This window comes from Nicotiana sylvestris, chromosome 11 (genome assembly GCF_000393655.2).
Source record: "Nicotiana sylvestris chromosome 11, ASM39365v2, whole genome shotgun sequence".
In the NCBI taxonomy this organism is placed as follows: domain Eukaryota; kingdom Viridiplantae; phylum Streptophyta; class Magnoliopsida; order Solanales; family Solanaceae; genus Nicotiana; species Nicotiana sylvestris.
In genome coordinates this window covers 107,018,589-107,090,677 of record NC_091067.1, presented here as the reverse complement: position 1 = coordinate 107,090,677, position 72,089 = coordinate 107,018,589, and the positions used below count along the sequence as shown (strand labels likewise).

The 72,089-nt window shown below is 38.1% G+C and overlaps 1 protein-coding gene, 1 non-coding gene and 1 pseudogene across 2 annotated transcripts; 2 read left to right on the top strand and 1 right to left on the bottom strand.

Annotated features, from left to right (window-relative positions):
• The first annotated feature begins 30,554 nt into the window (after positions 1-30,554).
• On the top strand, positions 30,555-37,422 carry LOC104229113 (uncharacterized). Its single transcript, XM_009781691.2, has 15 exons — positions 30,555-30,737; positions 30,828-30,927; positions 31,011-31,121; positions 31,454-31,551; positions 31,986-32,069; positions 32,475-32,608; positions 32,713-32,785; positions 32,874-32,919; positions 33,036-33,145; positions 33,256-33,363; positions 33,434-33,493; positions 33,740-33,801; positions 34,793-35,108; positions 36,269-36,754; positions 36,885-37,422. The coding sequence occupies exons 1-14, from the start codon at positions 30,657-30,659 to the stop codon at positions 36,467-36,469; spliced, it is 1,584 nt and encodes a 527-aa protein (XP_009779993.1). The 5' UTR covers positions 30,555-30,656; the 3' UTR covers positions 36,470-36,754; positions 36,885-37,422.
• Positions 37,423-37,743: 321 nt separating this feature from the next.
• LOC104229114 (cytochrome P450 714C2-like) lies at positions 37,744-46,490 on the bottom strand (annotated as a pseudogene).
• A 12,142-nt stretch (positions 46,491-58,632) lies between these two features.
• Positions 58,633-58,706, top strand: TRNAC-GCA (transfer RNA cysteine (anticodon GCA)). The gene has a single exon. It is a non-coding gene; the product is annotated as a tRNA-Cys (tRNA).
• Positions 58,707-72,089: the final 13,383 nt, after the last annotated feature.

Here is a 72,089-nt window from a genome sequence, read left to right as displayed (position 1 = left end):
TTAAAACTTAAAGGGTTGAGGCAGACTGATTTGTTACATAGTTCAGATAAGAAGCTCGAATCTGGCCTGCCTGCTAGTTGTAGCATATAAAATCTGATTCAGTTTATAAACTTTCACCCTATGGCTTGCCTAGGTGTTAGACGAAGACCCTATAGGCATGATATCTACTGATTCCAGAAACAATGAAGTAAACATGAATACATACTGGTTTAAAAAAATCGTTTGTTATTAAAGAAAGGCTAGTTTTAGCAAAAGAGCACAAGTCATTTGTGACTGGTTTTAATCTTATTAGCAAATGAAGCGGTTTATATTCGATTGAAGCTCCTATAGTCATGCTTTCTATGTGTTGTCGATTTTGAACATGTTTACAGACATAGTGAGAGTGCAGAAATCTTATAGGCATGGCATCTAAATAATGTACTTCGTTTAAGCCTATGAATATGATATCTAGGTGCATTTAGTTATTTAAGCCCTATAAACAGGTTTGCCTAGTGACAGATGCGTATGCAGGATTCAGATTTCTAGTTAACTACGAGCATGGTATCTATATGAGAGATGCAGAAATTTAACTATAGGCAGGACATCCATATGAATGCAGAATTTCAGAAAACTATAGGCAGGATATCTATATGGGTGCAGAATTCCTTATAGGCATAGTATCTACATATGAAAGTGCAGAATTCCTATAGGCAGGATATCTATGTGACATGCAGAGATCAGAAATTCCCTATGAGTAGGATATCTACCTCTTTTACATACATAGTTATTCCCCCCTTTTTTCACTAGCCATCCCCAATAGTTTATTACAAAGTTATTACAGTTTAGAAAAAATAAAGTAAAGAAAATACATCAGAAGTTGAAAATTATAACCAAGGAGAGCCTGATTCAAACTTCCTGTCTGAAGTATGAAGTAAACCAACTCCAAAGATCATGTTTCAAAGCATTTCTACCACTTGGGTGTGTCAGAGTTCCCTAAGAGTTTCATAAGAACTTCGGGCAGTGCTTACATCCAAATATATCGCCATATTAAGCCAAGGTGCAATGTGGAAGGGCCAGCCCTCAGGTGTCCAAGTTCAGAGGGAACTCAAGGTCCCAAGGCAAGGCTTACAAAAAGGGGCAGAACTTAGGAACTAAGAGAGAGTGCAAGTGCAGAATCCTAAAAGGGGGAAAGGGGAAGGGAAACAGTACACATAGGGATATAGGTAATGGGGAGTTGCAAGAGGTAAAAAGCAGGTTAGTGGCATAACCCAACAATGGGAGATGCTGGCATACCCATAAGCCTACTGGAACACATTGTTTAGAGGTTAGGATCCCCTAAGGGATCAAGTTCAAACCATAGACAATAACTTGCATATTGCCATGTTTTAAACTGTAACTCAAAGCACATAAAGGGAAATAGGGAATAGGGATTCATAGCAGAAACAAGCAAAAGGAAATCAACATGCTAGTTTAAGTATTTAACTCTGCAGAAGTAGTAAAGTAGACATAGATGCAGAAAGATGTAAGTAAACACATTGTGATGATGTTGAAGTTAAATTAGTACATACCAGTTTCAAAGAAACAAACAGGGAAAAGCAGTAGTCTTGTGAAAGTCATAATGCAGACAAGAAGGAAGAATTCTATTATGTGAGAGTGAGAATTCAGAAGAGATGGTGAATTGTGAAGTCTAAAGTGTGTGTTTGTGAAAAGGGTTGTGCCTTTTATAGTGTAGAAAGAAGGCAGAAATAAGGTAAAAAAATAGTTTGAAAACTGATTGTCAATCAATTACACAAGGCTTCCCTTAATTAAGGGATTCAGATTCAAACGGGTGAAAACCATTTAAGGAAAGAAATTGAGTAAGCACTTTGTGCACAGCATGCAATCAGGGGCAAATACATAAAAAGTTATTTAAGGACAAGGTTTTGAAATACACGGTTTGTGCAAATAAGGTAAGCAAATCAATTAACTAACAATAAATAAAAAGAGTTTGAAATTTTGCATGAATGAACCAAGTCAGAAAAGATGATGAATGGTTTTAACTTAGGCCGAGTAACAGGGAGAATCAGCAAACAATGGAAAGAAATCAATCGGGCCATATTCAGAAAGAAGTTTGAACTAATTGCAAATTTGAAAACCATTTAGAGGGAAATTCATCATATATAAAGAGCATGTTAAGTATGAAAGAAAATTTTCATGTCACTATAAAATCAATAGGAAAAACCAGTGTAGAAGAGTTTTAGTAAAAAGGTCAGAATCATATGAAAACAAAGAAGTCCAAACTCAATTCAAAGACTCGAGTTAGGGATTCTAAAATAAAACCCTAGTTCAATCAAATATATGATCAAACCTGGCAGAACCCCCAAATTTTAGGGTTTCCGCCTTGAATCAAGTACATAGATGAGAAGACAAGTAGTCGAATCGAAACATGTTTAGAGGTTTCAGAAAAGAACTAAAACTTCTAACATGCTTCTTCCAGCAACAGAACTCATGAATAGCATGTAAATACAGTAGAGGGGTTCAAGGTAAACAGAGTAAAGAAACTAATTTGAAACATGATGAGAAAAGACTGATTAGAACAGTAGAAGAAAGCATGCTTAAAAAGATCCTCTTGAAAGAAACTTAAAAAAAGTTCAATAGAAGAAAAATAGTAAGAACACTTAAGAACACCGTAGAAGAATACAGTAGGCGAAACATACTAAAACATAGTAGAAGAAAATAGCAGGACATAGTAGAAAAACATACAAGAGCATAGCATAGAAAGCACAGTAGAAGAACATACAAGAACAGAACATAGAAATCACGGTAGAAGAACATACATGGTAGAAGAAAAACATAGAACACAGTAGAGGCAAATACACACCAAAGAAAAGGAAAAGAAAGTCAGAGAAACACTTAAGCATTTTCAGAAAACCCTAAATCGTAAAAGAAAGACTTTGAAAAGTAATTTTCGAAAGAAAAGTTAGGGAGATCGTTTGAAAACTCAAAAAGAGCATAGATACACAACGGATCTAAAGAGATCGGAGAAAACCTCGAAGGGTTAGGGTTTCAAAAGAACCCTAGAAATGAGAAAGGCTTTGAAAGGCCACCGATCTGAGTCGGAGAGGTCAGAAACAGGCTCAAATAACCTTGGTATGCCGGAGCAAGGCCGGAGATGACCCTAGAACCTCGAATCGACAGAGGTCTGTGTTCAAACCTTCATGGTTAGGCCTCGAATATTCAGGGATCAAGTGTGTAAGAGCGACAGGAAATAGGTATAAGACTTCCATAGCCTGAGAAGCCACAGATCCCGGTGGGTTTCAAGGTAGAAGTGATGGGAGGCGGCTAGGGTTAGAGAAGGTTCGAGAGTGTTTTGAGAGAGGGGAGGGTTTCAGAGGCGACTGGTTAGGTGAAATGATTTAGGGTTAAGTGGTGTTGGTGGATTAAAAAAAGGAAATGAGGGATTGTGGTCGTTGATCATTTTGATCAACGACATGGATTTAATGGGGGCTAGGCGGGTTGAACTTAATTGGATCAAGGGCGGGTAGTTTAGGAATTGGGATGGTCCATCTGAAATTGAAATTGGGGTTAATTGGAGGGTCGATTTGGGCTAAAATTTAAATACGTAGGGCTAGTATTAAATAGCCACTTTTTCCCTCTTTATTTTTATAAAGAATAGCAAAATAATTTTTGGAAACAAATTGAAGGTACTAAATTAATTAATAATACACAAATATTAAATTAAAAATACTGGGATCAATTTTGTAATTATAAACGCAATTAAATCTTAAAATAGGCTAAAATTGTAATTATGTGCAATTTAATTTTAAAATACTCAATAAATTTGTAAAAAATGTGCAAAAATTACCTTAGCTATATTTTGGTATAAATATGAGAATACAACAATGGAGTTACCAAAAATGATAATTTGGGAAATAATTATTTGTTTTTTCTGATAAAATAAGGCGATAAATTGTTTTGAAATATTTTTAAAAATTGGAAAAATAATGAAACACTTGGACATGCTTATATATGCATACATATGCTATTTTTAAAGTATTTTGCATATGAAAAATATATAAAAAAAAAATTGGGTATCAACAATTCGTCCTTGTACAAAGAAAAGATAAAATATCTTCATGACAAATACATTTAGAACAAAGAGTTCAAGGTGGGCGATCTTGTATTGTTGTTTAACTCAAGGTTGAGGATGTTTCTGGGGAAGCTAAAATCCAAGTGGAGTGGTCCTTCTGAAATTGTTGTTGTGATACCTTTCGGTGCATTAGACTTGAAGAACAAAAAGAATGAAGTATTCTGAGTCAATGGTCACCGGGTGAAGCACTACTTGGGCAAGTTTGGAGATAGCCACGTGGTGGTGATCATTCACTTCATTTAAGAGTTTTCTACATCGTGTTGCGACATTAAATCAAGTGCTTCTTGGGAGGCAACCCATGTTTCTTTTCCTTTTTCTTTTGTAGTTAGGTGTTATTTGTGTTCTAACTTGATTTGAAGTATGCTATAGGGATGAGTGTGACTTACAAGATTTATGGATTGCGGACCGCACTTTATTTGTACGTACCCCATATTTTTAGGTGGCATAGCAGATGAGCATTGCTGCTGCACATTTCTCTTGTGGACCATACATTTGAAACATCAAAAATACCAACTCTCTGAAGTTTAAGCTTGTTAGTGCGGAGGTCAATCTGCGACCACACGTGAAATCTGCATCCGCACCTGAAAATGTACGGACCGCAGATCGGGTTCTGAGAATTTTCACCCAGGTGGTAGGGTGCGGACCGCACTCATCTCTGATCCCTTCTCAAATTGAATGGTATAAATAGAACAATAGGGCTCTTTTACCCTTTCCCCATTTTGAACAAAACATTGTTGCCTTGCTCATTTTTCTTGGAGATTTTAATTGTCCACACACATAGCCATCAAGATTAATCACTCAGTGCACTCACTCTATCTGGTATGCTTCAAATTTCATGTTAATTTTTACGTTAGTTTAATTTGTAGATTTGTTTTTAGTTTTTTTAGGCCATTTGTTATTAGAGTTCCATTGTGTGTCCTTGTGGGGTAGATCTGAATTGGGTTAACTTTATACATGCTCTACTGGGATTGGGTTAGTGAAATTTCATGCTTTTACAATGTTGCCATGCCTATATGTGCAAGAAATTGAAAAATCATAGAATAAAAAGTTGTTTGCTCGTAATTGTTTGAATTCTGCAGTCATACTTAAATTGTGCGGTCTGTAGATATGGATTTTTAGAAACTTATGTGAGGCAGGAATCTGCGGCTGCAAGTCAAATTCTGTAGACCACAGATTTCCTCTTGCGGCTGCAGATTAGGCCTTTCTTTGTCATGAGAGAGTCTTCACTTTTGAGTCTCTAAGGTGCGGTCGCGAGTCAAATTGTGCGGACTGCAGATTTTGCATTGTAGCCGTAGATTGACCATATCCCTGTCATCAGAGAGTTCACAATTTTGGGATTCAAAAATGCGGTCACAATCTTAAATGTGTAGATCACACTTCCCTTATGTAGCCGCATAATAGACATGTGCTGACCGCGAGTTCCAATCTGTGACCGCAGGTTAAATTGTGCGGACCATAGATCCTATATCCTGCAGGCATGACTCAACTTCAAAACCCTATTGTGTCCAATTGTTTTTTCCTTACCTACATGACTCATGTATGTGTTTGAACAGTGAATTTCAACTAACAATCTCCTTTGCTTGATACAGACAATGGTTCAATCAGGAGGCCAAGGCGACACTTCAAAGGATAGAGGTGAATCTTCTCGGGGTCGAGGAAAAAGTGCCTTGCACCTTGGCAAGCCCAAGACAATAAGAAAGAAAACAACAACTGGCAGAGGGAGAGGTGCAGATCTCTTCGAGTCTAGCTCTTATGCCCCTCTAGGGAGGTGTTAGAGGTCAAGTCAGCCTCTATTCAAGAGGAGAAGACGGCCACACAATCAAGGCCGCATGGGAGATACCAAGGGATGAGTCGTCTTCATCTCATAGCACCTCTGAGGGATCGGAGAGTGCTATCAGGATTATGAGCCATCAGCTACACCAGTCCCTAAGGCACATGTTATGCATGATATCCCTGATGATGGAAGGGGGGAGATGTTACAGCTACAGTGCATCAGAGATCAAAGAAGAAAGAGGTTTGGGAGGATTGTTTTGTCAGCTTGACCGCCATTACCAGTTTTTGTATATGGTGTCCAGTGAGATCGCTAACTCGTGAGCGACAATTTCTGTTGAAGGATTTGGAGAAATACAACCCATCTATATTGAGACAGTTCAAGGCACGAAAGGAGTGAATGTAGTTCACCGAGAGAGTGGAGGATGCAAAAGAATATCTCATCTGAGAATTTTATGCCAATGTTGCTCATATCAAGAAAGGAAAGAAGGTGACCAAAGTATGCAACCTTAAGGTGAGGTTCGATCAGCATACGTTAAATGCATATTTGGGCTTCGAGGATGTTGAGCCGAAGGAGTATCTAGAGAAGTGCGCACTGAAGGAGGAAGTCCAACCTTGGTTGGCTGAGATTTTAGCACCACCAGGGCAACCACCACCATGGATTACTGCTGGGGTTCCTATTCAGCGGAGTACTTTGAGCTTTGAGGCAAAAGGGTGGCAAACCTTTGTTTATAGCAGGTTGGATCCATGCCAAAATGAGACTCACCTTCATATACCTCGGGCAATGCTTGTGGCTTCCATCATGGCCGGTTAACCGATCAATGTAGGTGCCGTGATGTCGGCCAATATTTTAGTGATTGCACGGCACGGCAGCTCCCCTACCCTTATCCCAACACTATCATAGAGTACCTTACTGATGCACAGGTAGAGCCAAGAGATTTTGACACCAACGTAAGGCCAAAGAAGCCATTCGACTGGTATTCTCTGATGGATGCGAGCAACCCAAAGAAGAAAGTCCAGCCTTCTACCACCACAGGCCAATCTGAGAAGCCAACAATGGTAGCTTCTAAAGCAGCTGATCTTCCATCCACCTCTCCTGAGCTTTCTACTAGTGCTACTGATGTGCCTCCACCATCATCTTCAGCTTCTACCACAGCCCCTAGAGTTGCTATAAAGCTAGTGCCCATTCCCACAAATTCCACTATCTGCTCTGCGAGTCTCCTAGACATTGGCGAGTCTCAATAACTGCATGTAGAAAGCTACTTCTAAGCTGTCTAACTTGTCTAGTACTATTGCAGCACAATCTACTTCTCAGGCACCACAAGCTCCTGCGGACATTGATGAGACAATGAAGAAGATTTTGGAGAACCAGAAGACGATCATGGACATCTTGGTACAACATGGGTCAGTGATTGAGGAGCTTGGGAAAGAAGTAAAGAAGATGAAGAAGTCCCAGGTCAGCAAAAAATCAGTGGACAAGCTCCGGCAGGAGGTGACTAGACTTTCAACAGCTGGAGATCTTCCTTTTGATGTATTTCTTGACCCGCACCAGTCTGCCCTGGATCCTTCAGTACCATCTGCACTGGTATCACCAATTAGCTAGTTTGATGAGCCAGATCTTGCTGCTGACGCTGCTGAGGCAGTGCATATGATGTTCAACAACCCAACCACACCTAGATTTGATGATGATGAGATTCAGTTGCCTGACCCTAAGGGAGATGAGATTGCTAGGGGCACTGAGATGTCCAAGGATACTTGGGGAGCTTTCTTCACCCTTTCTTCTTTTACTCTTATTTTGCTAATCATTAGGGACAAAGCTTACTTTTATTTGGGGGAGGTGAAGTTTATTTGACACATTGGTACACTTTGATGCGTTTGGTCTGTAATAACTTGATGATACTCTTTCTTTTCTTATTTGTATTTATATAGCTTCTCTCTCTTCTCTTATGTATATTTATCTCTCTTTAGTAGTTTTTGCTTATTAATTTCTTATTTTTTCCATACTAGTTATTGTTTTGTTAAGTAGCTTCTTTTTATGCTTTAGTAGATAATAAGCTTTTGGTTTTCTTAATGTCACGGTTCTTTCCAAAGGTAGTTGTTGTGTTAACCGGGTGACTCATTACAACGATGGATGGCGTGACAACCTTCTTAAGGGAATGAGTCCGTTTTTTTATTTAGGTAATAATAGTAGTAGTAATGAATAAAAAGACCTAATCAAGTCATTCTCGGAGAGTTAATCATGCTTCAATTGGTACCAACACACTTAACTATGTGCTTATGGTTAGAGACAAAATTTTTGAAAGAAATAGTTCTAATGATTTTGTGACTCTTGAGTTGACTTTGGTAATCATCAAGTGGTTTAAATAGACCATAGTGATCTTTAAACTTCAATGTAGTCGTTGTAGGCTCTCGACTCTGTACTCTTTTACAATCTAGTTGTGTGAGGGATGAGATGAATTGCTGCTAGTCCAACTATCCATGCGAAGGGTCTAAAACTTGTCCCGAATGTGTTTCAAGGCGAAATCATAAGTTTTGCTTGGTTTGAGAGGTGATGGTAGGCTTTCCCTGGATCGTATGAGCTTTCTACTACCAACCAATGTCGTTATCCCTAGTCAAATACTTTGAGCCTCTAGCCTTCTCATTTGATAACCATGTTATAAGCCTTTATCGGTTTTGTCGTGACCCTCTCTTGGCACCCGAACTTTCCTTAACACTCTTGGGAAACAAGGGGCTTAAAACATAAGTTTGGAGAGAGATGAAGAATTTGAAAAAGGTATCAAGGCTCAAAAAGAGAAAAGAAATGATCTCTATGAAATGTGAAGGCAAGAAAAGAAAAGAAAAGAAAGAAAAATACAACGTGAATAAGTGGAAAGATTGATGGATTCAAAAAGAGGTAATGATCCCCAGCATGAGCAATCAAAAACTGAGAAAAAGAATGAAATGAACAAGAAAGGGTGATATTAAGTCTATCTAGTTCCCAGTAAAAAAATGCCTTTAAAAATTTGTAATTGTGAGCCAAAAAATGAAAAGGTGAAGTGCTTAAGGAAAGGTGTAACCACTTACCCATATAGTATCCTACCCTAATCTAAAAGCATTCATCACAACCTGAAAGAAGTCCTACTTGATTTCAAACCGAGTGGGCTTACATTAGTGGCGATCTACATGAGGGGCAAGCCTATGGTACTTAAAGCCGTACTTGTGACATTCTCTTGTGAGAGACAAGTGAACCTTTCATGAATCTTAAGATTGAGTGCTAATTTCTTAAGTGAGCTTGGCAAATGGAAAGTAGAGGAGGAAGAATTTGGAGTCTACCATAACCTATATGACAGAACAAGAGTCCTTGATGAGTAAAGTCAATTCTTGAAGCTCAAATGTCACATTAGGACTATGTGTGCATGAATATTTGATTTGTAACCTTGTTGATAATGCATGAGTAGTGTGGGTAATTGTTGGTCCTAACTGATGTGTGAATGGATCACCTTTGACTCGCTGAAATGACCCTAACTCTAAGGAGGTGGGAACGAATTTATTTACTTGAGGACAAGCAAAGACTTAAGTTTGGGGGGAGTTGATAAGTGTGGATTTTGACTACTTATTAACTTATTTTTGCTATTGTTTTAGTCCGAAAGTATTGATTTATGTTCCTGAAACTAATCAAAGTGTGCAAATTGCAGGAATGTTGGAAGTTTGATCTCCCATGATGAAATCCGACTCAAAAATGAGTGTTCTGGCTCACAAGGCAAGAAGGGGTGCAGAACTTAAGAAGTGTGGTCCGCAGAAGCAAGTGAAGATTGTAGAATTCTATCTGTGGCCGCAAATCAAGTAAAAGAACCCAACAGAGTTTTAGCCAATTTGCGGATGGCACATGAATTGTGCGACTACAGAACAAGGTCTGCACTAATGAATGATTCAAAGTTTAGAGAATGTGCAAAAGACCAAGATATGAAGCCTTGATACCGCAGAAGATGCTTTGCAGTCGCAATCTAGAATTGTGCGGCTACAGAAACCAAGATCCTGCCAGTTGAAGCAATCTACGGACCGCACATGGAATTGTGCGGCCGCAGAACCTCCCGCGGGGTATTTTTGTCAGCGATTTTTGGGTCACCACAAATAGACGAGATTCACATTTTTAGGTCAAGTTTCAAAGTTTGAGCTATTGTAACCGTTATATTTTGCCATTTTAGGAAGTTTGTGATTATTTTTGGTCTCAAACATCATATTTTATCATTTTAATCTTAGATTATGAGTTTAATTTGCATTTCTTTTTTGTTATCTTCATTTCTCACTATGAGTAGCTAGATTCTTACTAGAGTTGTGGCCCAACCCTAATGTGTAAAACTTACAGGTATTTAAGTTAATGTTTCTTTATGATTGGGTGTTGATTATTTAGCTTAGCTTATGCTTTAATTTTAGAATTAATGGTTGCAAACATCGATTCATGTCTTTTGACTTGGTCTCTACTTGAGAAAGAGGGACCTAGTATAGCATAATTTGGCTAGCAAGGAATTGGGATAATTGAGGATTGATTAGTGATGATAGGCTATAATTACGTATTTTAGTCGATTATTACATTCTAATTCACTGCACTTCAAAAGGTCGATGATAGGCTAGTGTTTTGCACTAATTATGTGTTTTGTGCCTTGTAAGAGTGATTCCGAGGTATGTAGATATTATGGAATGAATTTAAGTGATTTGGAGCTTTGAAGTCTAAGTAAAAGCCCAAGTAATTAAGTCGGGATCATGTTCGGGGATCAACAGATGATAGTTAAGAACGAACGAAGAATCGAGTAGGCATATTGCGCACTGTCTAGTAAAATGCACATAACTTTTTGCTAAAAATTCCATTTAGACTCCACAATATATGGTTTGAAAGATAACTCGAAGGACTACAACTTTTATGTTTTACGTTTTCCAAAATTCCAAATGCTCCTTTGTCAGGTCTGCGGTTGAATCCGCAGCCGCGAACAGAACACTATGCAAAATCCGCAGCTGCGGACGTCCTGACCTGGAAAAGTGTCCTTTTTAGCGTAGGAGAAGGTATAATTATTTGGGCCTGACCCTACTTGGTATATATACATGGAAAAATAGTGTTGTGAGCACCTTTGACATACTTTTGACATAATTTAGACCTAAGGATGCTAAAGAGACTGGGGATTCCACCTAAGAAGGCAAGAACACACTAGGAGCAAGGCGAAGAATTCTTCTACGAGTTTTTCACTTCCTTCTTCCTATTTCTATTATTAGTTATGAATTCTAGTATAATAGTTATGAATACTATTATGAATAGCTAATTTCTTATCTAGAGTTTTGATGGAACCTATTGAAGGATGATTTCTTGTTACGTTAATATAGATTTGCCATAGTATTTTCTCTATTTGTTCAACTATATTATTATTGTGGTTGGTTGAAGAGCTCTCAATCGACTGTGCCTATTTAGTATGTATTACTCGGGAGAGAGTGCATATTTAGGTAGTTGTTGAACAACATCACTCCTAACGTATATGAGGGATCAATACGGAGGGTTTAAAGGTGGGATTAGGGATAACGAAACCTTGGGTGCGATCCGAGTGAGCCATACATAATGCCAACTAGCGTAATTTGGGAGAATATTTCTAGTAAATTGTGGTAATTACTCGGGAGAGAGTTACGACAGTCAGAGTGCTCATGATCGGTAGAGAATACTTAGGCGAATTTATAGAAAAAGTAGCGGGAAGGATTCCGACAATAGGAAAAATCATAACTCTAGACCTACTGAATCTTGTCTCTAACCCTTAGTATCTTTAGTTGTTAACTATTTTAATTTGTTAATTAATTTGTTAAACACAAGAATCTTAATATCTATAAGTTGGGAATTGTTCAAGCTTATCTTCTTGGTAATATTGAACAGTTGTAGCTAAGCCTTCGTTATCTGTGGGATTCGACTCCGGACTTGTAAACAGGATTATATTTGCAATGATCGCTTAGTCCTTTTTATAAGGCATAGTTAGGCGTGATTAAATTTTGGCGTTGTTGCTGGGGAACTAACGGTGTAGTTGTAGTATACATATTGCTAGGCTTCAAGTATGAACTTTTATTTTTATTTATTTGTATTTGATTTTTGTTTTTATTTTTTTTGTTTTACTTATTAATTTGAGAAACATGGAATCTTGGAATTATGAGAGTTTTGATATTGGTAATTCTACTTTTGATCATCCTTATGCATTTAGTGGAGGAAACCACCCAGGGTAAAATTATCAAAATATTTTCGAGAGCGAGTTATGTGCACCGACTCAATCTTATGTGTGGAATGTGTGTGATATGTATGGAGGTCAAGATGGTCACCTTCATGGTTGTATTTATATTTCTTATCTTCCCCCAACCCCTTGCTATGATGGTTCTACTTTTGCTTATGAGGATAACAGGAACAAAGAACCTAGGGAAGCTGACCTAAATGAGATCAAAGATATATTAAAGTGCCATGTGGAACAATATGATAAGAAACCACGGCAGATACAAAGTCAAGAGGCAACTATTCACAACTTGGAGGCTCAAGCGAATAAATTAATTGAACCTTGTAAAGCGCAACAAGTTGACATTGTGGATAGTAGCCAATATGAGTATGAATTGGCTGCATAAATTGCCATTATACTGGAGGATTTAGAAAAATACGGGGATGAGCTAGAGGAGAAGGCCATAGTAGAACACCAACAATCAATCGAACTAGATTTTGAGGATGCTGATGTCGTAGAAGAGATACTAGAGTCAACCAAGGATATTGAGGATGCATATTTAGTTGACTCTAGTGTCATTAGGTCATTAGTGTTGGGGATGCTGACAATCCTAATGTTTATGTAGTTGAGCGCATTGGTCCACACTACAAGCATTTTTCCACATTGTGTTTGGATAATGATATGTAAATAGAGTCGTCCGAGCCACTTGAGGAGTCTAGGAGTAAGGAACAAGATGCCTACATTCTGGAATTCTTTGTGCCAGAAAGTCTGGAATACACATCTCATCCAAAGGCCAAGAAGTACAGAATACTACATTATTTTATTGGTCCAGTCAGATTCGTTCTACCTCCCCAAGAGCATCATAGAGCAGAATCAAAACTTTAGGTCCAATTAATAAGTTCGAAGTGGAGACAGAAAGTGATTCGCGTCGTGCAGCCACGTAAAATCAAGCGCTTGTTGGGAGGCAACCCGACTTTACTGCTTTCTTTTATTTTTATTTTTTATTTTTTTAAATTGTATTATTTTTGTAGTGTCGCTTTTTGATTTTCTAGGAGCATGGAAAGCAAAGCTATTGGAAGGATGCAACAGCAAACCAGATGGTTGGAACTAAGTGTGAGGTACCCGCACGAAAGACCAGGCCTAGAAAAAGTCTGAGTACCCCATGAGCTGCTAGTGCTTCGGCCTTGGGCCTACCAGGGAGTTTCTTTTACCCTCTTATTAGTATGGTGTGCATTGAGTACAATACACAATTTTAAATGTGGGGTAAAGAGATTGTCTCGGTGACTTTCTATGCTATTTTAGTTGTATTAGTTTAATTGAATATTTTTTTTTATTTTTTAAAAAAATGAAAAAACAATTTGGACTTTTCCCGGCGATGGATATCCTAGACAATTTTCTTAAGGTATTTAAGTCTAAAGAAAAAAAGGACAAAAAGATTTTCTTTGTAGGTAGTGTAGTAATTCCCCCTTGGTTTTTCTTTGTGTCGCGGTTCTTTTCCAAGGGTTTTGTTTGAATCGGGTGTAGCTAGTTTTATTTTTGTTTGGAATAGGATCCAGTGTGAGATGAATTGAATTGAAGCAATGCCTCTTAACTTTGTTATGGCTTGAGAATAGTTAGTACTTTGGTTTTGATGCTTAGGCTCAATTTTGACTCTTATATAAGTACCTTAAATCGTATGATCTTAAATTTGCTTAACTGCTTTGACTAGAGTGTCTTGATAAAAAATAATCCTGAATGAGTTATGTGCCATGTGTGTGTGAGGTTTTGGTGTTATTCTGTGCATTGCATTTGATGCCTAGAACTTGCCCCGTGCGTGTGCAAAGCGAAATAGTAGTTTTGTTCAGTCTTGGAAGTGATATAGGTGTTTCTTTGTTGAGCCAGATATGTATATATTACCCGCCTAATTGTTATGTAACGTAGTTATCCCCTTTGAGCCTGTAATCCGGTTTCTTTGGCAACCACATTACAAGCCTTACCCATTTGTTTGAATTGATCATCTATTTGAACCTTTTAACCTCTCATGAGCACTTGAATTGTTATAAATTCTGTAAAAGTTAAAGTGTGTGGTCGTTGGTTTGGCTTTTGAGTGGAACTAATGAGATAAGGAGAAAGGTGCACTGTTTTGAAAAAGTAAGAGCCACTTGAATTGGAAAAAAAAATTAGTTGGATTGTTGTGAAAAATATTCCTTGATAAGTGGTGGCTCTTTATATAAGTGTACTTAAAGAAGAATGGAGTTAATATATAGTGATGTGAAGGTGGAGTTATGGTTTGACATAAGTGTAGGTTTTAAATGTTAAAGTTTATGTATTAAAGTTTTAGGGAGGTGTAGTCACTCTTATATCTAAATGTATCATACCCGTCCCGCAACCTACATTACAATCAAATAAAGTCCTACTTGATCTAGACTAAATGAGCTCGATTAGTAGAGTAGTACACTATAGGCAAACCTATGGTGCGTCTTTTGTGTCATATGAATGTTATTTCTGAGAGTGAGTGAATTCTTTCTATCTTGAGTTCCTAAGTGTTCTTAAATTTTATTGTGTGGAACTACTCTCGTTTGTTGTTTGAGGGCACTTGATTCATGAAGGAAAGGTAATGTCAGTGACCTCTACGTTAGAGTAAGTAGGTGAGTTTTGAATAATGTGTGGTACTTGTGAGTCAAATTTGGAGGTGAAGATATTACGCCTCTGTGCTTAGTCTATTTTAAATATTCTAGGTGTGATGAGTTAGGAGAATTGTTTAAAAAGGTTGTGTCTATATAAAGTATAGTTTAATTGCTCGAGGGCGAGCAATGGTTTAAGTGTGAGGTGTTAATGATAGGTTATAATTACGTATTTTAGTCGATTATTACATTCCAATTCACAGTACTTCAGTTGAGTTTGCACTTTAATCGCTAGTATTTTGCACTAACTCTGTGTTTTATGCCTTATAGGAGTGATTCCGAGCTATGTAAATGTTATGGAATGAATTCAAGTGATTTGGAGCTTTGAATTCTAAGTAAAATCCCATGGAATTAAGCCAAGATCATGTTCGGGAATTAATAGATGATTGTTAAGAACGAACGAAGAATCGAGTAGGCATATTGCGCACTGTCTAGTAAAATGCACATAACCTTTTGCTCAGAATTCCATTTGGGCTCTACAATATATGGTTGGAAAGATAATTCAAATAGATATAACTTTCATGTTTTACATTTTTCCAAATTCCAAATGGTCCGCGGTCAGGTCCGCAGTCGAATTCGCGGCCGCGGACAGAACACTATGCAAAATCCGCGGCCACGGATGTCCTGACCTGGAAAAGTATTCTTTTTAGCGTAGGAGAAGGAATAATTGTTTGGGCCCGACTCTACTTGGTATATATACATGGAAAAATGGTGTTGTGAGCACCTTTTCCATACTTTTGACATAATTTAGACCTAAGGAGGCTAAGGAGACCGGGGATTCGACCTAAGGAGGCAAGAACACACTAGGAGCAAGGTGATAATTCTTCTATGAGTTTTTCACTTCCTTCTTCCTATTTCTATTATTGGTTATGAATCAAGTATTATAGATATACATACTATTATGAATAGCTAATTTATTATCTAGGGTTTTGATGGAACCTATTGAAGGATGATTTTCTTGTTACGTTAACATAGATTTGTCATAATATTTTCTTTATTTGTTCAACTATATTATTATTGTGGTTAGTTGAAAAGCTCTCAATCGACTATACCTATTTAGTGTATATTACTCAGGAAAGAGTGTATATTTTGGTAGTTGTTGAATAACATCACTCCTAACGTATATGAGGGATCAATATGGAGGGTTTAAAGGTGGGATTAAGGATAACAAAACCTCGGTGCGATCCGAGTGAGCCATACTTAATGTCAGCTAGCGTAATTTAGGATAATATATCTAGTAAATTGTGGTAATTACTCAGGAGAGAGTTACTATCACGACCCAATCCCCGAACCCAGTTGTGATGGTGCCTCTCGTGGAGACAAGGCCAGCCAGACCAAAACAGAATACCTCTTTTAAACAATTAATCATCATAAACAGTAATAACATATAATATAATGCTCATAAATTGCAGAATTTAACGATAATAACAGCAGGAACCATCCCGACACAGCCCAAACCGGGGTGTCACAAGTCATGAGCTACTACAGAATCTGCTATAGGTCTACAAAGTACGGGATCCGATACAACAGTCTGAAGAAAACATAAATGATAGAGGATAAGAGAGACAAGGGGCTGCGGACGTCAACAGCTACCTCGTAACTCCAAATCACTGCCAAGCCTGGAAGGAATCAGCGCTCAGGTGCGGACTCTGTTATACCTGAATCTGCACACATGGTGCAGAGAGTAATGTGAGTACTCCTACTCAGTGAGTAATAACAATAAATAATGGCTGACAGTATGAAATCACGTAAAGGCACTAAGCAGTTCTATATCAAAATAGTAAAATCATTTAAACCTCTATGGGTAAGGAAATCATGTGAAATTCTTAAAACCAGGTAAAACATATATAATCAGCATAAATCATCTCCTCAAGCAGTTCAGTTCATTTATTCGTTCTTATCCTCAGATGTCAATTCATATACTTCTCACGATAACCGAATCAAAATATATACATATATATACCGCTGCGGCGTGTACCCCGATCCGCATATCGCTGTGGCGTACAGTCCGATCCATAATAATAGTAGTCGACTGCGCTCACTGGGGGTGTGCAGACTCCGGAGGGGCTCCTTCAGCCCAAGCGCTTTATAATTGCTGCGGCGTGCAGCCCGATCCATATAAGTAATTGCTGCTGCGTGCAACCCGATCCATAATATGTATAATATATATATCTGCTGCGGCGCGTAGCCCGATCCATATCATATAAAATATCCTCACTAGTGGGTCCTCGACCCCTCTCAGTCATTTAAAATCACAGCCTCTTAGGCATAATGTGCGGTCGGGATCTCAGCCCTCATATCTCTTTCTATTTATGTTTAACATTTCAAAAATCTGGTTCATATCATTCTTAAGCAGTTGGAAACATGACTGAGGATATAAATTCTTTAACAAAGTAAGTGAGGAAAACCAGTCAAAAATCTTCTAAGGGTTCTAAAGGTCGGCACAAGGCCCCAGGCATGGCAACAAGCCCAATTCACAACAATAAAGTATATGTCTCAATCAAAAATGTAGTAAAATATCATTCGGGATGGACCAAGTCCCAATCCCCATAGCATTGAACCTCACGCTCGTCACATCGCGTGTATCTCAACTTAGTATAGCATTACGTTGTGCAAATACGGGGTTTCAAACCCTCAGGACATCATTTAAAATCATTACTCACCTCGAACTGGCTAATTCTCTAGCTCATGACGCCTTTGGCCCTTGAATTGGCCACCACGCGCGTCGAATCTATCCAAAATCAGAACGAATACGTCACAATATGCTAAGGGAACAAAGCCCAAGCGAAAACATTCGAAAAATATAAAAAATCTCGAAATTAGCAAAAACCCGAGCCCCGGGCCCACGTTTCGGAATCGGGTAAAATTTACATTTTCATAATCCTCGTACCCTCACGAGTCTAACCATACCAAAATTATCCAATTCTGATACTATTTGGTCCTTCAAATCATCATTTTACATTTTTGAAAGGTTCCACAATTCTCTTCCCAAATTCCATCTCAAATCATGAATTAAATAATGAATTCAGTGATAAATTTATGTACTCTAACCAAATCTGAGTTAGAATCACTTACCCCGGCCAATTTCTTGAAAAACCTTCGAAAAATCGCCAAAATCCGAGCTCTCTAGGTCAAAATATCAAATAAAACCCAAACCCTCATATTTATAGAGTACCCCTCGGATTCCGACACCGCTGACCGCACAAAAATGACCGCGGTCCGCGTAAAATCAGCGGGGTCCACGCAGAACGTCCGTGGCCGCGCAGGGCTTGCTCTGCAGGGACAGGCTTTAGTAGTTTGGTCATAACTTTCTCTACAAATATCAAAATTGTGATATCTTTACCTTTCTGGAAACAAGACACAAAGTGCTACAACTTTTGTTTTTGCATCACCTCAAAATACCTTGTGGATCAAAAGATATGAGCTTCCGAAGTAGGACCAGCAACCTGCAGTCTTGAGTGACCGCGGCCGCGACCACTTTGACGCGGTCAGCGCTAGGCCAGCGCGCCCAGCGCGAAAAAGAGCGCGGTCCGCGCCACAACTGCTGCCCCCTCCATTTTCTAAGTTCTGGGGTGTCCGTACTTGCTCAAAACTCACCCGAAACACACCCGAGACCTCCAGGACCTCAACCAAAAGCACCAACGCATCCTAAACATTATTCAACCTCGTTCCAATCATCAAAACACCTCGACTAACACCAAAAATCATCAAATCACATCGAATTCAAGCCTATGAATCTCAAGAACTTCCAAATTCCATTTTTTGATCAAAAATCCAACAAAACCACGTTCGAATGAACTCAAATTTTGCAGACAAGTCCAAAATGACATAACGAAGCTACAGAAACTCTCAGAATTCCATTCCGACCCTCGGATCAAAATCTCACCTATCAACCGGAATTCGCCAAAATATTAACTTCGCCAATTCAAGCCTAATTCTACATCGTACCTCCAAAACCACTTCCGATCACTCTTCTAAGTAACAAATCACCTCCCGAAGCTAACCGAACCATCGGAACTCACATCCGAACCCTCTAACCCATAAGTCAACATCCGGTTGACTTTTCCAACTTAAGCCTTCTTAAAAGAGACTAAGTGTCTTATTTCTTATTAAAACCAATCCGATTTAACTCTAACACACCAAATACTGATAATGAAACATGAAGAAGCATAAAATGGGGGAAACGGGGCGGTAACTCACGTGACGACGGGTCGGGTCGTCACATTCTCCCCAACTTAAACAAACGCTCGTCCTCGAGCGTTCCCAGAGTTGTCCTAGAAGCCAACCGAAAGCTGAATGTCCTTATCGAGCATAAACCTGGGGATGATCCCACGTCATCCTATCTCACATGGGTCCGATAACACGTTTTAACTACAATCACACAATCCAGTCTAGCCCATAAATCATAGAACCACATTTCACTTTTCGGAATCATACACAAGATCAGAACCTCACACCTATATTCAGAATAAGTCTGAACCAGCTGTAATAGACCATGCCTGCAACCTCGGGTGCAATTATATGATATACCAATAACTCAAACACATGCATCGATAACTTCCATTCACAGCAATTGCCCACAACAACCAAATACCGATAGAAATCTCTTATTAGCCAAGGTCTCATTCCAACACTTTCATATACTGCCAACGGTAATTGAAACACGCAATAAACCCTAATTATTGCTCAGATCAACCTTTCATGAGGTCATTTCTCCTCCGGCAATTACCATAACAAAAATTTTGAACCGAACCTCGATATTTACCCATCAAACATGCTGAAATCAAATCCGTTTGTATTCATTAATGACCCCAACGATCACTTCGAACCCAACACACCACTCTGGTGACATGACACATCAATACATTCCTAAGCCACAACTTGCATAATACGTGCACCAATAAGAAATGGTTCGAACATACTCAAATCATGAAAATGACTCAACTGAGAGAGTTGTACCTCAAACTCACCAGTACTGTCACAACACAAGGCAGAGACCTTGTCTCACATCATAGAAATAGGACACACAAATTTGACCCACAAGGTCATGTTTCCACACAGCTTTGCTGCAACGCGCGATCCTATCCAAATACTACTCCACATAAAACACCTCAAGTCACTATGCTTGAAATCGACAACCATGCTCAATTGATGTCTGGACCCAAAGCAAATCATTACACCCACGGTGAAACAAATAACACACACCACGCAAACCTGATAGAACATAACCGGTATGTTATTCACCGAGCAACACCCAATTACTCATCCCGCTCGACTTCCACTACTACAACTCCTATCAGAGCCAGACGATCCGGTGCCCGGCACTAAATTAATACCGAAATCAACAACCTCGCCCGGCGACATGCCTAGCCACACGAAACGCATTCGAAAAGTCCCTCAACACCGGAACTGAATTAATGATAGCAACCTTTGCACTGACATCCATCACGAATGCCCAATTAAGAAAGCAATCCTTCCCAACCGTCCGCTGGTTCTTTGAAATATAAACCACTCTGCTAGAACATAATCCAACGCACTTCATCACTCAACCCGTGGCATTTTCGGTATTGCCCGTAGTGCAATAGTTCATAATCACTCAACACTAAGACAACCAGTCTGAATTCTGACATCACATCATAAATCTAACATACCAGCAAACAAAGATCCACTCGAGCCTCCAAATCCCATTGCCGCTAAACGGCGCCAAATACACATGATCCACCACCACAACCTAGCCTGTACATGAGAACACCCAGTCTCCAACTCCATATGGCACACAAATCATCATACCTGATTCCAGTTTCCACCGTGACAATACATGCACACCTTTAATACCCAATCATCCCACGATAAATACTCTAAAATTTCCATGTGCCATACAAGCAACTCGAATATCAGCAGTCGATCCAGCCTTAAAGTGTCGCAATACTATTGAAGTGCCATCAACTTAATCGCATTGGCCTTTTTCTGAAACATATACCCTCTACAAATCCCTATGATTAGAAATACAATTTCCTTAATCATCTGAAGATCATTCACCCTAATCATCTGAAGCTCATTTCTCTAATCACCTAAAGTTGCCAGTACTGCCTAAGAATGTTATGAATTTCCATAAAGAACTGAACCATAACCTTACACACGCAAATCTCAATCCTTCACAATATATCGCATATACCATATCATCCTAAGGTAACATGAGGACTTCACCTCCCTTCCGAACCATGAACGTTTACGTACTCAACTAGTCAAGAACTTCCATTGATCCCATCTAGAAGAAAAATCATTACACATCCCATGCTCTGCATGACATACATAGGTCTTGTTCAAATTCTTACAATACCGACGCGACGGATGAGATCTGTATAAATTCATAACACCACCGAATCAACAATTCATTGGGTCTATACTTATGGCAAGAACTATCACCTCATTATGAACCAAACAAAGGTCTTAGCCCCTTAATTTACTTCATATACTTAGATTGCACTGATCTCAAATTCAATGATCTCGTCTCACCCATTACGAACTGCTCAGACAATAAGCCACCCCAAACATAATCAAAATCCGCATATGATGCCCTAATATGCCAATAAGCTACCAATTCGAATGCGATACAAAAAAGAAAACGAACTCTGGAAGGAATAACCAATCCCATGCACTAATACGGACTTTCCTTAGAAAACAGGAAGCAAGGCATACGAAATAGCATATAGAAAACTATACTCAACATCACACTATTGCGGCGTGCAACCCGATCCAGATAACATACCTATGGCGGCGTGCCACCCGATCAACACATAGATCTCACATAAGGAGATGCACATCGAGCCAAATTTGCTCATTACAACAAAATACTGAGTATCGGTCGTAAGCATGCTAAGTGCATAATAATATCTCTAAGGGACATATAGCGTTATAAGCTACAAAACTCAAGCGCAACTGAGGTGCGATGTACAATCTGAATTTCAAGAGCCAAGATGCTCATATAACGTCATTCCTACGCGGATTCTCAACACATAGCAATTTCTCAAGCCGTCTCACAACTCACACGGCGCAATGCATCACTACGCGAAATATCTGGCAATGAAACATCAACCTAACTACTCCTCCATGAGGACCGCGTTACTAAAATGCACACATCTGGCATGATATAGAGCCATTATTCACATTAAATCTATCCACCGACTTCAAGCTGATTCTGATCACAATGAACTAGTCTGATAACCTTTCAAAGGTCCATAATAACTCCCATTTTTCTCATAACACACAAGAACAACCATCACAATCGGAGTAATCCTCCCCAGTTCACAACCCAATATGCCAAGTGCCCTCCAGGCATGAATCTTCAATTTAACGACACCATCACAAACTTCATACTTGGTTTACACCTTTAATCAATCAAGTGATCACATGCCACACTTATATAATCTTCCCGTGGGACACACTCCCACAACCTACCACAACAATATCTGGAGCGTACCTCCAAACCACCGGTCGCACTATCGCTGAAGAGCGATCAAGAATCATTAACCAGGACGCAAAACCCTTTTTACAAAATACCGATCTTAGGTGATGCTGAAGACAATACCAACTTACCGTAAACATCGAAACTTATCTCCTGCTCATCCGAGCTCATGACATCTTGTCAAAAACTTTCCTTCACTCTTGCCATTCTCGGCCCAATTTCCACAACCAGAACTGATTCACCAGCATGCATCAAATCGGAACTAACATAGTACATAACCGCACAATCTGCTAACCAATAGCAAGCTCCCCAACTTGGCTCGAAGCCATAGATCACAACACACTATACTCATAACGCATATACTTCATTGTTGCCTAAATACCATAGTGAGGTTAAACTCAAATCCTCTGTAAGCTTGTGGAAACACAAATCATCGGAAATTTTAACTCTTCTGCAATTTTTGTATTCACTCACACAACAGTTAAGCCCACTCTTTAGGCGACATTTTTTTTTACTAATTCCCAAATTTTTCAAAAAATTCGGCAGAGTTTCCTTTGTAATTGGGCCTATCCACCTGCCAGAGAATCACCAAAACAATCCTAACAACACGTCCACAACTTGACAAAGCATCACAATGTATATTAACAACATTAATCTCAATATTACACGTATTATATTATCAAAATTGATACATGGACATGCGTTGCACCTATTTGAATCATAACACATAGAAAATACCTTTCAATCCTCCGTTATTGGGCTATTCAACCGAGTAAGAACATATTCTTTCTTTAATGTTTTCGACCCTCAAGGTGGTTTCCTTGACTCAACGATTTCGTCATAATACATTTACAGAAGCGATCTCAGCTCCCAGACTTATCTAACTAGTATGACAAATAGATTCCCCTCATAAGACAATTACCCACTAGTTTTACCTTTAGTTAATATTTATTTTTTTGTATACCTTCCACTACCATATACATTACACAATCACTTAATCTTCCTGAGTCTAAACTCATACTGTAACATGAAATTTACTTCACTCAAAATAGGAGAGATAAAAAGATTCTTCACACGCCCAAAACTCGGGCTATAACTTGAATCGCGATGGACTTCAAGCATCTATTAGTTCTTCCATCATTCAGCAGACCTCCTCGTCGCTTCCAAATCATATAGATACGCCTCGCAGTACTAACATACTTATCACATAGTCACAACCATCATTTCCTCTAACAGGGACACTACCGAACATATAAATTCAAAAACACTTGTTCACACAATCAGCACCTCGGTGCTCCCGCCATAGGCAAAGATCCAACCTCAAGTCCTCCAGACTGGCCCACCATAAACTCACAGGGATTACATCTCGCTTCTCGATCGGGGATTCATAATCCATCAAGGCACATCTAATACTGAGTGCCCATGCACGCGTACGAACACGTAGAAGGAATTTCAAGAGTTACTTTTCAAGTTGAATCAAGGACGCACGATTAGAATTCAAAAATGTGAAGTTTTCCTAAGGGTTCTGCAGCCTCTCGAGGATAAATACAAACGTCTCCGTACCAATCCGCGAGACTCTACTAAACCTGCTCATGACATGTGAGACTTAGTAACCTAGGCTCTGATACCAACTTGTCACGACCCAATCCCCGAACCCGGTCGTGATGGCGCCTCTCGTGGAGACAAGGCCACCAGACCAAAACAGAATACCTCTTTTAAACAATTAATCATCATAAACAGTAATAACATATAATATAATGTTCATAAATTGCGGAATTTAACGATAATAACAGCAGGAACCATCCCGACACAGCCCAAACCGGGGTGTCACAAGTCATGAGCTACTACAGAATCTACTATAGGTCTACAAAGTACGGGATCCGATACAACAGTCTGAAGAAAACATAAATGATAGAGGATAAGAGAGACAAGGGGCTGCGGACGTCAACAACTACCTTGTAACTCCAAATCACTACCAAGCCTGGAAGGAATCAGCGCTCAGGTGCGGACTCTGCTATACCTGAATCTGCACACATGGTGCAGGGAGTAATGTGAGTACTCTGACTCCATGAGTAATAACAATAAATAATGGCTGACAGTATGAAATCACGTAAAGGCACTAAGCAGTTCTATATCAAAACAGTAAAATCATTTAAACCTTTGTGGGTAAGGAAATCATGTGAAATTCTTTAAACCAGGTAAAACATATATAATCAGTATAAATCAGCTCCTCAAGCAGTTCAGTTCATTTATTCGTTCTTATCCTCAGTTGTCAATTCATATACTTCTCACGATAACCGAATCAAAATATATACATATATACCGCTGTGGCGTGTAGACCGATCCGCATATCGCTGTGGCGTACAGTCCGATCCATAATAATAATAGTCGACTGCGCTCACTGGGGGTGTGCAGACTCCGGAGGGGCTCCTTTAGCCCAAGCGCTTTATAATTGCTGCGGCGTGCAGCCCGATCCATATAAGTAATTGATGCGGCGTGCAGCCCGATCCATAATATGTATAATATATATATATATATATATATATATATATATATATATATATATATATATATATATATATATATATATATCTGCTGCGGCATGTAGCCCGATCCATATCATATAAAATATCCTCACTAGTGGGTCCTCGACCCCTCTCAGTCATTTAAAATCACAGCCTCTCGGGCACAATGTGCGGTCGGGATCTCAGCCCTCATATCTCTTTCTATTTATATTTAACATTTCAAAAATCTGGTTCATATCATTCTTAAGCAGTTGGAAACATGACTGAGGATATAAATTCTTTAACAAAGTAAGTGAGGAAAACCAGTCAAAAATCCCCTAAGGGTTCTACAGGTCGGCACAAGGCCCCAAGCATGACAACAAGCCCAATTCACAACAATAAAGTATATGTCTCAATCAAAAATGTAGTAAAATATCATTCGGGATGGACCAAGTCCCAATCCCCATAACATTGAACCTCACACTCGTCACATCGCGTGTATCTCAACTTAGTATAGCACTACGTTGTGCAAATCCGGAGTTTCAAACACTCAGGACATCATTTAAAATCATTACTCACCTCGAACTGACTAATTCTCTAGCTCACGATGCCTTTGCCCCTTGAATTGGCCTTCACGCGCGTCGAATCTATCCAAAATCAGAACGAATACGTCACAATATGCTAAGGGAACAAAGCCCAAGCGAAAACATTCGAAAAATATAAAAAATCTCGAAATGAGCAAAAACCCAAGCCCGGGGTCCACGTCTCGTAATCGGGTAAAATTTACATTTTCAGAACCCTCGTACCCTCACGAGTCTAACCATACCAAAATTATCCAATTCAGATACCATTTGGTCCTTCAAATCATCATTTTACATTTTTGAAAGGTTCCACAATTTTCTTCCCAAATTCCATCTCAAATCACGAATTAAATGATGAATTCAGTGATAGATTCATGTACTCTAACCAAATTTGAGTTAGAATCACTTACCCCGACCAATTTCTTGAAAAACCTTCAAACAATCGCCAAAATCCGAGCTCTCTATGTCAAAATATCAAATAAAACCCAAACCCTCATATTTATAGAGTACCTCTCGGATTCCAACACCGCTGACCGCACAAAAATGACCGCGGTCCGCGCAAAATCAGTGGGGTCCGCGCAGAACGTCCGCGGCTGCGCAGGCCTTGCTCTGCAGGGACAGGCTTTAGTATTTTGGTCATAACTTTCACTACAGATATCCAAATTGCAATATCTTTACCTTTCCGGAAACTAGACACAAAGAGATACAACTTTTGTTTTTGAATCACCTCAAAATTCCTTGTGAATCAAACGATATGAGCTTCTGAAGTAGGACTAGCAACCTGTAGTCTTGAGTGACTGCGGCCACTTTGACGCGGTCAGCGCTAGGCCGGCGCGCCCAGCGCAAAAAAGAGCGTGGTCCGCGCCACAACTGCTGCCCCCTCCATTTTCTAAGTTCCGGGGTGTCCGTACTCGCTCAAAACTCACCCGAAACACACCCGAGGCCCCCGAGGCCTCAACCAAAAGCACCAACGCATCCTAAACATTATTCAACCTCATTCCAATCATCAAAACACCTCGACTAACACCAAAAATCATCAAATCACATCGAATTCAAGCCTATGAATCTCAAGAACTTCCAAATTCCATTTTTTTGATCAAAAATCCAACCAAACCACGTTCGAATGAACTCAAATTTTGCAGACAAGTCCAAAATGACATAACGAAGCTACAGAAACTCTCGGAATTCCATTCCGACCCTCGGATCAAAATCTCACCTATCAACCGGAATTCGCCAAAATACTAACTTCGCCAATTCAAGCCTAATTCTACATCGTACCTCCAAAACCACTTCCGATCACTCTTCTAAGTCACAAATCACCTCCCGAAGCTAACCGAACCATCGAAACTCACATCCGAACCCTCTAACCCATAAGTCAACATCCGGTTGACTTTTCCAACTTAAGCCTTCTTAAAAGAGACTAAGTGTCTTATTTCTTATTAAAACCAATCTGATTTAACTCTAACACACCGAATACCGATAACGAAACATGAAGAAGCATAAAATGGGGGAAACGGGGCGGTAACTCACATGACGACAGGTCGGGTCGTCACAGTTACGACAGTCAGAGCGCTCATGATCGGTAGAGAATACTTAGGCGAATTTATAGAAACCATAGCGAGAAGGATTCTAATAATAGGGAAAATCATAACTCTAGACCTCCTAAATCTTGTCTCTAACCCTTAGTATCTTTAGTTGTTAATTCACTATTTTAATTTTTTTGGTAATTAGTTAAACACAAGAATCTTAATATCTATAAGTTAGGAATTGTTCAAGCTTGTCTTCTTGGTAATATTGAACAACTATAGCTAAGCTTTAGTTCTCTATGAGATTCGACTCCGGACTTGTAAACCGGATTATATTTGCAACGACCGCTTAGTACTTTTTATAAGGCATATCTGGACGTGATCAATTAGCTTTATTAAAGGGTTCAAACTAGAGATAGCAAGAACCCGACTTGAGCTCATATCAACTATTTTGTTTGATAACAATTTGGGTTTGAGAAAGCCAAATTGGACAAAATCACTCTTTAGCCAAGAGGTATTGAGTGACTAATATAGATTTGAAAGCTACAATACACCTCAATCAACAAAATAAGTGTTAACGTATTTAACACATTAGGCGAACACCTGAGTTACGGTCGTATCCCTAGGCTTTTTAACTGTTTGGAAAATACCAAAAACACTCATTCGCTTCTAGTTTCTTTTCTTAGCTTATAATTGCTAGAGTAAAATTAGAATTAGAAATCAAAACCTTTTGTTGGGAGTGCAATTTAGTTATTTCATTCGCTTTCGTCAAGTGTATACTCCTAACACCTATAGTAACTCCCTGTGGAAATGAACCCCGACTCTTGTTGGGTAATATTCATCCAATGACCGTTTTCACTCACTATTGAGTGCGAATTGGACGTGGATCAAGTGTCTTGACTTGAACCTCGTCACTGTTCTACAAAGGTTAGTCTTGATACTTATTGAGTACCGACCGTGGTGTGCTCATACTACACTTCTGCATATTTTTGTGCAGATCCAGGTATTGTAGATAGCAGGTCTAGGCAGTGAGAGCTCTTTTGATCATGAGGATACAAGGTAGAGTTGCTTTGACTGTTGTAGTCCCTTGGAGTCCTTTTCTTATTTATACTGTCAATTCTCTGTTTGAACAATATTGTATTTTGAGTTAATTCTATGTATTCAGTTAGAGTTCATGATTATCTACTACCTAGTCTTGGGAATTTATTATGATTATTGCCGAGTTTGCTTGTATCACCTTTATTTTCGCATTTATATTAAACTTTGTTTCATAATATCATGTATTATTGGTTTATTCTGTTGTAAGTGATTTGCTTATCTAGTTTTAAAGAATAAGTTCCATTACGATTCTAAAGATGGGATTTTGGATCATGACACAAATATAGAAGCTAGGGTCATGGAGAAGAATCAGGTAAATGTGCAACAATTAGACAATATGATCACATTATATGACTAGTTTACTCATCAACCTGAAGGTGCAGCCAAGGTACTAACATATACAATTATTTCTAAAATTTTTGATGATTCAGGTGCTTTAATTTGATCAATTCTAGAAATATGGTTAAGAAGAAGGAAACCAGCAATGAGGATGATTGGAAATGGTTTCCAGTAAAAATGGTTTTCCAAACACTAGCAAAGTACAACAGGTAGCAAAAACTTCAATACACATTCCAGGTGCACCAAAAATTCCTCCGAATGATGTTCCTTCTCCTAACCCTATCAATGTTCTTGAAAATATTAAAGGACAAGGGGTAAATGCAGCTTCACAAGCACTTCATATTGACAATCCGAAAGTAGCTAGAATTAGAAAAGAAACACAAGCCGCTATGATGATGAATGCCAATCCAATGATCAAACCACCCATGGTCATTTCGAATACCTCGGCACAAGAGATCTCTTCTTAGGCAATGGAGCTTCTTGGTGAAAAAGATGGTGATTCAAAGGAGCAATTAATGTCTATAGGAAATGATCAACATGTAAAGAAAGGCATGGTCTCAATTTCTAAGGAACAACTAGATGTGATAAAGAAGAGCAGGTTTCTTCTCCTCCTACGAGCGAGTTAACCTCTCACATGCCTGTTTTTGTGGCTTCAATTAAGGTATGCTAATTTCAGCTCATTATAGGGGTTTTTGGATGCTTTAGAGACTCCAAACTTAAGGATTAATACACTCTCGATTGGTACAAAACCAAAGGCATAAGAGCTGCAAGTTTCCCGTAGTAACTTCAAGATCACTACTCAATTCCAAGCCTCTGAAGTTAAACCTATTGGAATGGTTGCAAAGAAGCATGTACGTGGTAGGGAATTGTTGTACGATCAATAGCAAATGGAATAGAAAATTATGAGATTAGATAAGGTATTGATAAGGATGATGATGAAATTATTGCAATATGTATGGAGAATATTTTTAGGGATGGAGACCTCTCTCCCATGCATAGTGAAAAGAAGAAGAAGGCACACACAAGGAATAAAAGTTGAGATAGTAAGATGAATGAGGATAGTACGGTGAATGAGGAGGTTTTTATTCTGCAGTTTCCAATGAGAATCGCAAAGCAAAAGGTGATAATTTTTACTACTTCAACAAGGTCCAATAGATCCAAGAAGAATGATGAAGTTTCAAGACATCTTGAAGAGGTTTGATGAAGAAGACAATGTAAAATATCAACTTAGTAATGAGCTGCAAATAGAAGATTTCACAAAATTGATGGGGGAAGGGCTTGGCTCAATTTTCTTTCTTGTTTTAGTCTATCATTATGTTAGCATTATCATTTGTAATATCATTAGAGAGTATTATAAACTTTACAGTGATCATAAAAAATTTATTCTTTCTAGTTCTTATTTTTTACATGTTTGTTAGTAGGTGAAGTTGTTCATGCTTAAATAGGAATTGTAACGTAAGATCTAGCTCAGTAGTGTTTGCCAATCCTTTTTGCCTTTGGAAGATACCTCTATTGGCTGTGAGAGAGACTTCACCCTCATGATATGTTGGAGGAGTTTAGAGATGATCATCTTACCAAGGTAATGGATGCTACACTACTGTCACTTTTGCCCCTTACTTGTACTTTTTCTTATGTGATTCTTTTTATTGTTAATAGAACTACTCACTAGGCCCTAGCTTAATGGTATTTTCGACCAAGCACAAATCTGAAAACATAGAAACCTTAAGACGACAATCTGAAAACCCTAAGTTTAATAAACAACACATATGAAACCCTAAGACGAAAATGCTTCATTTGAATTCAAGAAACTAAACAAAATAACATAAATCTATAGTATACGGGAAAATGGTACAATTGAACGCATTAAAACTAAATGCAAAGGTCTCTCTTGAATTTCCACCGTCGTCTCTCTTGTGTTTTTCTAAGAAAAACTGACCAAATGACCCTCTTTCTTAATTTAGTCGGATCTTGATTATTTATCTAGTGGGCAAAGGGGTTACGAGTTACGGGGAGAAAATGTGGGCAGAATGGCCAAGTTTATGAATCGAGGGAGTTTGAATTTGGTGGGACCATCTGATTTAGCTGTTTACATGGACAAAATTTTAAAGGGGTCATGTGCTACGATGGAGGGCCATTAGAGTTAGGGACAATTCAAAAAAAGTTTGTTAACAGGATTAATTCGGATGAAAAATATAACGGGACAAATATAAATAATAAATTATAGTAGAGGGACAACCTTGAACTAACTGACATAATTAACCCTTTTCGTTTTTATTGTTAGGTAATACTATAACCCTATCCATATCCTTTCCCTCTCAAACACATTGAAGCCCTATTTCGAAAGATATTAAAATGGCTTAAAAGTGGATGTGAGCTCTTCTCCCCGTATCATAATGTCAATACCTGCAGCTCAAGCTCTCGTCTTTAGAACCCGACTCAATTTTCATCGTCCCCTCATCTTCTGCCTTCACAAGGTCATTACTTTTTTCCACATATTATGTCTCTCTTTGAAACCAAAATTTCATTTTCAGCACTTCAAGTTTTTTACTTTCACTTGATTTCAGGTCCGTAAGAGCAGTTCTATTGCTGCACTAGATGTTGCACCGCTGGTGGATCCGGTAATAGTATTAAAGAATCGATCCCATAATACTTCAGATGTAAAAGGTAAAACCTTGATATTAAGTTTCATTTTTTTTTAGCTATATATTGTGAATTGACACTTTGGACTGTTAATTTTAATTGAATAGGTGATGAGAGTGGGCCTAAATGGAAGAAATTGAGTTCAGAAGAACTTGGAATTAGTACCTCAATGATTGCAAAGCCTACAAGAGTGGTTCTGAATGGGCTAAAGAAAAAGGGTATGTGCTCAAAAACGATATTTGATTATCTCCTTGCAATCTTGAGTTTTGGAATTTGTAAATGGCAATACTTGTTTAGTTGGGGTTTTATGCTATTCTTTGATATAAAGTTAGTCCAATCGCACAAGGTAGAAAAAGATCTTTTCAGAACTAACTTTATAAAGATGCGAGAGTTTTTGACTTTTTATCTTTTATGAATGTGCAATCCCCACGAATAAACTAATTAATATATTTATGTAGGAATTTGTTGTAAATTGTGTATTGCTCTTTGTAAGATGAGGATTTTTGTTTCGCCTCCTTGCTACTATCACCTTTTTACTCTCTTTTCACAGGGTTTGAGGTCTACCTTGTTGGAGGTTGTGTTAGAGATCTTCTATTGAACAAAACTCCTAAAGATTTCGATATAATAACGTCAGCTGAACTTAAAGAGGTAAGCTGCACCCCATTTTTAATTTATAATTTTGTGAAGATTGTTCTATAGACAGGAAAAGGAGGAAAGGAAAATTGTCAATATTGGGTAGCCAAGGATATCCTTTTTTGTCACAAAATAGTGCTCGTATGGTATCTTATCACTTACATCTGCAAGCGCTCCTAACTAGTACTGATATTCTCTCATGTGCTCTTTAAAATTGAATTTTCTCTTCATCCTTTTACTATAACTTTTATGGCAACACAGACTTTCATTGTTTCCATGGAATTATTAGGCACTAATTATGAGGCATGGCCATAGGGTTGTTAACCAATTTTTATTTTATGTTACTGAGTAGAAATTGTTTTGATTTCTGGAGGTTTGAACACATTGTTATTTAACGATGGAGCCATTTTTTTTTGTTGCTAATTTGGGATACAATCAATCATTTGCAGGTACTGAAAACATTTCAGCGATGTGAAATTGTTGGAAGGAGGTTCCCTATATGCCACGTGCATGTTGATGATACCATTGTGGAGGTTTTTCTCGGGCAACATCTTTTTCTTGGTTTGACATCTATTTTTCCTTATTAAGCAGAGTATATCTCCTTAGACTGGTGAAGGTTTTGAAGTTATCTTTTGGAAGGGCCCATTTGGGCAAATATTTGGTTGAAGTTGCAAACACGAATGTTTGAAGTTGAAGTTCAAAAAGAGTATTTGGAAGTTGGTGTTTGGATACGAGTTTTGCTTAAAAAAAAAATTAAAGTTTTGTAAGTGGAAACCATTATTTTACTTGAAATACTCCTCAACCTAGTTTTTCAACTTCAAATTGTCTATTTCAAGTTGAAGTTTAAATAATGGACACAAAACAAACATTGATTTGCAAATAGTATTAGTTATGTCCAAACGCCTACTATATACTTATCTCAATCTGTGTCAAAACAGGTTTCTAGCTTTAACACCACTGGGAGGAGATTTAAGAGGAATTCCTATAATGTTGTTCGTAGACCTGCCATGTGCGATGAGGCTGATTTCATTCGCTGGAAAAATTGTTTGGGAAGAGATTTTACTATCAATGGGTATGTAAAACAGATGTAAACTGAATTATCAATTTCATATGCTAAATCATAGACATTTTTTCTGTATTCCAATAGAAAAACTAAATAAAGAATTTGATTTGTAGATTGATGTTTGATCCATTTGCAAGGATAGTCTATGACTACTTGGGTGGACTGGAAGATATTAGAAGGGCTAAAGTGTGCATGTATCTTTTACAGTTTTCGTTATTGTTGTTTAGCCTCCTTTAATAGTGTAAAATTGTGCTTAGTCTAGCTGCATTTGCAGGTGAGATGTGTGATTCCCGCAAGTGCTTCTTTCATCGAGGACTGTGGTAAGCTAGAATATCTTTTGTCTCGTTGTCATTTTGTATAATTCTTGTTGGATCTTATTTTGCAGGACCTGCTAGTTGTAATATCTTTTCATTAACTTTGGGTGGGCTTCTTGCAGCTCGCATTTTGCGTGGAGTGAGGATAGCAGGCCGTTTAGGATTTCGTTTTTCTAGAGAAACAGCTCATTTTGTAAAAGAATTAGCATCTTCCATATCTAAACTTGATAAGGTAAGAGTTTCCATTTTTTAAGATTCTTCATTATGTTAGGCTATATTCTTTTACTTTTAGTCAGCAAAAAGAATTTCTTGAGTTCCTATACTTTTATCCCCATGATGTAGGGAAGGATCTTAATGGAAATGAATTACATGCTGGCATATGGTTCTGCTGAAGCTTCATTGAGATTATTATGGAAATTTGGACTTCTAGAAATTCTTCTACCAATCCAGGTATGAAAGTTTAACCTTTTTTGTTTATGCTACTTATACTAAGTGTTTGATGTATCACTCCATTTGGCAGGCTTCTTACTTTATTTCCCAGGGATTTCGAAGGCGTGACAAGAGATCTAATATGCTTCTGGTAAACAGGAATCTATATTTTTATCGTTACATGTATCATTTATGCATTCAGCAAATACGTATTCTTGTTCAAAATGACTGAGATAAAGAAAGGGAATAAAAAATTGTCTCCCAAAAAATGTAGTAGTTTTATTAAAATTATCTGTAGTTGCACTGTTAAAATAGGAGTAAGATTGAATTTTCTAGTTGTATAACTTACGTGGTTGTTATAGCATTTCAATCACATCTTCATGTTGGTGTTATGTAGTCTTTGTTTTCAACATTGGACAACCTTCTGGCTCCCGACAGGCCTTGCCATTCTAGTTTATGGTGAGAAACTATTTCTGCCTTTAAACTTGTTACTTGCCTCTTCCATTTCCAGATTCCATATATGATCTATAGATTAAAAATTTGAAGTAGCAATCTAGAACATAGTCACTATAAAAGAAACTTAATGATGCTGCAAAAATTTCTTGTTTGTTTGCATTCCTGAAATAGTCTTTTCTTTGTTCTGTCGAGACAGGGCAAGTGTAATGCTTAGAGTTCAATTAATCCCAAACTGAAGGAGAAAAGGAAAATGTAGTAAAAGTTTTGTTGAATAGTGTCGAGAATAAGAAGCTTCCAGAAAAGCTGATTGGGTAAAACTGACTGATATTTTTCTAGAGAATTACTGATGAATGCACGGATTTGTGCTATACTAGATCACGTTCTGATGAAGGAGCCGAAGGCAACATGGGATAATGTGTTTGGCCACACATAATATAAGCGGTTAAAATGAAGTTTTGCAGCTTTTAAATGTTAAACCTTCATTCTTTTATTGTGGTGAATGGAAATTGAAGATAATGCAGTGAACAAGACGACTTATTTATATGACACTGTAGATATGGAATGTTATATGTCGTGGAATAAAGAATTCTGAGTAAGGGATTTTCCCCTAGCGTTATGTAGAGACAATGGACAGCAATGCCCTTCGTGTTGAAATTCTCTTTTTATTACCTGGCTATCATAATTCATAACTCACAGTTACTTGTGCTTGTCTTGACTCCTTCAAACTAAAGGAATAGGAAAGGAGAACTTTTCTTTTCTTTGCTGGTTGAAAGGAAGAGGAAAATGGAAGGGTTCGTTTTTGGTTTGTTGGTGGGGTTTGAGGGGTGGGGGTGGGAACAGTTTGCGTGTATATATTATATATATGTCCATGCAATGAGTCCTTTGGGTAGATCTATGTGTGATCTACTGCATCTCATGGAAGTTGTCTGCATCTGCTTATGAGATTAAAATTTCTCTTTTTCTGACTCTGTGAGCACTAAAAATGATTCTCTAGGATTGCAATCTTAGCATTCCATAAAGCACTGGTGGACAGACCTAGAGATCCTTTGGTTGTTGCTGCTTTTAGCGCTGCTGTCCACTGTGGTGGATCTTTGTCAGATGTGTTAGGAGTAGCGGGAAAGATCTCTCAACCACATGATACAAGGTTTTCTGAGCTCTTAGACTTCCGAATTGTAGAGTCAGATGAAGCATTATTGGATGAGATGATGGATCTTGCCACTTATGTGGAAGCTGCATTACGAAAGATGACTGATGAGTATTTTATTTCCCAAGCTCTGACAGAGTATCCTCAAGCGCCAAAGTCGGATCTGGTTCGTAGGAAATTTCTACATAAAAACTTTTCTTTCTTTCTTTGTTTAGTTGCTTCAAATAAATAATCAAGGACTACCTTGCATATGTCATAATTATATACAGGCAACCTAACTCACTCCAACTTCCAGCTTCATGCATTCAGAATTTGGATATCTTGTACATGATCTATGGCTGGGTTTTTTGTAGTATATCTTGCCTTATCTCATAGAGATTCTCTTGTTGTTAACACATCCAAATAAATGGTAAAGACTAAGGAGTTTTATCAAAATAGTAATTAAAAGACTAGGAGGTTTTGATTTGGGCTTTTCTACTTCTACCAACAAGATATCTGAACATTTCTGCTTGAGTAGGGAAATGAGCTAATCTGCTTTAAGGATTTTAGCTGTCATTTATTGCCATGTTTGTTGCACTTCTCCCTAGACCCCACTTGTGGGATTACACCGGGTTTTTTTGTTCTTGTTTGTTGCACCTCTCATTGAACTTCCTCGTCATCTTCCTCCCAACACCCCCCCCCCCTATTTTTTTTGTATTATGTTGGAGCCCGGGCCAGCTTGCTCACATCTCCAATTATTCCTCCGGATACCTTCTATGTCTCACCAACACAGATATCAAGTGACTCTGTCCATATATCCAATTTTTTGTTCTTGTTTGTTGCACCTCTCATTGAACTTCCTCGTCATCTTCCTCCCAACACCCCCCCCCCCTCCTATTTTTTTTGTATTATGTTGGAGCCCGGGCCAGCTTGCTCACATCTCCAATTATTCCTCCGGATACCTTCTATGTCTCACCAACACAGATATCAAGTGACTCTGTCCATCAAGACTTAGGTTGATGGGAAGAAAGCAACTGGCATCTTTTTTCCTGTGCTGGGATTTGAACCCTAATTTCTCACGTTTTCACCCATTTCATTGAACGCTAAGCCTCACCCTTTGGTACAAAAGAAGAATGATTACAGCAACAAGTTCCTCATATTTTCTGCCACTGTAGCTGGGTAGTTTTGTATTTTTACCTGTTTCCTTTCGTCTCTGCCACCAGTATCAGGACAGTTAGATTGTTTTCAAGTTGATGTTCCAAAAAATTTGATGTGATTTTATGTGCTCAAGCAGCTGTTTGGGGTTATACAATTTCCCTTTTATCACCTTTCCGTTTCAATTTGCAGGTGTTTATCCCATGGGCATTGTCACAAAAGGTTGATGCAATATTTGAGTGTGTTAGAAGGGGAAAAGAGAAGGGATTTCGACAAAAACGAGGCAGTAAAATTGATTATGAGTCCCTAGCATTAGGAAAATTGCATGAGATTAGACATATTTTTGCAAGGGTTGTTTTTGATACCGTGTTTCCTCCTCATCTCAAAGACTAATGTTTCTCTAAATGCATTTACATAGGTCTCATGAACTTGTTACCAAAGTAGAAACTTCTTTTTAGTTCAATTTATTCTTTATGTATGGTTGCACGAGGTTGGGCATGTAAGTGATATTCCTTTTGTGATTGTGCTAAAGTTGGTCTGGTTAATGACTGACTGGCGTGTAAGTGTACAAGTTGGCAGCTTGAGTCAGTTCCTTGAGCTGCACTAAAATCCCAGTCAATTCTTGAGTGAGATAGTTGTCGTGCAGCGTTGTACGTCATGGCTAGGAAATTTCACCAGGTAACTGATCTTCCCGTTGTGTATATGTTTTTAGTTGATGCAGTTGCTGAATCAGAATGAGATTAATCATGATTAATTTATAATCTCTTTCTGTTTTACAAAGCATTCTGTAAACTTCATTTGTATTCAGCTGTTTGAAGATGGAGTCGGAGGTTTGCAACCTTGTTGGTGTAAAGATCAAAACACTTCATTCTGGAAGGGGCGTTAGTGATGATGCCTTGATACTCAATGATAAGTTGCATGCCCATTGTTATATGTGAGGTGGTTTGGGGCAAACAGGCACTTCTGGATATATATTCCATGCTATTGTATATTCAAGTAAGTCAGGTTCTTCTGTCACCGGTATAATTCTTCTAATAGACCATTCTTGTAGCCTTTTGGTGTAACATAAACCAATGGGCCTTATTATTACATGTTATGTTACTATGTTGCAAATTAGCTTTGAATGAGCTAAGGAATGAAAGGAAAAAAGAAAGAGTAACAGACATGATGTAAGCTGTAGCTGACATACCAAGAATGTGGGTGCCTGAGTAATAACTTGCTGGAATGCCACTTGGTAGTCAACATAGAGTATGGAACGAGACATTATTCTAACAAGCTCCTTCTGAGCTAAGTACTACTTTTCTTTCTCTTCTTAATAGACAGACCAAAGTGATCCTCATTTTGCACGAAGCTGTTCAATCATTAATCTTTACATCATAGGCTGTTCTGTCCATTCTATTAGCATATCGTTGGAAGTCACCTATGAAATGTCGTACTTCAGAATCCATTTGCAATACCTTCTCCAAAGAATATTTCCTCAAAAACACTTTTATTTTTATGATACATTTATTTGATTATGACTTGAAGTATACAACAATTACGCCTCAATCCCTAATAAGTTGGGATCGGCTATATGAATCCTCACTTCTCCATTTAAGCACGACTAAAGAAAGTATCATTGAGAACATAAAGAAAATTGAGAGATAAACATCTCTGCCTCTTAAAGTGTAGCTGGCTATTAGTAGCTTATTTTTCTTCTTTTCTTTGATGGTAATAATCATGAAAAGAGTAGTTATTGTAGTAATTAATTCAAAGGGGTCGGATTATAAGAGGCAATCCTTGTGTGAGCCTAAGAGAAAGCAGGATAGAAGGGCAGTGCTTATAGTTTGGGGAGATGGAGAAAGAGAACTTAGTCAGGATTAAGGACAACACGATTTTGTACTCCATGAGAGACAAATTCTTGCCAATGCACATTCTTCCTCCAAAACCAAAAGGCAAGAATCCCATTTTGTGTTTGCATCCACCGTACACGTCATCTTTAAACCTTTCTGGTTTGAATTCGTTAACGTCTTCAGCCCAAAGCTGCTTGTCGTGGTGCATCGACACCACATCAATCCATATATTTGTTCCTTTAGGGATGACTACATTATTGTCCACTTGAATATCATCTTTAGCTTGCCTCTGTATATTTGGTGCTGGTGAATATAGTCTTAGCACTTCGTTCATCACCCATCCCATCTGCATGATTAACAAACATTTCAATTGTTCAATACCGATGTAGTGTAGGTATACATAACTGAAACAAGTAAACTATGAACGTCTTTATCCCATTCGTTTGTGATAATGTGTCTGACTTGGTACTTGGAGCAGGCTGCTAGTTTTATTGTAAACTTCTTGGTGTTTGATTCAATTTATTAAAGCTGCTCGTTTGAGTTCCAAAAAGAAAGAAAAAAAGAGGACAATGGGATTACCTTTCTGTGACCATTAAGCCGTGTAACATCAATTTCACCTTCTATAAACACTTGTTTCATTTCCTCTCTGAGCTGAGTTTGCCATTCAGGATGCACGGTCAAGTTTCAACATTGTTTGGATTTGATCAACATTGTTGAACACTGAAGATTGAAGATGAAGACACAACCAAAATTTGTTATTGAGAGAGAATTGAAAATGTGGAATTTTGCCAAGGTGGAGATTTGTTGAAGTTTGGCAAAATGCCAAAGTCCCACATTGGTTGGGAGTTAAGTTTGGGGGGGATTTTTCCCCTATAAAAGAAGGCCTAATGTTTAGGATTGAAACACACCTCTCATTTGCCTTCTCATCTGTTTAAGGCATTTGTATCTTCTCTCTTTAGTATTATTTCACTTGTATTTTTGGAGTGAAATAAAATATTGGTTGTGTCCGAGGAGTAGGCAAAATTAGCCGAACCTCGTAAATTCTGGTGTTCCCTTTATTGTTGTTTTATTGTCTTATTTATTATTTGGTGGCTGTCATAATTTTTGGTATAGTAGTTGTGACTTATTCACACTATATACATTTGGCTTCCGCAACAATTGGTATCAGAGCCAAGGTACTGTCTAAGTATGCTCTGTGGTTGCAGCATAGTCTGATCTTCCACATCAGAAAAGATTTATCTTGGTAACTGAGTCAAGGTTCTGTCTGAGTATGCTCTGTAGTTGCAGCTTAGTCTGATCTTCTACATCAGAAAGGAAATAATCTTGATTTGTGTCGTCAGCTATTAAATAATATTTGTGTCAAATATGGGGGACAATAAACAAGAAGAATCTACATCAAGTGTCAACAATACGTCATCATTGGCATCTTCGCTTATGACAAGAATTGTGTCAAATGCGAAATTTGCGGTAGAAATTTTTGACGGGTCCGGACATTTTGGGATGTGGCAAGGCGAGGTTCTAGATGTCCTTTTTCAACAAGGGCTAGATCTGGCCATTGAAGAAAAGAAACCAGATGTTATTGGAGAAGAAGATTGGAGAATTATCAACCGTGTTGCTTGCGGTACCATTCGATCCTACCTTGCTAGAGAGCAGAAATATCCATACACAAAGGAAACTTCTGCAAGTAAATTATGGAAAGCACTGGAGGATAAATTTTTGAAGAAAAACAGTCAAAATAAATTGTACATGAAGAAGAGACTGTTTCACTTCACCTATGTTCCTGGTACCACGATGAATGAACATATCACCAGTTTCAATAAGTTGGTCACAGATTTGCAAAATATGGATACAACTTATGATGATGGTGACTTGGCCTTAATGTTGTTGGCGTCACTTCCTGATGAGTACGAGCACCTTGAAACTACTCTACTCCATGGAAATGACGAAATTTCTCTCAGAGAAGTTTGTTCAGCTTTGTACAGCTATGAACAAAGAAAGCGAGAAAAACAGAAGGGCGGAGAAGGAGAAGCACTGTTTGTGAGGGGTCGTCCTCAAAATCAAACGAGGACAAAGAAGGGAAGATCCAAGTCAAGATCCAGACCCAGTAAAGATGAATGTGCCTTTTGTCGAGAAAAAGGGCACTGGAAGAAAGACTGTCCGAAGTTGAAGAATAAGGCCAAACATAACAATGGAAAGGCTATTATGGATTCAAATGTAGCTGATTGTGATGATTCAGACTTCTCATTAGTTACAACAGAGTCATCAACATCATCAGACATATGGTTGATGGACTCGGCTTGTAGCTATCATATGTGTCCCAACAGGGACTGGTTCATGGAATTTCAAGAAGGAGAATATGGAGTCATCCACACAGCGGATAACAGCCCTCTTACCTCATATGGCATTGGTTCAATACGATTAAGGAACCATGATGGAATGATCAGAACATTGATAGATGTTCGATATGTACCGGATTTGAAGAAGAATCTCATCTCTGTGGGAGCCCTAGAATCAAAAGGGTTCAAAATCATTGCAGAAAATGGAGTGATGAGAGTATGCTCCGGTGCACTAGTGGTAATGAAGGCTAATCGGAAGAATAATAATATGTACCGCTATCGTGGCAGTACAGTTATTGGGACAGCGACAGTAACATCCAGTGACGACAAAGAGGCAGAAGCAACCAAGCTATGGCACATGCGCTTGGGACATGCTGGAGGAAAATCCTTGAAAACTCTATCAGATCAAGGATTGTTAAAAGGAGTAAAGGCTTGCAACTTGGAGTTTTGTGAGCATTGTGTCAAAGGGAAACAGACAAGGGTTAAATTTGGTACAGCGATCCATAATACTAAAGGCATTTTGGATTATGTACACTCTGATGTTTGGGGTCCTTCCAAAACACCTTCATTGGGTGGGAAGCACTATTTTGTAACCTTTGTTGATGATTTTTCTCGAAGAGTGTGGGTGTATACAATGAAAAACAAGGATGAAGTGCTGGGAATTTTTCTCAAATGGAAGACGATGGTGGAGAATCAAACAGGCAGGAGGATCAAGTGTATTCGCACAGACAATGGAGGTGAATACAAAAATGATCATTTCAATAAGGTCTGTGAAAATGATGGCATCGTCCGACACTTCACTGTTAGACATACACCACAACAGAATGGAGTGGCAGAACGTATGAACCGGACCTTGCTGGAGAAGGTACGGTGTATGTTGTCCAATGCTGGCTTGGGCAAAGAATTTTGGGCTGAGGCAATTACATATGCATGTCACCTCATTAATCGTCTACCATCTGCTGCTATTGATGGCAAAACACCATTTGAAAAATGGTACGGAAAACCTGCTGTAGATTATAACTCTTTGCACGTGTTTGGCTCAACTGCATATTATCATGTGACGGAGTCAAAATTGGATCCAAGGGCAAAGAAGGCTATTTTTATGGGAATTACTTCTGGAGTCAAAGGATATCGCTTATGGTGCCCTATGACAAAGAAAGTAATATTCAGCAGAGATGTTACCTTTGATGAATTTGCTATGGTAAATAAGGTAACAGAAGATACCAAACAAAATGAAGGTGCTTCTAAGCAGGTGGAGTTTGAGGGAAAATTTATTTTTCCTACACAAGAAGCAGAGGAGGAAACAAATGAAGATTACCCTCTGGAAGGAGAGCCAGTAGAGGAGATTCCAACTCAGGAATCTCAACAACAACTTGAATCAATAGCAACCAGCAGGCCAAAAAGAACAATAACGAAACCTGTTCGTCTCATAGAGACGGTTGCTTGTGCAACCTCAATTGTAGCTGATGATGTTCCTACTACTTATAAAGACGCTGTCCAAAGTTCAGAAGAAGATAAGTGGAGGATTGCCATGAATGATGAAATACAGTCCCTTCATCAGAATCATACATGGAGATTGGCCAATCTCCCGAAGGGAAAGAAAGCAATTGGGTGCAAATGGGTATTTGCAAAGAAGGAAGGATTTCCTAACCAAGTAGATGTTCGCTACAAAGCAAGATTGGTGGCCAAAGGATATGCTCAAAAGGAGGGAATTGATTACAATGAAGTGTTTTCTCCAGTTGTAAAACATTCCTCCATTAGAATTATGTTGGCTTTGGTAGCACAATTGGATTTGGAACTAGTTCAGATGGATGTAAAAACTGCGTTTTTACATGGAAACTTGGAGGAGGAAATCTACATGACTCAGCCAGAAGGATTCAAAGTTGCTGGAAAAGAAAATATGGTGTGCAAACTTGAAAAATCGTTGTACGGATTGAAACAATCTTCTAGACAATGGTACAAGCGATTTGACGAGTTTATGTTGCGGCAAGGGTACAAGAGAAGCAAATACGATCATTGTGTGTATTTGCACAAGCTTAAAGATGGTTCCTTTGTATATCTTCTCCTATATGTTGATGATATGTTGATAGCTTCCAAGAATTCGGAAGAAATTGATAAGTTGAAGATTCAACTGAAGAAGGAGTTCGAGATGAAGGATTTGGGTGAGGCAAAGAAAATTCTTGGCATGGAGATAATTAGAGATAGACGTTCAAAGAAACTCTGTTTATCTCAAAAGGAATATTTGAAGAGAGTACTTCAACGTTTTGGCATAGATGACAAGACTAAGCCAGTTAGTACTCCACTTGCTTCCCATTTTAAGCTAAGTACTACTATGTCGCCAATGGATGAAGCTGAACGAGAGTATATGTCAAAGGTACCATACGCAAATGCTGTTGGTAGCTTGATGTATGCAATGGTTTGCACAAGGCCTGACATTTCACAAGCTGTTGGAGTTATTAGCAGATATATGCACAATCCAGGGCAGGAGCATTGGCAAGCTGTGAAGTGGATTCTACGGTATATTCATAATACTGTAGATGTCGGGTTAGTTTTTGAGCAGGAAGACAATCAGTTTGTAGTTGGATATTGTGACTCAGATTTTGCGGGTGATATGGACAAACGAAGATCAACTACTGGTTATGTGTTTACTTTTGCAAAGGCACCAGTTAGTTGGAAGTCTACTTTGCAGTCAACAGTTGCTTTGTCTACAACAGAGGCAGAGTACATGGCTATTACAGATGCTGTGAAAGAGGCAATTTGGCTTCAAGGATTGCTAAAGGAGCTTGGTGTTGAACAAAAAGGTATCACAATTTTTTGTGATAGTCAAAGTGCTATTCAATTAGCGAAGAACCAAGTTTATCATGCAAGGACGAAGCACATTGATGTTCGGTATCATTTCGTACGAGAAATCATAGAAGAAGGTGGAGTCACGGTGAAGAAAATTCATACTACAGAGAATCCTGCTGATATGCTGACAAAGGTGGTGACTGCGGTCAAGTTTCAACATTGTTTGGATTTGATCAACATTGTTGAACACTGAAGATTGAAGATGAAGACACAACCAAAATTTGTTATTGAGAGAGAATTGAAAATGTGGAATTTTGCCAAGGTGGAGATTTGTTGAAGTTTGGCAAAATGCCAAAGTCCCACATTGGTTGGGAGTTAAGTTTGGGGGGATTTTTCCCCTATAAAAGAAGGCCTAATGTTTAGGATTGAAACACACCTCTCATTTGCCTTCTCATCTGTTTAAGGCATTTGTATCTTCTCTCTTTAGTATTATTTCACTTGTATTTTTGGAGTGAAATAAAATATTGGTTGTGTCCGAGGAGTAGGCAAAATTAGCCGAACCTCGTAAATTCTGGTGTTCCCTTTATTGTTGTTTTATTGTCTTATTTATTATTTGGTGGCTGTCATAATTTTTGGTATAGTAGTTGTGACTTATTCACACTATATATATTTGGCTTCCGCAACAGCACTCTCATCTACCATTAACAGACTCAGAAGATCATGTTGAGAATATTGATTTTTGTCCATTTTTTTCGAGCTTCAATGATTGATAAAAGGAGAGCGTCAATCTCTTTCCCGAGTTTCTTGTGCTTTCAACGACTCTTTATGATATATCAGGTTCCCATATGGTACTCCAACATAACGTATGGACTTGAAAAGAGCGATTTGCAGTGTTCTTAATTTATCAAACACTTTTCCCCGGTTTTCGTTCTTGATTCCGAAGGTTGTTTTCGCGATGATTTCCCCTGCTGTGCTTGTGATTTCCTTCTCGACTTCGATTTCGATTTCTTTCTTCCCTGAGTCGATGAGGGCCGCCCAGCGGTCTAGCATATTTGTGGCCGACTCCACCATTAAGCTTGTCATACCCTGTCAACCATGTTTAGTGGTGCTTATGTTGTTAGTGAATATTATGATCATTTAACAATATTATTTTTAAGGGAAGGCTTTTAGATGATGAATATTAAATTTTGATTTTCAAAGAACACGTTCATTACACTATAATTTAACTGGTTGCAATAGGCTGCTTATCATAGTTTTTTTAATGATCGAATTATGTGAATATATTTCACACGAGCATACTACCTGAGTACTTGAAAATGGTGTCAGAAGGTACTGATACGGTGATACACGTAGTCACGTACCATGTAGTCAGAGATGGATGTTAAGTCATCTAATATAAGACTTTCAGCGCCGACATAAATTTATGTACAAAATTTACTATTAAACTTGCAACAACTAATAGATCTGAATCACACTTTTAAAAATAAAATAAATTTAATGTTAAATACCTTAAAAATTGAACTCATAAAGTTAAAATCATGTATTGAAGAAATTTTTACTTGGAATTTTAAGTCGTTGTATTTTGTTTTTGTTTCAATTATTAGTATTACGATCTTGGACCTTCATATCAGCTGAGGCAGTGGTGCAAAACGCTTGGCTTTGGATGTATTATCTCGATTATTGGTGAGGAAAAAAAAACAAAAAGAAAATCCCTATCTATCTATACAATACAAATATTTGATCTTTCTACGCGATCGAGAGTCGCCACTCAATCATCCACTTTTAATATTGTCCTCTTGCTATGTCTGGGTCACATCAATCGATTCGAGTTTTAAAAATGTTTGACTTTAATCTTGATGAAATTTCCCTACTTGATTAGTGAATGTCTATTCAAAGAAAGATAAGTTCTATAGAACAACGATAAGATCGGTATATATATGATAATGAATCTTGAACTGCAAAAATCTCACGTACCCACCAGATTAGTGTTCAAGAAATACGGATTCTAAGATGGATGTGCGGTCATATAAGATTAGATAAGATTAAATTGCATTTTTCAGAAGGTGCAAATAGCACTCATTGAGGATAAAATGAGAGAAGGCCGCTTGAGATGATTTTCCCATTCTTCCATCACCCTATAGAGACACTGGTATGTAGGTATGAAACTATGGTGAATGAAGATGTTAAAAGGGGCCGAGGTAGACCTAAAATCAGATGGAAGGAAGTTATATTGAAAGACCTATAAATCCTTGGAATTAATGTTGCCTTAACTAAAGATAGGGCACAATGAAAGAAAAAAACTCATGTATGTAACACTTAATAGTTAGGAATAAGCTTTAAATTTATTAGACAACTTTTAAATATTGTTACTATGTTTATTAAAAAGAATATATTTTCGCTATCACTCTAATTTGATTTCGGTATGATAATAATATGAGTTAGCTTTAAAAAAGAAGTGAAAATTTCATACGATTAACTCTAACTTTGTTTGGGGCTAAGACGAACTTGTCATCGTTGTTGATTAGTTTGTTAATTAAGAATCTAATAAGAAAGTGCCGAGAGAGAGACACATGGAGAGAAGAGAGATACCTTCAAGCTGGCAGGGGAAAAAGCAGGATTAATAACATGCCTGTGATTACTGATTAGCCCAATTATTCCGTTCCACCAAACAAGGCCATTCCCAAACATGGGATCTCTATCCCTCTTAAATACTCTTGGCTTTCCCCCAACTTTTGGCCATTACAACCGCTGACATCTTCTTTATAAATTCAGGATCTGCTATGTACAAAAATGGCTCTGTTCCCAGCCAGTAGACAAAAATACTTTACCTACAAGAAGTAAACGAATATTGGTTCATTTACATGGCATACATTGCGCAAATATAAAAAATACAACTTTTAACTTATATTCTGCGTCCACTCAAACACCACCAACAACAACATTAACTAACAATATAATCTCACTGGTTGAATCTGAGGAGGGTAATGTGTACGCAGACCTTATCCTTACCTTGTAAAAGTAAAGAGTCTATTTGTGATAGACCCTCAATTCAAGAAAATCATAGAAATGAAATACGATAGTGAAAAAACCATGAGTAAGTAGCAAGATAATAAGAAAACTGAAGCAAAAGAAACAAAAGATATAATAAAAATCGAAGAATAAGAACCCTCAAACCCCACTGAAAAATGAAACTTATGGAGTATTCTTTATCAAGATAATGTGTTAAAATATGATGCAAACTTACGTACCATGCAACCTTTGCCACCGAGCATAGTATGGGAATGCAAATGAATGAATGTCATGATTGCCAATGCTCAAAGAAGGAGAAGCTAACTTCGTCAACTCCTTCTTCATGTCATTTATATTTCCAAGAGGGAAAATTGGAGCTTGTCCGTCAAATCCATTTGCCCTAAGCTTTCGATACATCAGCTTAGGCAAAATCCAACAAGAATATATCATTTTCCCTAGCATAAACAAAAGAATGACAGCCATGCTTAACAAGCTAAGAACTTGAGAAAACTAGACGAATTCCATTCTCTCTCTCTTAGTTATTAAGTTAGGAGAATTATTTATAGAACTTTCCTTTTATGGGTTACGGAGAAATGTGATGGGTATTTATAGAAAGGAAAGTTTGAAGAGCCCACAAGAATCTCAGCGGTGGGGACAACTGACTTACAAAAGAAGAATCCGGAACCAAAATGTGGTTCTTTTGGACAAGTAACACCTTAATAGATGTAAAAAAAAAAGATGACATTTTTATATATAGCGCCCAAATATTGGGCGCTATACATTAACGTTAACTGTGCCGTTAATGTATAGCGCCCAGTATTTGGGCGCTATATATAAAAAGCTGACACTAACAGTATAGCGCTCAAATACCCGGCGCTATAAATAAAACTTTATGTATAGCGTCCACTATTTGGGCGCTATACACCTTTTTTCTGGCCCCACCAATAATTCCTGACTTCAATAATTCAAAAGCGTATAGTGCCCACTTTTTGGGCGCTATATATATATATATATATAAAAAAAATCCCCGCTAGCCATTTCCTATATAAAGAGGTTAGAATTGTATAGAAATTCATTCAAAAAATTTTTTAACTCTTGTTGAAACGTTTATTGTTGTTAAATTCTCCAGCATTTTTTCATTATGTATGAAGAGCGTAGAATAAGAGTTTCATTATATGGGGGGGGGGGGGGTGAGGTTGTGATGGAGAATAACTCCGTGGGCTACAGTTTACCTGCTCAATGTCATGTTAAATTGCCACTTACAATGGAGTACGATAAATTGATATCGTTGTTATGCAAAAAAATGACTGTGAGGAAACGTTCAGTGATACTTAAAGTAACCGGAAGATATCCGTATTCCGTCACTCCATAAGGGGTTGCTTTTTACTCGGAGTTTAACATCGACGATGATGAAACTTTGAGTGATTTTCTGAGGACTCCGGATGAATGCCGGAAATTTCTTGTAATCACAATGTTGGAGATGTACGTGAATGTCGAAGACGTTCCAAAAAACGAGGTTGTACGTAGTAGAGATAACCCCCAGTCATCGGGTGGTTATTCTGGAGCAGTTTTTGCCCGATAGGTTCCAGATGAAAGAGTTTTCCTTGATTTAAACTTATCACCGCCGACGAATGAGCAGCGAGAAAATAATTTATACCATGCTTTCCATAATTCACAAGACGAGTGGTAAACTTCAATTTTCATTTGTGTTAATTATTTATATTTTTGGTGTATTGAATTTGTATTAACACTCATATATTTAATAGGGGGTACCAGCCAGATATGAATTTTATAAGTGGCCCATCCGGTAGTCATCACCTAATTAAAAACGTCCATCATAGAATTTATCACATTACGACTTGTAAGTGAAGTGATATAGCCATATGGAAAGCATTTATTAATTCAATAGCTTATATTTTTGTTGGTTGTGCAGTGAAAACGAGCAAGTTGAACCACCCGTACTCATTCAATTGCCCGAAAACGACGTATTACATCGGGATCTGGCAGATGCACAGAGTGAGGAACAGAACAGTGATTACGATAACAATGCCAATGAATCCGGAGACGAGACACCCTTTCCTTGTAAGGATGGTGAGGATGGGGAGGAAGGACCTGATTTGAAGAGAGACCCCTCTAGACGAAGAGTGTACGAGTCCAAAGTGCCGTTTCATTCAAGGAAAATTCCTTACATTGATAACTTGTCAACCGTGCCGAATGTGGAAGCTCTCACAAGGGATTTTGATGAAATCCGGCCAGTAATATGGGATGAGTCTAGACCAACGATGCTTGCAAAGAGGATGCTTTTTTTTGATAAAGCACGAGTAAGCAAGGCTTGTAAAATGCACAACGTAAAAAGTGTCGTGAGATGCAGGTATGAGAGTCAAGTCCGATGGTATACAAGGCTGTTTGCCGCAGGTGGTTTTGGCCATGTAATTGGATGTTACGTGCGGCCGAGAAGAAGACATGTATGTGGAAAGTGGGTAAATACAGGTAGAGGTGGCTGAAACTGCAGAAATCGCTCTCAGGCCCAAACCTAACATACAAAGTTGACGTAAAGTATAAGATTAACTATAACTAGGTAGAATTGTAACTAATGGGCATATTATTTGAATATGTTGTCACCTGTAGAAGCGGCAGAAAGCCACCAACGTCTCTCTGTGTGCCGATACAAGCCCTACACATCTGCCTGTACAAATACGAGATGACAGCACCACCCAGTTGTAGATGGCTGTATCCTCGAACCGGCCAATATGATGCAGAAAACGGAGGCTCACTAGGTTCCCCGAAGTGTTCGGGAACAAGACCCCCCAAGTCAAGTAGAAGGAGCAACAACAACCTCGTATATCGCTATACATCCACCTTCGCTGACTCGTCGGTGATAGTATGGTGGATCTGCTCTAGGTGGTCTCTAATTGGGACCAACTGCATACGACTGGACCCAGATGCTACAGTCTCGTCCTCCGGCCTGAAACCCGTGAGCATGTGCAGCATATCCCAATAAGACTACCGCGAATAATATCTCATGGTCGCATGCAGTAAAACTAGCAAGCCATCAGCGGACAGGCCATATAAAATATCAGTGTCCTGAAGTGTGATGGTGGCCTCTCCGATGGGCAGATGGAAAATGTGCGTCTCCGGTCGCCACCGCTCAATCAAGGTCGTGATCAAAGCTCAGTCGAGCTGTATCCGGCCAATCCTAATAATCCTATATAATCTCATCTCCTCCAGGTAATGGACCACGCGGAGATGTAGAACTCTATGACTCAAAAACTCCCACAATAGATCCACTCTCCTGGCCCGGAAAGTCAGCGTAAACAACTGTCCGTCCCATATATACTCGGATCTATGCTGGGGCTATAGGGTTAATAGATCCAACGTCCGAGAGACGGGATGTATAGTCGCGTCCATGTCGTCAACTGTAAATTAAAACAACATTAATTGTATTTTATTCTGTATACTAAATATTAATTTTTTGAGATACACAATTTTTAGCGTTATACAAAAATTATACCTCCGGGTTTCGGGCTCGATATTTTGAGGCCCAGTGGCACCAAATTAACATTAGTAATTATGTGTGTTGATACAATTATTAACTTAATTGTACAAAGTTTGCATTTTCAACTACCAGTATAAGATACTTAAACAAAAGGAATTCTAAGCTAAAATACTACACATTACTATGCTACAAGGCTCTAAATTTTACTACGCTAAAAGGGTCTAGATTTTACTACGCTAAAAAATAATCTAAACTAAACATAACCAACAAATAAATTTAATTGCAAATAAAACACAGAACGGCATGAAAACACAAATGCAAATAAAACACAAAATGACATGAAAACACATATATATAAATCAGGATATTAACAAACAAATTTATTTGACAAATTTATATTTTTTTATAAAACACTAATATTAAATCCGGATAAATTTAACATACTAGTTTCGAAAAAAACACAAACCGAAATAGAACACATACAAATCAAATAATATGCATTATTATAAAAGTTTCAACTTAAAATAAACATAAATACCTCGATTTAGAATTTTCGGAAAACAAATAGATTGAAAATTTGACTCCGGAAGTGTGAATCAACAATAATACGAAGCTCTACTCGAATGTGGGACCTACGTTCTTCATCTTTTATGTGACGGAGGACCCAATTTTTTTTTTTTTTAAATGGTGGGGCAGCGGGTATGGGAGTGGCGGACCAAGATTTTTGATAGTTAAATATTGAGGAAGATGAAGCAGTCGTCGTCTAGAAGAAGAAGACGATTTTTATAAAATATATATAGTGCCGGGTATTTAGGCGCTATACTGTTAGTGTCAGCTTTTTATATATAGCGCCCAAATACTGGGCGTTATACATTAACGACACAGTTAACGTTAATATATAGCGCCCAGTATTTGGGCGCTATATATAAAAATGTCATCTTTTTTTTACACTTATTAAGGTGCTACTTGTCCAAAAGAACCTCATTTTGGTTCCGGACTCTACAAAAGAACTTTGCCAGCTCATAAAGTTTTTAAACATATGTAATTATGTGTTATACGCTTGTCCTTTATATAACTTTGCGCTTCAAAACGAGGATCACATTTTCTATTGATTTTGTCATCTTTTCCACACAATTAGTTACCAGCGACTGATGAGATGATATTAAGGAGGCTCATTTTAGATATTCTTGGGGCTGATCTGAGTAATTTTTTCTTTTTAACTCTAACTATGTTTATAACTTACAAGCACTGTTACATGCTTTTTTCGATTAATTTGCGAATTTATCTGTCCTATCAAATATTGCGGCGATACATATAAAGAAAATTAAAAGATGAAGAACCCCTTTTCTGTTTCTTTTCTTGTTTATTATTTAATCGATATTTGGGTGCACATATCAATTGAATTGATCAAAGCTTTCGAGAATATATAAGAATCATTTTAATCAAATTACCATATTAATATAGGTATTAACCCACATACAATAGTTCTATATAAAAGTTCCAATTAAACAAATACCTTGAAAACACATACTTCCTTTGTTTTCGTTTTTGTGATATTATTTCCTTTTTAGTCGGTTAGAAATATATTTCTATATTTTGTTATTCTTAATGATATATGTCCTCACACTATGAATTTACGATAATCATGTTTAAGCTCATAAATTATTATTTTTTTAATTCTTAAATTCTGTATCACTTTACTGTCTTGTTGTGTTATTCTATTTTTATATGGCTTTTTGATACTGTCCCTTCTTGCTTATAATTTTACTAGTCTCTCGGAACGTGTGTTGCACGTTTATTTCACTTTATTATTATAAAATTCATTTTGCAAAATGTTGAATTTTAATTATATAAATGTTTTAAGAATTCTTATTTGAGTTATAAAAGCATGCAGACATATTTATTTGCTAATCAATGTTTGTTTTACAATCGTCTCCATTATTCAACATAAAAAGTTACGTTCTGCTTGCTTTCTTTTTATTAATTACATAAAATGTTTAACTGAGATAATGTAGTAAAAATTATTAGTTCCTTTTAATCCAATGAGATAGCAGGCAAGCCGATATCATATTGAAATTAAGACCCTACCTTAATATAGTTGCAGGATATGAAGATTAGATTATCTCATGATTTAATGTATTATAATCACAAGTGGCACAATATTCAAAATACCGATAGCAACAAGAGTGAGAATAAAGATGAAACTCTTTACAAATACATGTTTGAAAAAGACGCTAAAATCACATTTCGTGACAAAAACAATAAGCAAAGGCTCGAAAACACATGAAGTAAGAAAATTAAGGCTAACAAAATAACCCAAAAAGAATATTTACTGATCTATAGAATGTATTAGTAACTGCAAAAGGTAAAGATAAAAATTATATCAACTGTAAAAGGCATGAAACCTCATGCAAATAACTAAAATAAGACTACAACGCAAACAAAAGAATTGTTAAGTTATAGAAATCAAATAATTGTGAAGTCAAGTTCCCAACAACAAAACTGTTGCTAAAAGAAATCTAATATTTTAGAGGTTCACGACAAAAAAAATCAAGAAGTATTCTCTCTATCCGAATTTATGTGATATTCTTTTTTTAGCCAGTCTTAAAAAATGAAATCTTTTTATATTTAGTAACGATTTAACTTTAAACTTTTTATTATCATTAGTAAGATGATCAATTTAGAAGCCACAAAAATTCTTATAGCTTATATTAGACAATAAATTTCAAAAGTATTTCTTATTTTATTAAAATCAATGCTCAATTAAACACCTTCATACAAATTGAAATGGAGAAAATATTAAAAATAATTAAAATAACGCGAAAAAATAAAACTTCAGAACCAAAAATATTGCTATGAAATAAAAGTAAATGAAGATACCAAAAATTAATATTTGTCAAAGGATTTTCTGATTTTTAGAAGGTTTCATAAAAAGTGTACTATAATATATACCAGATTAATTAAACACTGAAAATATATGATCGGGTGGGAATATGAGAACATGAAAGACAAACTTACAATATGAGACAGACAAATAATATACAACGTCTTTTTTCTCTTCAAATTCTTTTTATATTTGAGGTTGACATAAACATTTCTTTACCGAGAATGGTTTGATTTGTAATCAAGCAACTTTTAGGCAAAGGATTAATATTGAACCAGTTAATAACTATCAAAGGACACATCCATTCGTTTGAGGTGTTATTGCACGACACTTTCTTTTCTGTTCTTTTTTAACTAAAAATAATAATTAAATTATTTAGAGGGTATTTAGGTAATTTAACTTTTAAGTTAGGGAGTTCATGCATTTAATATAGTATAGATAGATAAAAATAATAATTAAATTATTTAGAGGGTATTTAGGTAATTTAACTTTTAAGTTAGGGAGTTCATGCATTTAATATAGTATAGATTAGGTAATTTAACTTTTAAGTTAGGGAGTTCATGCATTTAATATAGTATAGATAGATTAATGTGGTACTTATACTATCTTGAGCCGAGGGTCTATTGGAAACAACCTCCCTATCCTCACAAGGTAGGGGTAAGGTTTGCGTACAAATTACCCTCTCCAGACCCCACGATGTGGAATAATACTGGGTATGTTGTTGTTGTTATAATTCTTAAATTTTGTGTATATTCAAATAAATTTAAACATAATATGAAGCTAAGGAAGTATATAGTAAGTGGGTTGAATATTTATGTATGTTACATTGGTGAAATGTGAATGGTCTTGAGACTCTTGAGCCAGCAACAAAAGGGAGGAGTCGACTCGTTGCAATTTCGGCTGAATAATTATCATGTCACAAATTGAATTGTAGTGTGACTGATTTTGAAATTGGGATTTTTACCTATCTATATCATATATCAAACATTATTACCAAAAATGTTCATAATTTGTTATTTACCCATGTAGTCCACACTTTTACTACAAATTATATACCAATCCAAAAATAGGTAGATTTTGCCATTAAAAAGCCCTAAAATGAAGGCACCAAATCTGATGTGATTCTGTCAAGGATTTTATTCCAATTTTGAAACCGAAGGAGATCTCTCTTCCTGATGAAGGCACCAGTTGCGTAATTCTCTCCTTCCTCAACAGAAAGAGATCTCACAAAAAACGCAATCAAATTGTACAATTACTGAAGAGAGACTATATCTGTTCTTCGTCTCAAATTGTACAAAATTGCTCTTCGTCGATATCAGTATTCAAATTGTAGAAACTATATCTGTTCTTCGTCTTTTTTCCTATCAACTACACGAAATCATGTCAAAAATCCCAATAATGCTGAAATCGAATGGTAATTGGGATAACTATGGTAGATTTAGAGATTTTGAAGTTGATGCCATTGTGGTAGATGATAATGCAAACTACGGAATTCTCAGTTCTACAATTGCAGAACAATTATCGATTGATACATCGGATAAAATTATAGAAATCAAATACATTGTGAACGAGAATTGTCCTCCAATGGAGATTAGGAATGATATGGGGGTTCGTGCTTACATGGAAACCAAAAAGGAGAATAAAAACTTAGGTTCGTATCCTTTATGTATAAGCGTAAGAGATTTCAATATGGAATTGGCAATCAACAATGAAAGCACCAGTGCAGGTATGTTTGATTCGACATTGCAGAGAGTTATGGTGTTACTATGTTATCTACAATATTACTACAATTACCTACAATTAAACTACAAAGCTCACATAGTACTGAAAAGGATAAAGCAATGTTGCTTTCAAAATTATCTACATAGAAACTACATTTATGAATTTATTGTTTGCAGGTTCGTCTGGATCCCTAAACTTACTTGAATTTCCATCCTCACCAGCTATAGAGGAATATCAAAGTGAAATAATAACTGAATCTACGCAAACATATATTGAAGAAGGACAAGTTTATCAGGACAAGCAAACAGTAGCTGCTGCAATGAAGAATTATTCAGTGATGCACAAGTTCCAGTTCAGAGTAAAAAGATCTAGTCATAGAAGGTATGTAGTTATTTGTGGATAATATATCAGCAAAATCAGTGTATGATTGAAGATAGGTGGGTTTTATAAATTGTAGTTAAATTGTAGTCAGTTTGTAGTTAATTGTAGTTTTTTCATAAATTTGTGTAAATATTGTATTTCTTTTGTAGCTACTGGCTTATATGTGTTGCTGAAAGCTGTAAATGGCATTTCAAGGCAACGTCAATTAATGATTCGGCAATGTTCAAGATAAGAAGTTTCAGCCGTCAACACACATGCTGCCTAATGGATGAAACATTCATACAGCGCAAAACGTACTGCAGCAGTACTTGGTAGCATGGTCGTTCCAAAGTATTGTGATCCTAAGACTGTTTACACACCAAAGGACATACAAACTGACATGTTATCCGAACATGGACTGCTTTATTCATATTTGAGACTACTTTATTCATATGTCTTAATTAGTCTTAGTACAAAATTATATGTAAATTCTTACCTTTGACTCGTCCAAATCAAACCTCTTGTTTATCACATTCATAACACCCTTCAAAGATTGATCTATGAACTCTCGAAGGCTTGAGAGTTCCTCAAAAACATCCTTCCTATAGGCATCTAACTTTCCATCAACCTAAAAATTAAATATATAATTAGTTGGTAATCTTATTCTAACTGCTACAGTTACACTACAATTCAACAAACTATAATTGTTATAGATTTATACCACAAATTAACTACAATGTATAACATACTATAATTGTTATGTAATGAAGTCAAAATGTAGCAAATTATGTCAATATATTGTAGTTATTCATAATACCTGCACAATCCCCTTTTCCAACTTCATGAGCTTGCTACTGACAGATTCAATGTCCTCTTGACAATCTGTATATTTGGGTTCAAATGATGGAGAAGCAGCAGTTGGAACATGTGATGGTTGAGCACCATGTTCATCTTCATATTGAATCTTGTCTGGCAGATTAAGCACTCCAAGCTCTTCTCCAGATTCAATCATGTTTGTGAACTGAATGATGAAAATAACAGTTAATTCAAGTGACAAAAAAATGTAGATTCAATGTAGTTATTATGAATGTAATTGTAGCATCATACAAAAGTGGAAAAAAATACCTTGATCCACTCAGGCTTGATCATCTTCTCTTCAATTGCAGTTAACCAAATCTGCCCCTTTGTAGCTGACCATCTTAAAATGCGAGGTATAGATTCAGAACATCTCGTAGCAAGCTCGGTGCTGACGGACGAGCAACACTCATATAGCCACACTTGCAAGGCTAATGAGCATCCCCGTATCAGATAAGAATGTACATGGGGATTAAGACGATGTCGGACAGATTCAATAACCTGCTTGAAGGATTTGATACCCCATGGGTATGACTCAAAATTACCAGACTCTATTAGAAAGAACATAAACTTGTCTATGAAAGTCACATGGTCTTTATCAGAAGGACAAACAAAAAATTCCAACATATAAAGAATGCACAACTTCACCGCATCCACATCGTTTGCCCATGCTTTATTAGTCACTACATTTTTCAAATGCCATTTCTCAACCCTTTCTTTGTTCGGAAAATATGTATTCATTAAAGGGCTAACATAGGTGGAAGTGTAACCATAGTCTGAAAACTTATTCACACAATTAAGACCAGTTATCAACCCAAATTCTCTCAAGGAAAAATTCAATTTTTCACCCTTAAATAGTACTGAAAAATATGAGTCAGTAGACTTTGTCAATTCATACTTCATCAGAAGATGAAGTGATTGGTTTTGCATACAGATTTTGGGGAGACCTAATAAGTAACCAAAACAAGTTTTTCTGAAAACCCTTAAAGCATTCGGAGAGAGTAAAGCTTGTATCTGGCTAGGTATGCTAGGATCACACAAACTGTGGAATCTAAGCACACCATAATCAACATTTTGTTGTGCAAAGTAAGGTCCATTCTGTAGAAAATATAAAATTAATGAACATTAGTAGTTTGCATAAAAAGGAAACAGTAATCTACATATAACTACATGACAAATACAAAATATAACTAGAAGAAGAATAGCCTACCCACACCTATAACTACAAAACAATAACAGAAGAACAATGCACGTGTAAACATTATCTACAGGATGTAACAGTTACTTCAAGTATCTCACATAAATGTAGATTAACTGTAGTTAGAATGAAGTTAAATATATGAGCTATACAGGCTACAATAAAAAATAACATATCTACAATTTAACCATCAGACTACACATCAACTACAAACTAACTACATTTATACACTGTCTAAGAGTCACAGTTCCAATTAAACTACAAAATTGAGACAAAGAATCTACAAAACAGTTACTTCAAGTATCTCACATAAATGTAGATTAACTGTAGTTAGAATGAAGTTAAATATATGAGCTATACAGGCTACAATAAAAAATATCATATCTACAATTTAACCATCAGACTACACATCAACTACAAACTAACTACATTTATACACTGTCTAAGAGTCACAGTTCCAATTAAACTACAAAATTGAGACAAAGAATCTACAAAATTAGGACAACACCACATTTTACCAAAATACACTTGAACAATCAAAGAAGAACAATGCACTTGTAAACATTATCTACAGAATGTAACAGTTACTTCAAGTAACTCACAACATGTAGATAAATTGTATTTAGAATGAAGTTAAATGTAGCAGCAATACATGTTGCAATGAAAAATACCATCTCTACAATTTAACGATCAGACTACAAATCAACTACAAACTAACTACAGTATACACTGTCTAATAATCACAGTTCCATTAAACCTACAAAATTGCGAAAAATAATCTACAAAATTAGGACAATACCACATTTGGCCAAAAAACACTTGAACACTAAATTAACACTTGAACAACAGATTTTTACAACCAAAATCAAACTACAAAACAGTGAGGAAACATAAATAGTGTTTACCTTTATTGAAATTTTTTCCTTAACCAATTTTGGTACTTTTTTTGAGGGTTTCTTCTTCTTTGGTTTTGATGAAGAAGGAGAGACCTTGTGTTTTTTCACAGATGGAACTTTGGGAGAATCATCTACAAAATCGTCATCTACACTCAACTCTTTCCCCTTGCGTTTCAGTTGATTCTCGACTAGTTTATCAACTCCACCAACATCAACATCGTGCAAATGCTTGCTTCTCATTTCCGCACGAATTTGTCTAGGAGATGAAATACCAGTAGTTTGTTCACTTGCATGCGTCGTTTGTGGGTTTTTTGGTGGTGATTTTGGTGTTAAAACACCCAAATCAAAGGTTGGAATATCAGCTAATATAGCTTTTGATGATTTTTTTTGGGGAGTGTTGGTTTTTTTCATGATTTAGGAGTTGAAGACAAAGATGGAAGTGAATTCAAATCGTGGGGGATACTATCAACTGAAGGTAATTAAGTGGAGAAGAAAGTGATGGTAATTGTGGGTGAGAAGAGATTGTACGAGAATGGAGGAAAAACTGAAGGTAAATCGTGGGGGTGGGGAACTGAAGGTAAATCGTGGGGGGGGGGGGGGGGGGGGAGGAGAGAGAGGCGGGTAAACCAAATAACGTGAAAATACAGTCCTAAAATCACGCCTAAAATAAATGAAGGAATAATTATACCCTTAATTTGAATTATGGTATATAAAAGGTAATTTGGTATGCTTAAATGTAATTAACACAATCCTTAAACAATGAAGGTAATAATGTTTGATATATGGTATAGATAGGTAAAAATCCCTTTTCCTATTGTATTCATGAATATAGTAGTCTAAATACATCTTATAAAAATGTAAAACGTATTTACAGAATGTAATATAGCAAATAGTATCTATGGATAGCTAATTACCACTAAAATATAATGATTTATGAAAAGTTTTCTTTTGTTATCTCAGGGCTTTCACCAAACTTTTGTAGAGAAGACATATGTGTTGGAACTAAGTTGCGGAATTTACTGTCAGTACCTGTCGACCATTCCAGCATACTTAAATCCTAAGATAATATGAGTATTCGAGCTTGATGCGTTGTCCCCATTCCCCAAGACGTTGCGGCTATGTTATTCATGAAAGAGGAGCATATAATATTAATAATACTTCTGTAGCTTCTACCATCATCAGGGTCTATAGCTCAGTGGTAGAGCATTTGACTGCAGATCAAGAGGTCACCTGTTCGAACCCGGTTTTGGGCCCTATATATTTCAACAACGATTTTTAATCGCTTATTGTATTTGAGGGTTCAATCTGAGTGACCATATTGTTTTCTCGTTTTCTTTCTTCTTTGTTTTAGGATATCCCAATTGTAGATTAAAATGCAGATTTATGTGGAATCACTAGCATATTAAATTTGATTTTTGATCTCTATTTTTTTTTGACGAATCAATCTTATTTCTACGGTAAGATTGTATCTCTCTCCAGTTTGCTCACTTTTCAGTGCGTAATTAATTATCTTTTATTTCCCTTAAATTTACTCTCGAGCCTCAATTTCTTCTGTTATTATCTGCCTGTATTAACAATGGAACATTCTTTACAGTTGTTCAATCTGAGTGACCATATTGTTTTCTCGTTTTCTTTCTTCTTTGTTTTAGGATATTCCAATTGTAGATTAAAATGCAGATTTATGTGGAATCACTAGCATATTAAATTTGATTTTTGATCTCTATTTTTTTTTTGACGAATCAATCTTATTTCTACGGTAAGATTGTATCTCTCTCCAGTTTGCTCACTTTTCAGTGCGTAATTAATTATCTTTCATTTCCCTTAAATTTACTCTCGAGCCTCAATTTCTTCTGTTATTATCTGCCTGTATTAACAATGGAACATTCTTTACGGTTGTTCTTGTTGGTTGCAAAATTGCTCCTTCCCATAAGTTCCTGAAAAAGCAAAGGCCAAAGGTTTGAGAAATGTTTGCAAAGTCTATTTTACGTTTGGCTATTTTAAGATTTTACCTTTGAATTATATCCGCAGTTACTCGCAAATTTTCCTTTGGTATCCCTTCTTCTATGTTTACGCTCATTTCTCGTAATTACTCCTTTCAGTTCACTTTTATTGTTTTTTTTGTTATTTTCACACATATTAAGGAATTCATCTTTTAATATTAATTAATAATGAAATTGACCATATTAATCTTAATTTGTTCATTGAGCAATGCAACAAATACTCCTAGGCTCTTTACTCCAAGGGTACCTTTGAAAAAAAACCAAGTTAATTCCTTCTTGATATCTAAAATAGTAAATATTGTGGACCACAAAAAAAATAATAAATTAATTAAAGTGGACCGGAGAAAGTAATATTTTTTAGCCATATATACTCCCGCGGGTCAACCCGTGTCACCCCAAATCCACGTACGCTTGGGAACACCATCTCACCTGAGGATTATTCACCAACGCCAATAAAACCTTATCTGATCATTTTCAAAAGACCTGATTCCCACATCATACACGATATTTGTGAGCACCTAATTTTTGACCATACTTAAAAAATTTATCACTTTTTTAGTGTTTGATATTCGTTAATTTTAATCTTGATATTTTAGCCTTTAGTTCACTTTTTAGTAGGTTCATTTAATAAAATTGAAAACTATAAAAAATAGTCACACTTTTGGAATATTAATTTTACCTGGAAAAAAATTAAAAAAATAAAGAAAATCTACAAAAAAGAAAGAGTACAATAAAAGAATATTAATTTTGTGTTATTCTTATCTTGAAAGATTTTGGCAAATGCACTTGCCAAACGCATATTAGCTGTGATGAAATATTTCTTGTCCTCCTATTCACCCACCTCACACCATCTAATACACACACATATCATATACAACCTCACCCACATAACACCTAGGAGAACTGAAAAAAACAGAAAAGTGAAAGAGCATAGGGAGGGATCTCGGGAAATGAACGAAAAAGAACAATTAGAGGAGCACTAGCACTTTAGAAAAAGCAGAGCATCAACAACTAAGAAAAAGGGAGCTCCTTCTTCTTCATTCAAAAGAGTTCTCTTTTGTTTTTTCACTGTCATCCTCATAATTAAAACACCAATCACCATGTAAATCTCCACAAAAATACCACCAAACAGCCATAGCTCCCTACCCATTATCCTCCATTAGAAACCCAACAAAATCACCCCCAATAGCTCTCCAAACACAGTTTAAAAATGCAGCAAAATGGACACCGAAAATAGCTCCAAACGGTCACCAAAATGCAGCTAAAGAGCAGCCACAAATGACCCCAAAACAAGCTATGAAAATCAGCTCTAAGACAGCCCTAAACCAGCCCAACAAACATGTCCAAACTAAGCCAAAAATCTCAGCAAAACACTAATTTTCAGTAGTAAAACGCAACAACAGTAGCTGTTTGAGGAGCACAAAATTATCCTTTTTCCAAGCCTTCTTCCTCCACCTTAAACCCACACAAACCAGCTATAAATTCCACCTTTAAACACCCCCAAAACAGTCACTAAACCACCGTCAAACACCAGAAAAACGGTCGCCAAAATCAGCCAACATCGATCTCAAAATGCGACCAAAACCTGTTGCTTTCCCCCCCTAAAAAAACTCACAAACGCTGTTGAAATATTAGCGAAACAACCACCAAAACACAGCCCAAAAATCAGCTAAAAACACTCTTAAAACTGTCTCAAAATCAGCACCAAATCACCACTAAAGAATACAAGTTCAGTCGAGGTCATGATTTGAAGTCCCGTCAAGATTTCTGCCGCGGGTTCCTGTTGCGATTCAATTTTGTGAAAAAGCCCAAGGATCTCTACTCCTTATGTATTGATAAAATCTTTTTATTTATTGAAAGGTTCATTCATGTTCCTATTCTGCTCAATAACGTTCAAAATTTCATGCTTTAACTCATTCCCTACCATGTCTTTTTGATTGTTTATTTCGTTTAGGTTTGTTTACTAAGTGTTGAGATATTTTTAATTAATTACTTTATTACTATTATATCAAGTTAGATTTTTTTGTTAAATAAACTAGTCTAAGGTAATTGATTTATGTTTGGAGTTGCAAAATAAGCTTTATTTTTGGACATTACTTCTTTTGTTTAGTCTGCGGGATTCAAAGGGTAATGGGCCATATGAAGTTTAGTATTGAGCCTGTAATTTTAAAATAGAGAAGCTCTAGATCCTATCATGATTTAAGTTGAATGGGCTGTAGTTTCATTTAGTCAAAAGAATGGGTTCTGGACTATAGTTTTCGTTAATCCCAAAAGATAGAGTGCTAAGTTATATTGAGCGACTTGTTGATAATAGCTAAGTCACACCTCTTCCACAAAAAATCTCATATTGTCACGACCCTAAAACGGACCCGGTCGTGATGGTGCCTATCGTGAAACTAGGCTAGCCGATACAAATTTCCAAACCAACCAAACAATTATAATAAGTAATTTAAAGACATTAATAAGCTAAAATCCCATAGAATAAAGTAGGATAAAATAATGCGGAAACCAAAATACAGCCCGACATCGAGGTGTCACCAGTCATGAGCATCTATAACTCGTCTAAGAATATGAAAAGACAATATAGTCTAATACAAAGCTAGTACAAAGCGAAATAAAGATAGGAAGGAGAAGCACTGGGCTGCGAACGACAAGCAACTACCTAGTCAACTCCGAAAAGCCTGCTGGATGACAAATCAGCACTCGCTAGCAAGACCCGAGACTTCTGGATCTGTACACAGGGTGCAGGGAGTAATGTGAGTACGCCAACTCAGTAAGTAATAAAAGTAAAGGCAGCTGAGCAGTAAGAAAAACACGTAAAACATAGCATAATGCTACAACAAAACAATATAAATCCAGAACAATGCAGTAAAACAGTATGACTCATAAAAAAACATTTTAGTTCAGTAAAAACCTCTTTAAAATAACTTTTAGTAGTGCAAACGAATGATGAAAACAATGAGAAAAAAAGGATAGAAACATAAATCAACGCCTCGGACAAAACATATACCACAACCGCCCCTCGGGCTACCTCACAATCACTCGTATATGCCACTCGGGCAATAACATGAAACAACAACAGCCCCTCGGGTAATATCACATCTCACACTAGGTACCATGCTCACTAGGGGTGTACAGACTCCTTGAGAGGCTCTACAGCCCAAGCGCAATAACAAGCCATCTCGTGGCATAATCAAACAAGCCCTCGGCCTCAGAACAAGCCACCTCGTAGCATAACAAATCAGGCCCTCGGCCTCAAAATCATGAATCAATACAACACTGTTGCGGCGCGCAGCCCGATCCCATAGTATCCTCACAACTCAGGGCCTCGGCCTCACTCAGTCAGAAATCTCTCAAGCCACTCGGGTAACAACGAAACATGATGCTCAACCCAAAATATCTTTTAAAATATAAAAAACGAGTAAATATGGCTGAGTTATGAAAACAGTAGAATACAACATGACTGAGTACAAATATGAAGTCAAAATAGTGAGGAATAGTAGTAAAAATCCCCCAAGGGTCCAAAACAGTTGGCACAAGGCCCAAATATGGTATTCAACCCAAAACATGGTAATAATCTCCAAAACACAATGATATCAAACAACTTTTCAATCAAATACGTGACTTAATAGTCGTACGGGATGGACTAAGTCACAATTCCCAACAGTGCACGACCCCACGGTCGTCATCTAGCGTGTGCGTCACCTCAAAGTAGCACAACAATGTGAAATTTAGGGTTTCATACCCTCAGGATAACATTTACTATTATTACTTACCTTAATCCGGTCCAAATTCTAGCCCGCGATGCCCTTGCCTCTCGAATCAGCCTCCGAATGTTCCAAATCTAACCAAAACAGATTCATAAAATCAAAAATATGCTAAGGGAACAAAGCCCACTCTAAAATAACCAATTTACATCAAAATCCCCAAATTGGCTTAACTCGACCCTCGGGCCCACGTCTCAGATTCCGATAAATTTCACAACACTGTAATCCTTACACTCTCACGAGTTCATACATACCAAATATACCAAAATCCAACCACAAATGGCCCCTCAAATCCCTAAATTTAGGTCTCCCATTCCCAAGCCCTAAACCCCCAATTTGCTACTGATTTTCCATAGATTTCAAGTTTACAATGTTAAAATTATCATAGAAACAAGTTTAGGGTCCAAAAACCTTACCTCCATGAAACCCTCTTGAATTCCCTCTTCAATTTGCTCTCCAAAGCTTTCTCCCGAATGAAATATTGTGAAAAACCACTCAAAATCGCAAAGGCCAAATATATAAATGCTCCGCCCCAGCTAAACCGCTTCTGCGGTACAAAATCTCGTACCTGCAGAATCGCACCTGCGGTCCCAGGTGCGCACCTACAGAACCACTTAACCGCACTAGGACCACATATGCGATCACAATACCGCACTTGCGCTATCGCAGGTGCGCTCGAACAACCACTTCTACTGTTCCAGCTCCCCCTGGCCATTTCCGCATCTGGGACCCTCTACGCACTTCTGCGAGCCCGCACCTGCGATCCCCAAGCCATAGGTGTGGTTATGATAGGAGTTTCAGCACTTCAGCTCCAAATTCCAACTCTAAACTTCCTGTCAACCATCCGAAGTTACCCCGAGGCCCCCGGGACCCCAACCAAAAGCACAAATAAGTCATATTACACTATCCAAACTTATACCAATCTTTAAAACACCTAAAACAACATCGAAACATCGAATCAACTACGAATTCAAGCCTAAGAACTCTAAAAACTTCCGAATTCCGCTTTCGATCAAAAAGTCTATCAAACCTCGTCCGAATAACCTGAAATTTTGCACACACGTCACATACGACACAACAGACCTACTCTAAATTCTGGAATTTCATTCTGACCCCTATATCAAAATTTCCTATATCAACCGGAAAACGCCAAAATTCCAATTTTGCCAATTCAAGATAAATCTACTCCGGACCTCCAAAACACGTTTCAATCATGCTCCTAAGTCCCAAATCACCTCCCGACGCTATCTGAACCATCGAAACTCACATTCGAGCCCTTTTTCACATCAGTCAACATCCGGTTGACTTTTCCAGCCTAAGCTTACTCAAAAGAGACTAAGTATCTCATTTCTTTCCAAAACCTCTCCGAACCCGAACAACCAACCCGATAACACATAATACAGCTGAACAAGACAATAAGAAGCAGAAATGGGGAAAACGGAGCGATAACTCATGTAACGATAGGCCGGGTCGTTACATCCTCCCCCCTTAAACAAACGTTCATCCTCGAATGGGTCAAGAAACATACATGAAGTCTCAAGTAGGTGAGGATATCTGCTCCACATCTCCTGCTCGATTTCCCATGTAGCCTCCTTCACGACCGACCTCTCCACTGCCCTTTCACTTAAGCTATATTCTTTGACGTCAACTTTTGAACCTGACGCTCCAAAATAGCTACTGGCTCCACATCATAAGTGAGATCACCATCTAACTGGACTGTGCTGAAATCCAAAACATGAGAAAGATCGCCAATATACTTCCAGAGAATAGAAACATGAAATACCAAATGCACACTAGATAAACTGGGTGGCAAGGTAAGCTCATAAGCCACCTCCCTAATCCTCCTAAGCACCTCAAAAGGCCCAATGAACCGAGGACTCAATTTACCATTCTTCCCAAATCTCATAACACCCTTCATGGGTGACACCTTCAATAGAACCTTCTCACCAACCATGTAGGACACATCACGAACCATCCTATCAGCATAACTCTTTTGTCTCGACTGCGCAATACGAAGCCGCTCCTGAATCACCTTCACCTTGTCCAAAGCATCCTGCACCAAGTCTGTACCCAATAGCCTAGCCTCACCCGACTCAAACCAACCAATTGGAAATCTACACCTTCTCCCATACAAATCCTCATATGGAGCTATCTGAATACTCGACTGATAACTATTGTTATAAGTAAACTCCGCGAGCAGTAGAAACTGATCCCATGACCCTCCAAAATAAATGACACAAGCACGCAACATGTCCTCCAATATCTAGATAGTGCGCTCGAACCGCCCATCCATCTAAGGGTGAAAGTTGTGCTCAACTCTACTTGAGTACCCAACTCTCTCTGCACGGCTCTCCAAAATTGCGAAGTAAACTTAGTACCTCTATCTGAAATGATGGAAACTGGGACACCATGCAAACGAACAATCTTCCGGATATAGATCTCTGCCAACCGCTCTGAAGAATAGGTAGTACACATAGGAATGAAGTGCACGGACTTGGTTAGCCGATCCACAATCACCCAAATAACATCAAACTTATTCAAAGTCTATGAGAGCCCAACTACAAAGTCCATGGTGATCCGCTCCCACTTCCACTCCGGAATATCTATCTATTGAAGCATGCCACCCGGTCTCTGATGCTCATATTTCACCCGCTGACAATTGAGACACCGAGTTATGAATCCCACAATGTCCTTCTTCATTCTCCTCCACCAATAATGCATTCTCAGATCCTGATACATCTTTGCGGCACCCGGATGAATGGAATACCGCGAGCTATGGGCCTCCTCTAGAATTAACTCCTGAATCCCATCTACATTGGGCACACATATCTGCCCCTGCATCCTCAACACCCCATCATCACCAATAGTCACATCTCTGGCATCGTCGTGCTGAACTCTATGCTTAAGGACAAACAAATGAGGATCATCATACTGGCGCTCTCTGATGCGATCAAATAAGGAAGACCAAGAAATTACACAAGCCGATACCCGACTGGGATCCAAAATATCCAACCTCACAAACCGATTGGCCGAAGCCTAAACATCAATTGCAAGAGGTTTGTCTCCCAACAGGAATATATGCCAAACTCCCCATACTCACCGCCTTCCTACTCAAGGCATAGGCCACCACTTTGGCCTTCCCCAGATGGTACAAAATAGTGATATCATAGTCCTTTAGAAGCTCCAACCATCTTCGCTGCCTCAAATTGAGGTCCTTCTGCTTGAACAAGTGCTGGAGGCTACGATGACTAGTAAACACCTCACAAGACACACCATACAAATAATGCCTCTAAATATTCAACGCGTGAACAATTTCAACTGACGAGAAGCATAAGCAATAACTCTACCTTCTTGCATCAACACACACCCAATACCAAATCTCAAAGCATCACAATACACGGTATATGAACCTGAAGCTGATGGCAAAACTAACACTGGAGTTGTGGTAAAGGCAGTCTTAAGCTTCTGAAAGCTCTCCTCACACTCATCCAACCACATGAAAGGAGCACCCTTTTGAGTCAACTTGGTCAAGGGTGATGCTATAGATGAAAATCCCTGCACAAACCGACGGTAATAACCTATAAAACCAGGAAAGCTGCGAATCCCCGTGGTTGAGAATGGTCTGGGCCAACTCTAAACTGCATTTATCTTCTTCGGATCAACCTGAATACCCTCACTGGACACCATGTGCCCCAAGAAAGCCACCAAGCTAAGCCAAAACTCACACTTGCAGAACTTTGCATAAAATTTCTCCTCCCTCAATATCTGCAACACAACTCTCAAATGCTCCGCGTGCTCCTCCTAACTACGCGAGTATACCAGAATATCATCAATAAAAACAATCACGAACGAGTCGAGATAAGGCCAAAACACATTGTTCATCAAATGCATAAACGCTTCTGGGGCATTGGTCAGCCCAAAAGACATCACCAGGAACTCATAATCACCATATCGGGTCCAGAAAGCTATCTTAAGAATATCCGAGTCCCTGATCTTCAGTTGGTGATACCCTGAATGAAGATCAATCTTGGAGAACACTCTTGCTCCCCGAAGCTGGTCAAATAAATCATCGATACGAGGCAAATGATACTTGTTCTTGATTGTTACTTTGTTCAACTGACAGTAATCAATGCACATCCTCATCGATCCATCCTTCTTCTTCAAAAATAGAATAGGCGCATCCCAAGGCGACACACTAGGCCAAATAAACCCCTTATCAAAGAGTTCCTGAAGTTGATCCTTCAACTTCTTCAACTTCACTAGTGCCATACGATACAGTGGAATAGAAATGGGTTGAGTTCTCGTCACCAGATCAATGGCAAAATCAATATCCCTATCCGGTGGCATGCCCGACAAGTCTGCAGGAAACACATCGGGAAAATCCCTCACTACAGGAACATAATCAATACTGGGAGTCTCTACATTGACATCCCTCACAAAGGCTAAGTATGAAAGACAACCTTTCCCAATAATACGCTGGGCTTTCAAGAATGAAATTACCCTACTAGGAACATAATCAGTCGACCCACGCCACTAAATCCGTGGCACACCCGGTATAGCTAATGTCACTATCTTAGTATGATAGTCCAAAATAGCACAACACAGAGATAGACAATCCATGCCCAGTATCACATCGAAGTCCACCAAACAAAGCAATAATAGGTCCACTTGGGTCTCCAGACCCTAATAGTCACTACACACGACCGATACACATAGTCCATAACAATAGTATTGCCCACCGGAGTAGATACACAAATAGATGAAATGAGAGATTCACGAGGCATATCCAAATAACGAGCAAAATATGATGACACATGAAAAAGTGGAACCAGGATCAAATAACACAGAGGCATCTCTGTGGAAGACTAAGACAATACCTATAATCACAACATCTGAAACAATAACATCGGGTCTAGCTGAGAGTGCATAGAAATGGGCCTTACCACCACCTGATCAACCTCCCATTCTGGGGAGATCCCTAGCTGACTGACCTCCACCCTTAGCTGGATGGGTGGGTGGGGGTGAAGTAGCTGGCGCTGAAGCCGATGGCGGACTCCCCTACTAAGATAAATCCCCAAGACGACGAGACACTGCCTCCACATGTGACCCAATTCTCCACACTCATAACAACTCCCTGGTGTTGGAGACGGGGACTGAAGGGAACCCCTAGAACCAAAATGACTAGCAGATGCACCTGACATAAAAGATCCCTGAACTAATGGAGCACAGGACAAACTCTGGGCTGGAAGGGCACTGAGTGATGAATGGCCCTTATGAGAACTATGAGAACCATGACCCGATGATGCCCCACGATAACCTGGGTGAGCTGACTGAGCACGCCTGAATGAACGGCCTCTGCCATGCTGAAACTGACCCCTTGAAGGAGCACAACCAAAACTACCAGATCTCCGAGGCCTCTTGGCCTCTCTCTCTCATCTTGCTCCTGGCAACGAACTGACTCAATCTCACGAGCAATGTCAACAACCTCCTCAAAAGTAGCACCAAACACTCTCTCCCTAGTCATGAGAATCCGAAGCTGATATGTGAGGCCATCAATGAACCTCCTGATCCTCTCTCTATCTGTAGGAACCAACCAAACAACATGGCGAGCTAACTCCAAGAACCTCACCTCATACTACGTCACAGTCATATCTCCCTGATGCAACTACTCGAACTGCCTGCGCAACTCCTCTCTACGAGACTCTAGCACATACTTTCCAAAAAGAGAATGGAGATTTGCTGCCAGGTAAGGGGAGCTGCACCAGCAGGCCTACGCCTCTCATAAGCCTCCCATCAAGTGAAGGCAGCTCCAGAAAACTGAAAAGAAGTAAATGCTACCCCATTGGTCTCTAGAATACTCGCTGTACAAAGAATCCTCTGACACTTGTCCAAGAAACCCTAGGCATCCTCGCCCTCTGTACCACTAAACGTTGGAGGCTAAAGTCTACCAAACCTCTCCAACCTGCGCTGCTCGTCCTCTGGCATAATAGGAGCTACATAGTCCTGAGTAGCTGCAACCGCCTGGGCTGGAGGTGCCCCCGGTGTCTGATATCCTTGCATGACCTGCTCAGGTGTGCGAGCGGCGGGAGTCTGAGTTCCTCCCTCGGCCTGAGAAGTAGCTGCGGCTGTAGTAACTGAGACCGCCTGAGCTAGGCTAGTGCATACTGATAGAATCTGGGCCAGGGCCTCCTAAAGACTTGGAATCACAATAGGCACAACTGGTGCCTGAGCTGGTGTTGCTGGAGCGTCCACAACTGGGACCTGTTCATGAATTGGGGCGGCTGGTGAATCTGCATATGCTGCCCTAGATGCTGTGCGGGCTATACCCTTGCCCCTACCACAACCTTGGCCACGTCATTGGCCTCTAGTGGCCCCAGTTGGTGGTACTGGTGGTCGTCCATCCTGACCGGTAGCACGTGTTCTCACCATCTGTGAGAGAATAGAATAAAAGAAGTTTAGTACTAGGATCAACAGATTCGCACGACAAGAATTCAAGAATATGAAGTTATCCTAAAGGTTCTACAGCCTCCCGAGGATAAATACAGATGTCTCCTTACCGATCCACGAGACTATACTAAACCTGCTCATGACTCATGAGATCTATGTAACCTAGGCTCTGATATCAAATTGTCACGACCCTAAAATAGACCCAGTCATGATGGCGCCTATCGTGAAACTAGGCTAGCCGACACAAACCCCCAAACCAACCAAACAACTCTAATAAGTCATTTAAAGACATTAATAAGCTAAAATCCCATAGAATAAAGTAGGATAAAACAATACAGAAACCAAAACACAGCCCGACATCGGGGTGTCACCAGTCATGAACATCTATAACTCGTCTAGGAATATGAAAAAACAACATAGTATGATATAAAAGCTAGTGCTAAGCGAAATAAATAGGAATGAGAAGTACTGGGTTGCGAACGCCAAGCAACTACCTAGTCAACTCCGAAAAGCCTACTGGATGATAAATCAACTCTCGCTAGCGTGACCCGAGACTCCTGGATCTGCACACAGGGTGCAGGGTGTAATGTGAGTACACCAACTCAGTAAGTAATAAAAGTAAATGCATCTGAGCAGTAACAAAAACATGTAAAACACAGCATAATGCTACAACAAAATAGTATAAATCCAGAACAATATAGTAAAACAGTATAACTCGTCAAAAAAAATCTCTTTAAAACAACATCCAGTAGTGCAAACGAGTGATGAAAATCGTGAGAAAAAAAGGGATAGAAACATAAATCAGCCCCTCGGGCAAAACATATACCACAACCGCCCCTCGGGCAGTAAAATGAAACAACAATAGCCCCTCAGGCAATATCACATCTCACACTAGGTACCCGCGCTCACTGGGGGTATACAGACATTCTTCGAGGGGCTCCTCCAGCCCAAGCGCAATAACAAGCCATCTCGTGGCATAATCAAACAGGCCCTCGGCCTGAGAACAAGCCACCTCATGGCATAACAAATCAGGTCCTCGGCCTCAAAATCATGAATCAATACAACACTACTACGGCACACAGCCCGATCCCATAGTATCCTCACAACACAGGCCCTCGACCTCACTCAGTTAGAAATCTCTCAAGCCACTCAGGCAATAGTAAAACATGTAAAAATTGCACGGGGCACCCTTTTGGTCACCCCATTTAACCTATACCCATTTTTTTAAAAAAGTTTTAACTTATACCCACTTTTAAACAACTTCAGCCCCCTTTCTCTTTCTCCTTCTCCCAGTGATCTCCATATCTCTCCAGAACTTAATATTGGTGTAACAATATAATGGCTCGATTTATCACGTGTTTCATTAGTTTGGTTTTTTTACTAGTCTGTTGTGCACACAGTTATGAAGCAAGAAAAGTACTCTTGAACAACATGGAAAAGAAGAAGACTAATCCTAATCATCCTTCTCAAGAATCCAATCTGCTCTAAATGCCCTTCCCCAAGGCAATGTTCTGCCTTCTAAGTTTCCAAAAAATGGAGTTCACGCCAAGTTTTTTAACAAGAAGTATCTTAACAGTCATCGACAAATTTAATCATATTTACCTGTTTCTGAAGAATAGCCAAACTTTTAGTATGCATAGGGGATTATTGCAGGACACCATTTGAAGGAGGCAATCCAATCAAACTAAATTGACATCGAATCATATGGAAAGCTAATTAAAACTTCAACTCTAAGAAGGTTGAAGTTCGCCAGTTACAAACAAAAACTTCAGCTCTAGAGCTGAGGTTCGACAATTACAAAACAAAAACTTCAGCTCTAGAGCTGAAGTTGGCCAGTTACAAAATAAAAACTTCAGCTCTAGAGCTGAAGTTCACTAGTTATAAAAACAAAAACTTCAGCTCTTGAGCTGAAGTTCACCAGTTACAAAACAAAAACTTTAGCTCTAGAGCTGAAGTTCGCTAGTTATAAAAACAAAAACTTTAGCAATTACAAACAAAAACTTCAGCAAATAGAGAACAAAACTTCAGCTACTATGCTTAAGTTCAACAATTACAAACAAAAACTTCAGCACACTTGGTTCAGCACACTAGGTACTTCAGTCCCGTCTACTAGAATGCTGAAGTTTTGCATGATTGCCTTTGCTACTTCAGCCCCGTATGCTGAAGTTACGTGAAAAAGTGGGTACGCTTGCAACTTTTTTTGCAAAGTGGGCGCAAGTTAAAACGTGACCCAAAAAGCGGGTATAGATGCAAATACCCCGTAAAACATGATGCTCAACCCAAAATAACTTTTAGAATATCAAAAATGAGTAAATATGGATGAGTTATGAAAACAGTAAAATACAGCTTGACTGAGTACAAATATGAAGTCAAAATAGTAAGGAATAGTAGTAAAAATCCCCTAAGGGTCCAAAAAAGTTGACA

Excerpts from the sequence above, each read along its gene's own strand:
- LOC104229113 (XM_009781691.2), top strand. The coding sequence starts at position 30,657 with ATGTCAATACCTGCAGCTCAAGCTCTCGTCTTTAGAACCCGACTCAAT. Across the intron at positions 32,070-32,474 it reads TTGATGATACCATTGTGGAG|GTTTCTAGCTTTAACACCAC; the intron begins GTTTTTCTCGGG and ends GTGTCAAAACAG. Across the intron at positions 35,109-36,268 it reads AAGCGCCAAAGTCGGATCTG|GTGTTTATCCCATGGGCATT; the intron begins GTTCGTAGGAAA and ends TTCAATTTGCAG.